At 51.4% G+C, this 69,289-nt stretch overlaps 3 protein-coding genes and 1 pseudogene across 10 annotated transcripts in view; all 4 read left to right on the top strand.

Annotated features, from left to right (window-relative positions):
• Positions 1-4,617: 4,617 nt before the first annotated feature.
• HES6 (hes family bHLH transcription factor 6) lies at positions 4,618-6,389 on the top strand. The gene is made up of 4 exons (XM_049782594.1): positions 4,618-4,726; positions 4,806-4,889; positions 4,997-5,072; positions 5,535-6,389. Exons 1-4 carry the CDS (start codon positions 4,673-4,675, stop codon positions 5,963-5,965), a joined length of 645 nt encoding a protein of 214 aa, XP_049638551.1. The 5' UTR covers positions 4,618-4,672; the 3' UTR covers positions 5,966-6,389.
• A 12,003-nt stretch (positions 6,390-18,392) lies between these two features.
• Positions 18,393-50,716, top strand: ILKAP (ILK associated serine/threonine phosphatase). Of its 4 annotated transcripts, XM_049782578.1 has the most exons (12): positions 18,393-18,516; positions 28,913-28,978; positions 29,443-29,499; positions 35,260-35,376; positions 36,857-36,983; positions 39,647-39,753; positions 40,058-40,151; positions 40,388-40,475; positions 42,488-42,609; positions 48,521-48,640; positions 50,268-50,349; positions 50,482-50,716. In XM_049782578.1, the coding sequence occupies exons 1-12, from the start codon at positions 18,474-18,476 to the stop codon at positions 50,620-50,622; spliced, it is 1,164 nt and encodes a 387-aa protein (XP_049638535.1). In that variant the 5' UTR covers positions 18,393-18,473; the 3' UTR covers positions 50,623-50,716. The 4 variants fall into 4 exon arrangements, with proteins under 4 accessions (XP_049638535.1, XP_049638534.1, XP_049638537.1 ...); XM_049782577.1 differs by lacking the exon at positions 18,393-18,516 and adding an exon at positions 29,076-29,122 and having other exon boundaries at positions 50,268-50,716; XM_049782580.1 differs by lacking the exons at positions 18,393-18,516; positions 28,913-28,978; positions 29,443-29,499 and having other exon boundaries at positions 34,952-35,366; positions 50,268-50,716.
• LOC126020975 (ATP synthase F(0) complex subunit C1, mitochondrial-like) lies at positions 30,134-31,082 on the top strand (annotated as a pseudogene).
• Positions 50,717-64,249: 13,533 nt separating the features above from the next.
• The window catches only part of PTGDS (prostaglandin D2 synthase), a 28,875-nt gene continuing 23,835 nt past the window's right edge, over positions 64,250-69,289 (top strand). The window contains exons 1-7 of one of the 5 annotated variants that reach the window (XM_049782586.1): positions 64,251-64,441; positions 64,870-65,009; positions 65,092-65,168; positions 65,685-65,801; positions 65,898-66,005; positions 66,409-66,434; positions 66,961-67,100. In XM_049782586.1, coding sequence (XP_049638543.1) covers positions 64,328-64,441; positions 64,870-65,009; positions 65,092-65,168; positions 65,685-65,801; positions 65,898-66,005; positions 66,409-66,431 — 579 coding nt within the window. In that variant the 5' untranslated portion in view covers positions 64,251-64,327 and the 3' untranslated portion in view covers positions 66,432-66,434; positions 66,961-67,100. Of the gene's footprint in view, positions 64,442-64,869; positions 65,010-65,091; positions 65,169-65,684; positions 65,802-65,897; positions 66,073-66,408; positions 66,435-66,960; positions 67,101-69,289 lie in introns of those variants that run through there. The other 4 variants (XM_049782587.1, XM_049782585.1, XM_049782588.1 and 1 more) reach the window with 4 other exon arrangements.

Genomic DNA, 69,289 nt, shown 5'->3' with positions numbered 1-69,289 from the left:
TGGAGGGTGGAGTGGGGGAAATAGGGAGGAAGAGTCCTTTTCAACCTTGTGGATATTTTTTCTTTGTTTTAGTTTTTGGGTCACACCCGGCAGTGCTCAGGGGGTTACTCCTGGCTCTATGCTCAGAAATCACTCCTGGCAGGCTCGGGGGACCATATGGGATGCCGGGATTTGAACCACTGTCCTTCTGCATGCAAGACAAACGCCTTACCTCCAAGCTATCTCTCCAGTCCCAACCTCTTGGCTTTTTTCAAGAATTTTCTGTTGTTGCCTCTGTGACAGGTTCCAAAATCATGATTAAGCTTCCCTTGACTTCTCCAAGGCTTCCAAATGCTAAAACACCATGGCCAGAATTTGGGGGTTATGGCTGAGTCTAGTGTTGAGTTAAGAAACTTGGGCGGGGGGCCGGAGAGACAGTACACCCAGGACCTAAGCTGGTTGGTTCGAATCCCTGTGTCCCATATGTTCCCCCATGCCTACCAGGAGCTATTTCTGAGCAGATAGCCAGGAGTAACCTCTGAGCACTGCCAGCTGTGGCCCAAAAACAAAAAAACAGGGCCCGGAGAGATAGCACAGTAGTGTTTGCCTTGCAAGCAGCCGATCCAGGACCAAAGGTGGTTGGTTCGAATCCCGGTGTCCCATATGGTCCCCTGTGCCTGCCAGGAACTATTTCTGAGCAGACAGCCAGGAGTAACCCCTGTGCATCGCCGGGTGTGGCCCAAAAACCAAAACCAAAAAAAAAAAAAAAAGAAAGAAAGAAACTTGTGCCGGAGAAATAGCATGGAGGTAGAGTGTTTTCCTTGCATTCAGAAGGATGGTGGTTCAAATCCCAGCATCCCGTATGGTCCCCCAAGCCTGCCAGGGGCAATTTCTGAACATAGAGTCAAGAGTAATCCCTGAGCACTGCAAAGTGTGAGCCAAAAATCAAAAACCAAAAAAAAAAAAAAAAAAAAAACTGAAGATTGGGGTGGGCGGGAGAGATAGCACAACAGTAGGACGTTTGCCTTGCACACAGCCGATCCAAGACAGACAGTGGTTTGAATCCCAGCATTCCCTATGGTCCCCTGTGCCTGCCAGGAGTGATTTCTGAGTGCAGAGCCAGGAGTAACCCCTGAGAGCCACTGGGTGTGATCCAAAAACCAAAATAAATAAATAAAATTAAAAAAGAAACTGAAGGACCGAGCGGTGGCGCTAGAGGTAAGGTGCCTGCCTTGCCTGCGCTAGCCTGGACGGACCATGGTTCGATCCCCCAGTGTCCCATATGGTCCCCCAAGCCAGGAGCAACTTCTGAGCGCATAGCCAGGAGTAACCCCTGAGCGTTACCGGGTGTGGCCCAAAAACCAAAAAAAAAAAAAAAAAAAAAAAGAAACTGAAGAGACTGCGCAAGAGATAGCACACTTGCCTTCCACGCAGCCACACCAGCACCACATCTAGTCCCAGCAGCCTTGCCCTGAATGATGCCTGAGCACAGTGCACAGGAATAAGCCCTAAACACATTGACTGTGGTCAAATACACACTCACACACACACACACACACACACACACACACACACACACACACACACGTACACTTTACTTCTTGGAAAGCTTTTTATTCTTCCCGGAGGACCTCTGGCATTTCTTTTCTTTATTCTTTTCTTTATTTTTTTCTCATTGTTTGCTCAAACCATTCACCATCCTCATGTCTTCCTCTGCAGGGCCAGATGTTCCTTATCTCTTCTCACAGGTTTAGGGCGACATCCTCTCCTAAAAGGCTGTTCAGCTTCAGACAACCCAGGAGTGTGGAGAATCACTGGGTGTGGCCCCAAAAGCAAAACCAAACCAGAGAAAAAAAGAGTGAACTTGGGCCTCTATGGGCTATCGAGGTGCACCCAAACCCCTTCCCCACTCTACTAGGCAAGGGCAACTGGGTCCCTGAACAGGAGGGGGCATGGGTGTAGAAGGAGCAGAAAAAGTTCTGTACCACAGGGGAGAAAGAGGCAGTTTAGGACCCTGGTAGGAATGGGGAGATCTCAGGGTCTGTTCCGGTTGGTGAGAGCCAATAAAGAGTTCAGCAGTTGGGGCCGGAGAGATAGCATGGAGGTAAGGCATTTGCCTTTCATGCAGGAGGTCATCTGTTCGAATCCCGGCGCCCCATATGGTCCTCTGTGCCTGCCAGGAGCAATTTCTGAGCGTGGAGCCAGAAATAACCCCTGAGCACTGCCGGGTGTGACCCAAAAACCAAAAAAAAAAAAAAAAAAAAAGAGTTCAGCTGTTTGCAGAGGTCAGTGACAGGAGGACATTGGGGACTTCTTTTTTCTTTTTGATTTTTGACCATATCCAGAGGCATTCAAGTGGTTATTCTTGACTCAGGGATCACTCAGGAATCACTCCTGGCAGACTTGGGGGACCAAATGGGACGCTGAAGATCAAACCTGTCGTGCAGCTGTGTGCAAAGTAATTGCCCTTCCTGTCACTCCTGCTCGAACATTGGGAACTTTCGATTCTCTTTCCATACCTCGCAGACCAGCCTGAAGTGGACAAACGACCTTGAGAGTTACCAGAACCAGAGTTGGGGGGCCACTCTCCCAGAGAGAGGGCTGGGCAGGAGTTCAAGATCAAAATCTGGAAAGGCACAGTCTGGCCAGGCGGGTTGGGAATGTGTGTGTCTGGGTCGGTGCAGTGTGGTGTGGTGGGTAGAGTCAGAAAAGAACAGGGTGCAAGTGGGGAGGAAATAGTTCTGCCAGAGCTGTGGGATCGGAGCCTGCCGTGCCATGCAGCAGGGCTGTGGGTGTGCCCAGTCGCTGGGGTCAGAAGGCAACTGGCAGCCCCACCCTGCCCTGAAGAATGGGGGGGCCGGGAGGGGAGTGCGGTCCTAGCTCCCAGAGGCCTGGCGGGGAGGCGGGGCCGGCAGATGGGCGACCGCGGTGGGGTGGCGGCTGTCTGGGAGACACAAAACGCCCAGACAAAGGCCCAACCAACACCTGTCGCTCTTGGCGCGGCCATCGCTTTTCTCCGAGAGCTACAGCAGCTGCCAACTGTCACGGGCGTCAAGTTACTGGGAGCAGACGGCGGAGGGGTAGCGGGGGGGTGGGCAGGATTGCACCCCGGTGGGGGGAAAGAGGACCAAGCACCGGCCTGGCGGTGGGGGGCAAAGGGAGGTCAAGGGGGCGGGTGAGCTGAAGGAATTGGGGGCATGTTTGCAGGAAAGTGCGGGGAGACAAGAAGGAGCGAGGGGAACGTCAGTGGGGAGATCTGCGGGAAAAGGGGTGTCAGTCCGGCCCACCTCAAGCCTGGTGTCCTGACGCACTAGAACAAAAGGAAACAAAGGTAGGGACCTCCCCAGAGCTCCCAGCCAGCTCCTCCCAGGATGTAAGCCCTCGGCTCTGTCTGTGGCTTTTCCCCCAGGTACCCAGACCCGATCTGCAGAAATTTCTGAGGCGCATCTTGCGGGGTGGGGGTGGGGTAAAGGAAGACAAGCATTAGTGACAGGTTGGATGACAAATAGTTGGATGAATGAGTGGGTGGGTGTTTGGGTTCATGGATGGGTGGGATGGTGTTTGGATTAGGTAGGTGGGTGGGTGGGTAGGTGAAAGGAGTAGTGGATGAATGGGTGGATGTGCGGGTAGATGGATGGATGGATGGATAGATGGATTAATGAATGAGTGGAGGGGTGGAGGGATAAATGGGTGTGTGGGTTAATGGATGGGTGGGTGGGTGGATGGGTGGATGGATGAATTAATGAGTGGAGGGATGGAGAGATGAATGGGTGGATGGATGAATTAATGAATGAGTGGAAGGGTGGAGGGGTGAATGGGTGCGTGGATTAATAAATGGATGGATGAATGGATGGGTGGGTGGGTGGATGGATAAATGAATGGATGGAGGGGTGGGTGGGTGGATAGATGGATTAATAAATGAGTGGAGGGGTGGATGGATGAATGGGTGCGTGGGTGGATGGATGGATGGATGCATGGATGGGTGGGTGGGTGGGTGGTGGGTGGGTGGATGGATAGATGAGTGGAGGGGTGGATGGATTAATTGGTGCGTGGGTTGATGGATGGGTGGGTGGGTGGATAGATGGATGGATAGATGGATCAATTAATGAATGAGTGGAGGGGTGGATGGATGTATGAATGGGTGTGTGGATTAATGAATATATTGATGGATAGATGTAGGCGCTCCTGCGCGCGCGCACAACAGGTCCTTGCCAAAGCTGTTTGAGAAACCAAGCACAGCCCAGTCCCACTGGGCCAGCCGCGGGGCGGTCGCCGCCCCCATCTGGTACCAGCCCGGTCATCACCGCATCGGGTGTGAGCCCAGAGCCAACCTCCACGGCTGAGCCCAGGCTGGGCCGGAGACCACACCCCCTCTGGACACGCCCCTGACAGCTGCGGGCCGACGCCGCGGCCGGGCCAGACAAAGCGCGAGACTCCCATTAGCTGGGACGCGCCTCGCGGCCGGCCGCACGGGGGTCCGCGTAGCCAATCGGCGCTTCTGTATGCAAATGAAGCTCCCTTAAAAGAACGCGGGGTTCCCATTGGCTGGGCCGAGCCTCGCGGCCGGCGGCGTAGCCAACCAGCGCGTCGAGATGCAAATGAGCGTCCCCCTAAAAGGACGCCGGGCACCTGGAGGCGGAAGACGCGGCGGGTCGGGGCTTTGGGGAGGGCGTGCTGCTCCAGGGCGCGGGTCATGGGTCCCGGCGGGGACGGAGGGGGCCACGCGGCGGCGCGCGGGGATCGGAAGGTCGGGGCGAGATCCCGGGGGGGCGGGCGGGCCTGGCGGGGCCGGGGCGCGGGGACTGAGGCCCAGCTCTCCTGCCTAGGCCCGGAAGCCCCTGGTGGAGAGGAGGCGGCGCGCGCGCATCAACGAGGCTCTGCGGGAGCTGCGGCTGCTGCTGGCCGGCCAGGTGAGCTGGGCCCGGCCCTGGGTGGGTGGATGAGCGCGGCGCGGCGCGGCGGGCTCGCGGGGTCTCGGTCTCATTCACGCTCACGGTCGCGGGCTCTCCAAGTGCAGGCCAAGCTGGAGAACGCCGAGGTGCTGGAGCTGACGGTGCGGCGTGTGCAGGGCGTGCTGCGGGGCCGGGCACGCGGTGAGTGAGGGGCCGAGCCCGGGGCATCGGGGCAGGGGCTGCTAGGCGCTGTGGGCCCCGTGCCCTCCTAAGCGAGGCTCTCCCCGGGAGCAGGGAGCTCCCCCTCGCGTCCTGGGCAAGCCTCCCGCCCCGGTGGGCCCAGCTCCTCACGAGACCAACACTTGTCTCTCTGTCTCTGTCTCTCCTTCTCTGCACCACCTACCTCTGTCCTCTTTCTCTATCTCCCTCCTCTCTCCTCGCCCTCTCTCTCCACGACCAACACTTACCTCTCTCTTCTCTTTTTTTCTCTTTCCTCTTACCCTCCTCTCTCCTGTCTCCGCGACCAACACCTATCTCCCCTCTTCCACCCCTACCTCTCTCTCTCCTCTCTCCCTCTCCCTCCACCAACTACCTTTCTCTTTCTCTCCCTCTCTCCTCTCTCTCTATCCCTCTCTCCTTCTCTCCCTCCACCCCTGGGCGCAGAGCGGGAGCAGCTGCAGGCCGAAGCCAGCGAGCGCTTCGCCGCCGGCTACATCCAGTGCATGCACGAAGTGCATACGTTCGTGTCCACGTGCCAAGCCATCGACGCCACCGTCGCGGCAGAGCTGCTGAACCACCTGCTGGAGTCCATGCCCCTGCATGAGGGCAGCGGCCTCCATGACCTGCTGGGGGACACCCTGGCACGACCCGCTGGGGGAGCCGTTCCTGGGCACAGGGGCTGGCCCCCTGGAGGGGCCCAGAGTTCCCCGCTGCCCAGTCCCCCGGGCCCTGTAGACGACTTGTCCTCTGACCTGGAGGAGGCCCCAGAGGCTGAACTGAGCCAGGGACCTGCTGAGGGCCTGGACTTGGTGCCTGCATCCCTGGGCAGCCTGACTGAAGCCCATCTGGCCCATAGCGTCTGGAGGCCGTGGTGACAAGAGCTTGTGATCTGCGGGGTGGACCAGCCTCCCCTCCTCCCTGGGATCCTCCAATGGAAGCTGAAAGGGGGTTGTTCCCAGGGGACCTCCTCCACCCTGTGTCTTGAAGGCATATCTCTGCCTCTGGAGGGTGGAGTAAGGGAGCTGGGTTGGAGGGAGATCCTTTCCGAGCACTGGGACGCTCTGGGACTTACTGTGGGGCCAGGCAAGTCACTTCAGGGGTGTAGGGCCTCTCCCCTAAACAGACACAGCAGTCCTGGGTGGCACAACCTTGACCTAAGTGGAAGCTGGACAAGGCTTCAGGGCTGCAGGCTGGTAAAGCAAGGCTGTGCTATGTGTGTGGTGGCTGCTGGGCACATCTGGTCTGTGCCAGCTACCTGCAGGTGATTTTGTTTATTAAATAAAAGACTTTGGAGTATTATCACTCTCTGGATATAGCCCCATACGGTGGGAAGGGACCCTGAGTACCTTCCCTTCAGGCTGAGGAGGAAAATATCTGTCTTCACTGGTACTCTGTCCCGGTGTTGGCCTGCACTGGCCATAGGGAGTCCCTCTGATTCCCCAGCTTCCCGAACCTAGTTGCCCAAAGTTTCTAGGATGTTCTCTCAGAGGCTGATCCAAGACCCAAGTGTGAAACACAGATGGCATTTGGCTCCAGTTAATAACTTGGTGACCAAAGAGGGCATACCTGTCAGAACTGGCGACTTAAGAACAAACTCTAGGGGCCGGGCGGTGGCGCTGGAGGTAAGGTGCCTGCCTTGCCTGCGCTAGCCTAGGACAGACTGCGGTTCGATCCCCCGGCGTCCCATATGGTCCCCCAAGAAGCCAGGAGCAACTTCTGAGAGCATAGCCAGGAGTAACCCCTGAGCATCACAGGGTGTGGCCCAAAAACCAAAAAAAAAAAAAAAGAACAAACTCTACCCCCACCTCCCTATCTCCCCTATCTGTGGCTAGAAGTTGAAGCTGTATCATGCAGGCCAGTTGGATTGGGGTCAACAGACCCACAAGGCCAGAACTCCCCAAAGGTCTGATGTGTGGGAGCTGGTCAGAGAGATGGACAGGGCCAGTGGTGTCACATTACTGCCACGGACAATCGAGTCCCCTTAGCTCCTGCCCTAGAAATGCTTGTTCTCATTTTGAGGGGACAAACTCCTGGTAGATCTGGTCTGTGTCTGGCTCTGATGCCAACATTGATGAATGGATGGAAGCCAGGGGCCAGGGTTCTCAGAACTATTACTGGTCACACTGACTGAGCAGGAACACAAAACATCTGATTGGGGCAGCCTTTGGAATGGGGGGTTGTCAACAGCCAGAAACTGTTTTGAAGGACCCTATCTGAGACCCTGGGGTCCTAAGACTTGGGGCACAAAGTTCAGGAGGCTGGCATATGGGAAGATGGCTAGAATCAGGGTCTTCCCCTAGGTCCAAAGCACTAAACCAGAGCCTGGCCCTCATCCTCCCACTTATATTAGCTACCCCCAAAAAGCAGTGACCACCTACCAACAGCTTTCTCTTGTTCCCAGGACATGACCTCCATCTACCATATGCCTGTCCCTCTTCCACCCCTTGCCAGCTCAATGACACTGCTCATATCCCCACAAGGTGCATGCCTGGTACAGACTTGATACATGGCTCCTCATCTCCTTTATGTTGCCCTGGTGGCAGGCCTCAGTAGCACTGAGAATGGTCCCAGGGACCCCATCCCTGCTTGGAAAATCCCCTTAGAAAGATATAAAAATGGACAGAGCAATAGCAAAGCAGATATTTTAATATGCACGTTATCTACCCAAGTTTAATCCTCAGCATTCCATCACCAGGAGTGATTTCTGAGTGTAGAACCAGGAGTCAGCCCTGAGAACATCACTGGATGTGACCCCAAAATAAATACAAAGAATATGAGTGAAGGGGGTCATAAGTGGCACCAGACCCATGTGTTTACAAGGCATGATTGGATCACTGAAGCATCTTCCAAACTCCTCAGTCCCTGTGTCTGCAAATCCCACACGGTCAGGCCAGTATGTGCTTCCCTGGGCCTCGTTCTGGGACTGAAACTGGACGGCTTTGGTGGCCATTCCTGCCAATCACACCACCTGTGCTTCTAAAGTCGCTGGTGGCTCAGCCTTCTTGACCTCTGACCTGCCCAGCAACACCAGGTCCTCTCCACCTGCCAGGGGTCTTTCTCATCAATCTAGAAACAAGTTGTAACATTCCCACCGCTAGTCATCCTGCAGCCTTCCATCATACTCTGCTCTAAAGCCCAATTCTGGGGAGTCCTCCCCTTCTCAGCACCCCGCTTCCATGGAACCGGCCCTTGACGGTCTCTCTTGAGACCACCTTGTTTTCAGATCCAGCATTTCAAGATCCAAGTCCCAACTCCACCCTGCGGTGCAATCTCCTTCCATCCTCCAGATCAGACCAATGCCCCGTCCTGCTCAGCATCCTCTGCCAGAGACTCCCCTGTCTCCCCCCTGCCACTCCCTGCCATTCCCTGCCATTCCTCCAGCAATTGCACTTCAATTGTGCCAGACACCTGCCATAGGTTCATCTCTGCGTGGATCTTGGGGTCTCCTCGGGGGGCTCCTCCTAAATGCCTGATGGGTATTTGCAAAACAAAAGGTATTTCTGGCGCTCATCCCCCCCGCTCCAAAGACACTGTCATTCCCCGGGTCCTTAGCCACAGGAGCTGATCAGAGACAAGGCGATCAGAGAGATACAGGGCGATACAAGAAGCTGGCAGAAACCTGGGTGGGCAGTGTTGGGCGGCTCCCGAAAGCGCCCAGGCAGTGGCCAGGCCCCTCAAGGCCACACCGCAAGGCCTCCTGGGAAATGTAGTTCCACCCTCGGATTTTCTTTGTTTTCGAGGCCGCGTAGGTCCGAGCTGGAACTGCGACTCCCAGAAGCCTTTCCTGCGACTCGCCCTTTCACACGCGTGGAAGACGAGAGGCCAACCCCTGGCCAGCACAGCGCTGGCTCCGGCCCACACTTTGTGGCCCGTGGCAGCCCCGCACTCACACCCCTGGTGAGCGACAGCTGGGAGTCCGCTAAGACTTGGCAAAGGACTACCCTCCGCCAGCCGGGAGCTGCTATTTATTCACTGCCCCAAAGCTGGCGCAGGCAGTGCTGGCACACCCCACCTGCCATGGGCTTAAGTGATCGCAGATTGAGTGCACAAACTGCCTCCCTGGGCGGAGAGGTAGATGGAGTGAGCGCATTGGAACCTGCTCCACATGTGGGGGAAAGGGGTATTATCACCTTAGGGCCCTTGCAGTGATCCTGCTGGCCAAGTCACAGGAGACAGCCCCGGGACCCTTACCACTCTGTCAGTGGCTGCTACGAAGGTTTTCAGCAGCACTCCCACAACCATGAGGAAAAAAACTACCTGTGGCCTAGTCCCCTTAACTCTGGTGAGCATTTTAGTCAAAGGCTTCTGGGGGTCCTTTCCAGATGACCCACCAGTTCTCAAAGATACCAAGCGCAGCCCTGAATCCAGCTACCTACAAGGCTGCACCCCTTAGGAGCCCAGGATCCCCTGCAGTAGTACTGTATGGCCTGTGCCCTGCCCTTCGGTCCAACAGTGGGCATTCTGCCCTTTACTGGGCTTCATGAATAGTGCCTTCCTGCTCCGTCACTTTTCCCATCCCTGATGTCCTGCTCCTAAACTCTTGGTACCCACAAGATCATTAAGGCTAAATCCAGGGCTTCAGTTGCACATACAGGAAGCTGGGTTCCAGCCCTGGTGTTGCATTGATCCCGAGCCCCACCAGGAAGGAGACCCCAGAGCTAGACATGGCTAGCATTGCCAGGTATATAAAAAAAACAAAAACAAAAACAAAAAACATGGCATTTAGTATAATCTCTGGACCTTCCTCCGTCCTGAACCCAAGCCTGTCCTGCTGGTTAGCAAAACCTTATAGCCTGTCTTCTTTATGGGTCAATTTAACACCACAGGCCTCTGTTTTCTTGCCATATCTCTGGCTCACTTCTCTGTGACCCCTATTCAATGTTCTGTCCTGGAACCCCACCTGGCCTACCTGGATGAAGTGGTTCCTGACCACCTCACTGTTAGGTGGAAGGTATCTCTTCCCCCTAGGCCCTTACCTAAACTTCCTTTTGAGATGTTAATCCCACCTGGATGGTCAGACCCACCCACACCTGGGATGGGCGGGCTATTTTGAATAAAGAATAAAAAGTGCTGGCTTGGGGGAAGAAGAAAATAAAAGAAAGACAGGTGAAAGAGGAGCAGAAAAAAGGAAGAGAGGAGAAACAGCAAAAGATGCTTGGCAAAGAAAGCAGCAGAAAACTTAGCAGAGAAGCACATGTGAAGAAATGCACATGGCAGAGAAAAAGCCATGAAATGAAGCAAGCTGAATCTGATGAAACTTTAACTAACTGCTTGTGAATTATTTCTCCACCTTTATCCTGCATCTTCAGACCCGCGGGCTGAAGGGACTAGAGGTGCAGTGCCATACTGAGGGTGGCCTCACTCAACACTTTGACTTTATGCTTTATTTTTATATTTAAATCAACAATATGGTTTCTAGGATGGTCTCTTACTTGCAGTCACTATGTGTTCCTGATCATGTTTATTATGTTCCACCAAGTCCTCTGGAGGAGGATGCTTCAGACGGCTCATTCTAGTCAAGCTAACGAACTGGGGAGAGTGTGTAGGGCAAGAGTTCATATCCCCAGGCATGGATATATATAAGCACTGGCCCAGGAAGGAATATTGCAGGGAGAGGTGTTGGTGTACCTGAGACCCTGGATTTGGGTGTAGATACCTAAGACCCACCCATTTCTGGTAGGGGTCTTGGGAACCAGATATTAGGTGTAACCTTACCTGCAAGACCCCTCCCATTCCGGGGAGTGGTCTTGGAATAGGTAGATAAACCCTGGAGCCTTGGGATGAGGGTTGCTCTCTTTGCCCTGCTGCGCTCTCTGGCTTTTGGGTTGTTGCCTCTTTTGGTCTTGGACCAGGATGGAGGCCAAAGGGAAGATGGCTGAAAGGGTTAAGACGCAGGGTAGCCTAGAATGGCTGAATGCTTAAAAGGTTATGAGTAGGCCACACACATGTGGTGGATAGGGCATGAATAAAGCTGATGCTTTCTGAAGCCTGCCTGTGAGTGAGTGATTTTGCCTTTCACCTGGGCCTGGAATTCGCCGGCTGGATGGGGTTGTGGAGCCACGTGGCCTGGGGTGGCAGAGAGAAGAATCTCTCCATCCATCGCCATCCAGCCCCATCCTTATTTATTTGACAAAACAGAGAGGAAATAGCCATGCTGAGGCTGGGACTTGGTGGTGGGGAGGAAAAGGGTACTGTTGAGCTCTGGAGCTGGATCCTGAAATAATTCAAGGGGTGAGGGTCCCTTCAGGACTGCACAAATCATTGCCCATCAGGGAGGGATAGCAGAGGACAACTGGCAGTTCATTAGATAGAATCTGAGATTTCTGGTGCAAAGCACTTGCTTCAACCTGGGCACCTGAAGTGGGAGAAAGTTCCCACTCCTTGCAGGCAGGGAGAGAGCTCAGACACTCTAAGACAGTGGTCAGCAAGCCACAGCTCGCAGCTCTTTACTTTTTTTTTTTTTTTTTTTTTTTTTTGGTTTTTGGGCCACACCCGGCAATGCTCAGGGATTATTCCTGGCTATCTGCTCAGAAATAGCTCCTGGCAGGCACGGGGGAGCATATGGGACACCGGGATTCGAACCAACCACCTTTGGTCCTGGATCAGCTGCTTGCCTACTCTACTCTCCAAACACCACTCCTTGATGTCACTACATCTTTGTATCTCACCATGTCAGCATCCATTGCCATACCCTAGTGCATAGTCTGAACTCTGCACCTGTTTGTCCTTGTCCTTAAATGTTACTGTAACCATGAGACAGGTATGTCTGCCTCCACTCCCACAGGAAGATCACAGACTGAGCCAGTCGAAGGCAAGGCACTGGAAACTGCCTGAGAGCAGATGTCCTGCTTTCCTCTCCCCCCATGAAACTGCTTTTGTGGGGACTGGAGAGGACTCACATATGGTCCCCAAACATAAAGTAATCTCTGAGTAGAGTCAGGAGTAAGCCCTGAGAACTGCTGGATGTGGCCTGCCCAAATGCTTTTATGAAAAATCATCATTTATAATGGAAAATTATTAATATTATACTTGTTTGTTCATTGGGCCACACCTGGTGATACATAGAGCTTACTACTGGTTCTGTGCTCAGCGATCACTCCTTGTGGGTCTTGGGAGACCAATTGGAGTACTAGGGATGGGAGCCTGTCTGCTATGTTGCAAGGTAGGCCCCATACTCATTGTACTCTTGCCCCTATTAATAGTGTCCTAAGTGGCATATTTTCCTCCAAATGCACATTCAGTAGCTTCTGTAACTTTGTATATTTTTTCATTTTACGAAGAATATTTCATTCTGAATTTGATGAATATTCTATCCTAATATGTCAATAGGGGCTTCACTGGGAATCCTAACTTGAGTGGGCTCTCCCCTGAGCTCATGGTCAGATGCTGCCTGGGGCTGGTTCCACCAGGGGTTTAGTTAACTTGCATGCTCATGGTGGTCCTGTCCTGGCTGGTGGTTCAGAAGCCAGGACGCGGTTGTTGAATACGAGGTGACGGGTGGTTTGTAGCTGGACAGTCTCAGGACCTGGAGTTCTCACTTGGTAATTGACTTCCCTTGATGCAAGCCAGAGAACTAGACATAAGTGCAGGTGTTTGGAAATCAAGGCTGAGTCTGGGAAGACATTAATGGTGCTTGTCCTAGTCTCCATCAGCCAAAGGGCTCAGGTTCATGAAAAGAAACCCCTGATTCCCCCCAGGTGATGAGAGGGGTGGTAAGCACACATTTTAGATGAATACATGCAAGGAGAGTTGTCATTACAGAATTCTCTGGAGCCACATTGGGGCAGCTGACAGTGCTCTGCAATACAGGGAGCTTGCTCAGTCTGGAGGACATTTAAGATCTCAAGATCTGGGGCCAGCGCGGTGGAGCTACAGGTGAGGTGTCTGCCTTGACAGCGCTAACCTAGGACGGACCGCAGTTTGATCCCCCAGCGTCCCATATGGTCCCCCAAGCCAGGAGCGACTTCTGAGCGCATAGCCAGGAGTAACCTCTGAGAGTCACCGGGTGTAGCCCAAAAACCAAAAAAAAAAAAAAAAAAAAAAATCTCAAGATCGAATATCTATTGTTTTCCTCAAAGACCAATTCTGGAATAAATTGAGTGGTCCTGGGTAAGTACAGAGTGAGAAAAAGCTTTGGTTTCCAGCTTCCCCAAAATTTTGGGCTGAAAAGGCTGTGTCATGCCCTTGGAGCTGCAAACATAGACATGCCTTCATGTGTTCACTAATCCAGCCTATATATGTGAGCATCAATTATGTGCCAGGTACTGGCAACCTATTTCCAGGATTATTACAGTTCATGTTCTGATGTGAGACTTAGTCTATATAAAGTGACTACAGAAATAAATGCAGGGGCCGGGAAGGTGGCGCTAGAGGTAAGGTGTCTGCCTTGCAAGCGCTAGCATAGGACGAACAGCGGTTCGATCCCCCGGTGTCCCATATGGTCCCCCAAGCCAGGGGCGATTTCTGAGCGCATAGCCAGGAGTAACCCCTGAGCGTCAAACGGGTGTGGCCCAAAAACCAAAAAAAAAAAAAAATTAAGAAATAAATGCGGGGCCGGAGAGATAGCATGGAGGTAAAGCATTTGCCTTGTGTGCAGAAGGTCTGTGGTTCGAATCCCGGCATCCCATATGGTCCCCTGAGCCTGCCAGGAGCGATTTCGGAGCGTAGAGCCAGGAGTAACCCCTGAGCGCTGCCAGGCATGACCCAAAAAAAAAAAAAACAAAAAAAAAAAAAAAGAAATAAATGCAAAACTTCAGTCAGAAAGACTTAAGAGAGGGCCCGGGGAGATAGCACAGCGGCGTTTGCCTTGCAAGCAGCCGATCCAGGACCAAAGGTGGTTGGTTCGAATCCCGGTGTCCCATATGGTCCCCCGTGCCTGCCAGGAGCTATTTCTGAGCAGACAGCCAGGAGTATTCCCTGAGCACCGCCGGGTGTGACCCAAAAACCAAAAAAAAAAAAAAAAAAAGAAAAGAAAGACTTAAGAGAAAAGGTGTAAGGGGGTTTTCACTTAGAGTTCTCAAGAAATATTTTCCTGAGAAATATGTTGTAAATGAAGCTGGTGAAGTCAGATCTCAGGCAAGTAGAGAATTTACAGATTAAAAAACCATCATGAGCCACTCTGGGGTAATAATTACAATAACCCTTTATTTTACGTGGGAAGGAATATTTATCATGTCTAGTCATGTTATCAGCTAGTCATGTTAGGAAGGAAACAGAAAAGTAGAAAAAAACAGGATCCAATCAGGTTAGGAGGAGGAAAACAGAAAGTGATCTGTTTAAGGAAAAAACAAAAATAACAGCCAATCAACATTTTTTTTTTTTTGGTTTTGTTTTGTTTTTGGGTCACCCGGGGAGCACTCAGGGGTTACTCCTGACTCAGAAATTGCTCCTGGCAGGCTCGGGGGACCATATGGGATGCTGGGACTCAAACCACCGTCCTTCTGCATGCAAAGCAAATGCCTTACCTTCATGCTTTCTCTATGGCCCCCAGCCAATCAACTTAAAGGTCAAGACTTCCTGCTTCATTGCCAGAGAGATAGCATGAAGGTAGTGAGTTTGCCTTGCATGCAGAAGGACGGTGGTTGGAGTCCCCGCATCCCATATGGTCCCCAGAGCCTGCCAGGAGCGATTTCTGAGCATAGAGCCAGGAGTAACCCTGGAGCGCTGCTGGGTGTGATCCAAAAACCAAAAAAAAAAAAAGAGAGACTTCCTGCTTCTAGTCCTATATAACCTAGCTTATGGGGGGGCCAGCCAGTTTGTAGTTTGTTGGTAGATGGAATAAAGCTTTGCTCTGCTTATTCCAATTGTGCGGTCTTGTCCTTTGACTCTGGACCCTAACAATGTGTATGCTGTTTAAAGGAAAAACAAAGGCCAGAGTGAGATAGCACAATGGGTAGACCATTTGCCTTGCACACTGTCGATCCAGGTTCTATCCCTGGCATCCTATTTGGTCCCCTGTGCCTGCCAGGAGTAATTTCTTTTTGGTGTTTGGGTCACACCCGGCAGCGCTCCAGGGTTACTCCTGGCTCTACACTCAGAAATCCCTCCTGGCAGGCTCAGGGAACCATATGGGATGCTGGGATTCGAATCACCGACCTTCTGCATGCAAGGCAAATGCCTTACCTTCATGCTAGCTCTCCGGCCCCCAGGAGTAACCCCTAAACACTGCTGTGTGTGGCCCAAACATTTAATTTAAAAAATAATTAAGTAGGGGGCCGGAGAGATAGCATGGAGGTAGGGCATTTGCCTTGCATGCAGAAGGACGGTGGTTCGAATCCCAGCATCCCATGGTTTTTTTTTTTCAGGCCACACCCATTTGATGCTCAGGGGTGACTCCTGGCTAAGCGCTCAGAAATTGCCCCTGGCTTGGGGGGACCATATGGGATGCCCGGGGATCGAACCGCGGTCGCGATCTTTCCTTGGCTAGCACTTGCAAGGCAGACACCTTACCTCTAGCGCCACCTCGCCGGCCCCCCAGCGTCCCATGTTTCCCCAAGCCTGCCAGGAGTGATTTCTTAGCATAGAGCCAGTAGTAACTCCTGAATGCTGTTGGGGTGTGACCCAAAAACCAAAAAATAAATATATAAAGTAGGGGCCAAAGTAATAGCACAGCAGTAGGACATTTGCCTTGCACACGGCTGACCCAGGACTGACCTGGGTTCAATCCCCGGCATCCCATATGGTCCCTCAAGCCAGGAGCAATTTCTGAACGCATAGCCAGGAGTAACCCCTAAGCATCACTGGGTGTAGCCGAAAAAACAATAATAATAATAATAATAATAATGTAAAAACAGTATGTGCCCCCTATTTTGGGAGGAAAACAGGTTTGCTCTGTTAGACTCTGTGTTTAGCTACACAGGTGACTCAACTAAAATCTGGGTGATGAATAGGATCCACCCAGGAGAGGGGAGCCTGAGAACATTACACTGCAACCCACATAAGGAAATTGAAAGCAGGACAAGGCTCCTCTCTGCCTAAGGTGACAAGCTAAGGCTCCTATAAGGTCACTCTTGACAGGCCCTGGGAAGGAGCCTCAACAGGGAACTGTGTAGGATAGGCCACCCCTGGATGGGGGAGTTGAGTGCTTATTGGAACAGAACAGCTGGTCTTTTGAAAGTGAAGCCCAAATCCAACTTTCCTCTAAGCCACTAAACACTGAATGGTATTGTGACCAGAACAATCTTCATTTCCCTTCGTTTAAACTTCCAGCACCAACTGGTTGGCCAGGCCTCTGTATAAGTACCCTACCCTCACCTATAAGAAACAAGCAGTCTCCCTAAAGTTGTTCCCAGAGGGGTTGATATGTGACTCCAAACATTCAGAGATCCACACTACACTATCCCTCCCAGGCTTGGTGGCAAACTTGCCAGGGACTTGACACTGACAACACATCTCAAAATAAATGTCCTGGGGATGAAAGTCAGGTTTAAAGGTGAAGAGGAAGCTTAAGAGAGGCCAGAGATTGGGACAGTAGATTCAAAAGACACTAATAGGGTTGGAGGCTGTATTTGCTATTGATTGCTACAAAACATGACATCAACTCTGCACCTTAAAGCCAATCACATTATTATCCCAGTTTCCAAGACTCAGAAGTCCAGAAACAACTGAGTCTTCTGCAAGGCTAAAATCAAAGTCTGGGTCAGGCCTGAGGCATGAGGAGCGGACTGTCCTGGAACGGGTTGTCTCTTTTGGTCTGAGAGCCTTTTTGCAGGCTGAAGGCCCCAAGTCCTCTTCAATCCTTGTTACATTCATGGTCACTTGGTTTCACAGGCAGAGCCTCCCAGGAGTCTACATGCAATGACAACATGTTACTTAAGGACTGAAGTTACACATCTCTCGCTATAATTCTCACACTCTTGTAAGTCACAGGTCCAGGGGGACATTGGGACCAATTTGGAATCTACCCTCTATTGAAGGGTTCCAGGATAGGAACATAGGGAATTGTCAATCCTGAAAGATGTGGGTGGGGAGCAAAGAAAAGGATTTCAATCTCAAGTGTTGAGTTTGAATACTTTGAGTTGCTGAGAGTGTTTTCATGGCAGCTTATATAAATGGTGGACTCAGAAGCACAGATGAAGGAATTCAGACAGGTAGGAACTCCAGTCCAGCATGGGGGAGACTGACAAGAGTAAGCAATGAGGGACAAAATCTTGAAATAAAGACCCCATCAGTTACTAGCCAGCCTGGTGCAGCAGCAGAGCTTGCGGAGGAGGCAGGGGTGCAGCAAAAAGGAGAGAAAGATCAAAGGGAAGGAGACCAGTGTCAGTGTCTAACGGTGCTGGAGTTTGCCAAGATGATGGCCCAATAGTTAGTTCTATTAGGCAACAGGATGGAAGGTCCCTGAGGGCAGAGGCAGTTCTGGAGAGATTGCTGGCTAAGTGAGGTTGGGCCAGTGCTGAGGATGGTGAAGTTCTGGCGGCTTCTAGTCAGCCGAGAGGTCAGTTTCCGAATCAATGTCCAGCTGTGAGGCTGCACGTCTATGTCCTCAGAATCTTTAGAAACAGCGGTAGGGCATTTGCCTTTCACGCGGCCGACCCTGGACAGACCCGGGTTCGATCTCCGGCATCCCATAGGGTCGCCCTGGCCTGCCAGGAGCAACTTCTGAGGGCAGAGCAGGAGTAACCAACCCCTGAGCGCTGCCTAAAAAACCATAATGAGAAAAGAAAAGGAAAAGAAATGATGGTGCAGGCTGGATTTCGATGCTGCTGCGCAGGTCTTGCACCACTGGAGGGGGGTGTTAGCACAACTGCCACGATGAAAAGGACGATGAGACTGGCAACTCCTTCGAGGCGAGGCCTCGTACAGTTCACGCGGCGCCAGGGCTGGGCTTTGTTCTGGGCCCGGCGGGTCGCGTGAACAGCTCTGTGGGCTTCTCCTCCTAGGCAGGGCCCGCCGCAGCGCCTCCGAGCGTGGCCCGTGTGTGACTGAGCCCTCAGGCACGGCACTTCCTCAGCAGACAGACGCGCGCCCCAAAGGTGAACACAGACGGCGGCCTAAGGAGAAAGCGAGTGCGCGCTCCAAGCCACGCCCCTTTGGGGCGGTTCCCGCGCGCGGCAGTCTGGGGAATTCCCGGCCACGCCGCGCGCTCATTGGGGGCGTCCGGGTCCGCCTCCGCGTGATTGACAGCGCGCCGGAGCGTGGGTCGTGTGTGTGTGCCTTCAGAGAGAGGTCACGGCTGAAGTCTGAGGAGAAGAAAGCGCATGCGCAATATAGGCCACGCCTCTTGAGGGCGTTTCCTGCGTTCTCATTGGTGGCCTCCGGGCCCGCCCCCTCGAGATTGACAGCGCGCTCGCCGCCGCCGCCGCCGAGGCCGTGTGTGGTAGACGCCGCCGCGCCGCGCCGCGCCGTCTCCTCATCCGCCGCTGCCGCCGCCCAGCTTCCGCCATGGACCTGTTCGGCGACCTGCCGGAGCCCGAGCGCGCGCCTGGTGAGTGGGAGACGGCGCCGAGGCTGCCCGGACGGCGGCGGAAGTGGAAGCGCCGGCCGAGGCGGGCGGGCGGGCGGACGAGCGGGGCCTGCACCTGAGGAGGCCGCGCGCGGGCCTCCGCCATTTTCGCTGCGTCGAAGCGGCCCCCGCCGCCCCCCACGCGAGAGCCGCGCGGCCTTTGTGTGCGGGGCCTCAGTCGGGGGCTCGCGGGCGCTCGGGGGCCCCTTCTCGCAGCCCGGGTGCAGCGAGGGGCCGCCCGCGCTTGGCGCACACGCGACGCGGGGCCCGCAGTGCCAGGGACTACGGCGTCCTGCCAGTCTGTGGACGTAGCAACTCTGCTGCAGCCGGCCTGGGTTCGAGGGAGGGAGGTGCCTCGCCTCCCTGGCCTGCTGGTCGTCAATCATCCCTTCCTGCCGGGGTCCCCGTCCTGGTGCATGACACTCCGCCGCAGCCCCCCAGGTCTCCTGAAACCCTCCCCGCGGCTGTGTTCTGGGTTTTTCCACCCCCAGCCCCCCCCCCCCCGGGTCGTGGAGACGAGAGGCTTTTCGTTGCGCCGTGGACGCCACGGAGTGACTTCTGCCTCTTCGCCCTCTTGGAGTGATGAGCCAATTCCCCTCCAAGTCCTTCGTTTCTCGTAAATCCCCAGGACTCTTTTTTATATGTTCACTTTTTTTTTTTTTGGTTTTGAGGTCACACCCCGCAGCACTCAGGGGTTCCTCCTGGCTCTACGCTCAGAAATCGCCCCCTGGCAGGCTCAGGGGACCATAGGGGATGCTGGGATTTGAACCACCGTTCTTCTGCATGCCAGGCAAACGCCCTACTTCCATGCTATCTCTCCAGCTGTTCACTTTTTTAAATCGGGGCGCATCTGTTTGAGGCCTCTCGTGCACTGTCTTCTTCTGAGCGACGTCCCCAGACCTCTGACTTTCTAGCTGAAAGTAACTTGGTCACCCTGTCTGTTCAGGGTGAGGCACCCTTGAAAGGTGACAGATAGATCGTTTTTAAAGTGGTCACAGGCCCTGTTTGATGAGCGTATTTTTTACCCCCAAAGTCTTAAAACCATGTATTCTGAATTTACAGGTGGCAGGATGCAGGCAGGTGTGTGTACTAACTGGGAGAGGCAGAATTAAAATTTAAGTTTCTTATGATGATTAAAACCAAAAGATGGGGCTGGAGAGATAACATAGCGTTAGGGTGTTTGCCTTGCATGCAGCCTACCTGGGGTGGACCCGGGTTCAATTCCCAGCATCCCATATGGTCCCCAAGTCTGCCAGGAGCGATTTCTGAGCTCAGAGCCAGGAGTAAAACCCTGAGCACCGCCGGGTGTGACCCCCCCCCAAAAAAAAAGAAGAGAGAAATTTAATGGGTTAACTAAGCAATTTTAGTATTGGAGCAATTGTACAGTAAGGTTCTTCTCTTGCACACATCAGACCCAGCATCCTTTATGTTCCCCCAAACGCTCCAGGAGTGTTTTTAGGGTACAGAGGATTCATATGTAACCCCTGAGCATCACTGGGTATGATGCAAAACCACAAATAATAATATAATAAAGCAGTTTTAGCTGGAAAACGATTTCACAATCTTGTGAATATATTGAATTCTGAAAAATTCAAGGACTTGCTCTGTTTTAGGACATCTGCTGATAAAATTGTATTTCTTTTGCGGGGGTACAACATCTAGAAACTACTCCAGGGTTCAGGCCCTCATTTTCAGGGCTTCGGAGTCAGGAAATTTTAGGTACCTGGAGTCAGAAGTATAAAAAACTGAGGAGTCAAGGAGCATTTATTTACCGACTCTGCAGCCCTGCTCATCTTCCCCATACTAAGTACATATTCTAGTCTTTCACAGATGACCCTGGACCTTGATTAAATTTTGTTAATCTTCCTGTTTTGGGGGCCACACCTGGCAGTGTTCTGGAAATTTCTCCTGGCAAGGCCTGGGGGAAACTAGAAGTGGTGCCCAGGATCAAGCTCGAGTTGGCTGAGTGCAAATCAAGTGCTCTTACCACCGTGCTATTTCTCTAACCCCAAAAAACACGTGAAATTTGATCAAGGGGGCCGAGAGTGACTGCACAGTGGGTAGAGCATTTGCCTTAAACACGACCGATCTGGGTTTGATCCCCAGCTGCTCCCCCAAGCCCGCCAGGAGTAACCTCTGAGTCACTGGGTGTGACCCCCCCAAAAAAATATATTTTTTATTTTGGGCAAAGTGAAAACAATATTTTTTTAAATGTTACTCTAAGAAGGAATAATATTGGAATTGTCCAGTGGATGGAAGATGAGATGATGATACTGCACATGCATTATTCTTTTTTTTGTTTGTTTTTTGGGCCATACCCGGCGTTGCTCAGGGGTTACTTCTGGCTGTCTGCTCAGAAATAGCTCCTGGCAGGCATGGGGGACCATATGGGACACTGATTCGAACCAACCACCTTTGGTCCTGGATCGGCTGCTTGCAAGGCAAACACCGCTGTGCTATCTCTCCGGGCCCGCACATGCATTCTTACATGTGCTATGGAGGAACGATATGTGGAATAAGACGGATTACAGACATTTCCAAGCTCCCCCCCCCAACCAATGAAATGTTGGGAGAGGTGATCCATTTGGTTTTAGGTCCTTCATCTGCTCACACTCACCCCTGTCTCTGGTTTCTTGGCTCTGGAATGGGAGTTCATATTAGTGCTTAGTGCAGGTGAAATCTTATTTTGTTACAGTATTACAACTAGTATATGACCTTAACCGTAAGCCCTAAATTTTTGTTTTGTTTGTTTTTGGTTTTTTGGACCATACCCGGCAGTGCTCAAGGGTTACTCCTGGCTCAGAATTAGAAATTCTATTAGAATTTCTATTAGAAAATAGAAATTACTTCTATGCTCAGAAATTGTTCCTGGCAGGCTCAGGGGACCATAGGCATACACCCTACTCTATACTATATAGCTCTCCGACCCCGGAGTAAACCCTAAATTTTATAGTCTGAAAGGAAAGTGCATTAACTAGGGTACAGTGGGTTGTTGGGCACTTACCTTACATGCAGTAGACCCAGGTTTAATCCTGGCACCTCATAGTTCTCTGATCCCTTCCAAGAATGATTCCTGATTACTGCAGGTGTGGCCCAGTAACCAAAACCAACAAAAATTCATTATATCTTCACAGATATTATGCTAAATAAAGCTTTATTCCAGCACTTAAAATTTGTTACTGGGGCTGGAGAGAATGCATGGAGGTAGGGTGTATGCCTTGCTTGCAGAAGGACAGTGGTTCGAATCCTGGCATTCCTTATGGTCCCCCCGAGCCTGCCAGGAGCGATTTCTGAGCATAGAGCCAGGAGTAACCCCTGAGCACTGCTGAGTGTGACCAGTACAAAAACAAAAGTTCTGGTTACTAAGTGAATGGGTCTTCTTTCTCCTTCCTTCTTCCTCCTTCCCTCCATCCCACTGACTCTTTTTTTGGGGGCCACACCTAGTGGCACTCAGGGTTACTCCTAGCTCACACACTCAAATCTCTCCTGGCAGGCTTGGGACCACATGTGATGCTGGGGATTGAACCTGGGTCAGCCCTACCTTCTGTGCTATCACTCCGGCTCCCACTGACCCTTATATCCCTGGTCCTTAAAAACATATTTATGGGGCCCGGAGAGATAGCACAGTGGTGTTTGCCTTGCAAGCAGCCGATCCAGGACCAAAGGTGGTTGGTTCCAATCCCAGTGTCCCATATGGTCCCCCGTGCCTGACAGGAGCTATTTCTGAGCAGACAGCCAGGAGTAACCCCTGAGCACTGCTTGTGTGGCCCAAAAACCAAAAAAAAACAAAAAAAAAAAAAAACAAAAAAAAAAAAACACATTTATGGGGGCAGAGTGGTGGCACAAGCCGTAGGGTGTTTGCCTTGCATGCACTAACCTAGGACTGACTGCAGTTCTATCCCTGTGTCCCATATGGTCCCCCAAGCCAGGAGCAATTTCTGAGTGCATAGCCAGGAGTAAACCCTGAGCGTCAGCAGGTGTGGCCCAAAAACAAACAAACAAAAGCAAAAAACACACATTAATGGAGGTCAGGGAGATAATATGGCAAGTGACTTGCATGTGGCCATTTCAGTAGATCCCTGGCTATGGTTGGTCCTCTCAGCAGTGATCTTTGAAGACAGAGATAACAATGAGCCCGGAGCAGTGCCAGGTGTGGTCTGAGAGCAAAAAGGGGTGGGTGAGAAAATGGACTAATTGTAGGGATTAAGCTAATTTAGAGTTAAGTAAAATAACTCTGGTCATTAAGAAGTTTTAAATGGGGCCGGGAAGGTGGCGCTAGAGGTAAGGTGTCTGCCTTACAAGCGCTAGCGTAGGACGGACCTCGGTTCGATCCCCCGGCGTCCCATATGGTCTCCCCAAGCCAGGGTCCATTTCTGAGCTCATAGCCAGGAGTAACCCCTGAGCGTCAAACGGGTGTGGCCCAAAAACCAAAAAAAAAAAAGAAGTTTTAAATGGATTTAACTCTGTAAAAATAAATAATGTTATATGATCAGAATACCACAAGGACCAAAGAAAAGTAGAGGGAAACAATTTCAGTGAACATACTCAAGTCTGATTTCCCTATTAAGAGAAAAATTCCTGTGTAGAACCCATAGAAGTAGCATAAGGGGCCGGGCGGTGGCGCTGGAGGTAAGGGGCCTGCCTTGCCTGCGCTAGCCTAGGACGGACCGCGGTTCGATCCCCCGGCGTCCCATATGGTCCCCCAAGAAGCCAGGAGCAACTTCTGAGCGCATAGCCAGGAGTAACCACTGAGCGTCACAGGGTGTGGCCCCCCCAAAAAAAAAAAAAAGAAGTAGCATAAAAGATGGAGCCTAGAGTTTCTACAAGATTGTAAGGCCAATGCTTGCTTCCTTAGTCACCGAATCAAGGAATAGCAAGTCACTCATGTACGAAATAGTTTCTTGAGGCTGTTTTTGTGCTTTGGTGTTACAACTACTTATTACTAGTCTCAGGGGAGATCCTGAGGGGACCTACCTCTGGTATGGTATTAAGGTTTGCTCCTTGCGGGGTTCATGAGACTGTGCAATTCAGGGATCAAACCCAGCCTCCCATATATAAAGCATGAGTTCCAGCCTTCTGAACCATCTCCCTGACTGTACCATGCTTTTTGCCAAGCATATTTGAAAAATTCACTATCTGAAGGATTGAGAAATGGATGTTAATAACTTGTGTTGGGAATGGATGTTGCCATCTCTTTGGGGAAGGATCACTAGCTTCTGTCACATTGAAACCACCCAATCTCTGACATATATTTAGCAGGAATAGTAAAGATCTGTGCTGAAATCTGTTTACTGTGTTCTCATAAGTCTTGTGACAAACCTAAAACTGCCTGTGTGTCATCAGTAAGGTGACTGGACAGATGTGCTGCTTTGTGCACCATGGGGACAGCACAGGAACCCATGTGCAGGTCTGGAGTCTGATCTGATTGTTTAAGGTCTACCCGTATTTGGCTGCCCTCATTTTAGAAGAAAACCACTCAGCACACTACCATCCCCATTTCTGGACGTTTCCTTTTTTAAAGTGAACCAACCTACAGTATCCCCCAGGAGGGCCAGTGTTACCCACTTTAGGAAGCACTCCAGGAGTGCTGACTCATGGTATTGTGGTGCTGCTATGGTTTGTCTTTGCTGCTTTAGATGCATGGCTTGCTGTCAAGCAAGCTAATAGTTGAGGCCCGTAGTTAAGCTTCTCTTGCTCTCTAGGCTAGTGCTTGTTGGTCCTGGCCTTCACACTTTGTTTTGGAGCCACACCTGGAGTTGCTTAGGTACTGTTCCCAGCTGAGTGCTCGAGGAGCCATGTCGTGCTGGGGATCACTCCTGGGCCTCCGGCATGCCAAGCCTGCACAATAGACTTTTGAGCTTTCTCCCCTGAGGTCATCACCTGTTTGTAGTTGTGTAGTCTACAAGATGTCTAACACGGCTCAACACAGTCCCTGTGGTGCTAACATACAGCTGGTTGTGCTGTGCCTGCCTTGCAGTGGTGGGATAGCCAGCAGCTGGATCAGAGCTGCCAGGATCATCCTGGTGCTGGCAGGACAGCAGGGTCCAGAGCTCACGACCAGATGCTGCAAGTACGAGTTCTGAGCCACTAAGCACAGTTCCTGGGACTTGTTCTTATTGGGGTTCTGTGGTTTTGTGTTTGTAGGCCACACTCGGGCTACTCCTGGCTCTGCTTAGGGATTGCATCTGGCAATGTTCAGGGGCTACACCTGATTTACGTTAAGGGTGGCAGCTGGAGCTGCTTGGGGAAATTTTCATTACTGTACTAAGGATTGAACCTGGGCTTCCAGCATGCAAGGCATCTTCCCAACACAGACATATTAGATATATAGACATTTGTGGTCTTTGGTGTGGTTTTTAAGTTTGGGGGCCACACCCATTGGTGCTCAGGGATCAGTCCTGGTGGTGCTTGGAGGACCTTTTGCAGTGATAGGGATTGAACTGGGGTTGGCCACTTTGGTGTCAGGCAGTTCAGGTGCTTTAGTTCCCTTTAAAATCTCTTTGGCCCTAAAGTTTCGAAGAATTGAGTGCAAACTTGTGGAGGTGGGAGGAGTATAACAAAGCTTGGACCTAAAAAGAAAAAAAAACTTAGGGGCCGGAGTGGTGGTGCAATTGGTAAGGTAAATCTGCCTTGCCCTCACTTGCCTAGGACCGCGGTTCTATCCCCTGGTGTCCCATATGGTCCCCCAAGCCAGGAGCAGTTTCTGAGCACATAGTCAGGAGTAAGCCCTGAGCGTCACCGGGTGTGGCCCCCCCCAAAAAAAAATTTGGACCTGCTCTTGGCAGTGCCCAGGAACAGGAACCACCTGGTGCTACGCTCACATTCATTCTGTGGTTCTTAGTGATGGGGATCTGGTCAGAGGCTCTTTTTTAGGCGTCTTACTATTTCCCTGAGCTACAGCTTGCCTCTTTTCCTCTGCAGCTGCCACGCCACCAGCAGTTCCAGTCAGCACAGGTCCCCAGCAACATGACTCAGGTGTGTGAGGCGCATTTCTAGTGGATATGGGTTTATCGGTCCAAAACCTATTGTACGTGAGGGAAAATGGGGGTTTTGATGAAAAAGGAGGGAGCTAGTCCTTTCTTGAAAGGGTGTAGTAGTTACATGGGGGCACTGTCTTGATCCAACTTGTAGCCCACAGGGCAAGGCTAGGCCAGTGCTCAAATGAAACTAGTGTGAGGAATAGTAGGGGACTGGTGATGTCAAGTTTGGTTTGGTTCAGTTCTATACTCTGCTCTCTTCATGGGCTGCTCCTGGCTCTGTGCTTGGGGACCCCTCACTTCCATTGGGAGTTGGGGGATCATGTTCCATGCTGAGCATCTAAATGGCCACTCTCACTCAGCCCATGGGAGCATCTCTAACTCCTGAGGTCTGGTTTGAGGGCTCCCCTCTCAGCATCAGCAGGATGGAGGCTGTGTGAACCAGAGAACAGGCATTTGGATTAGGCACGCCTTGGTGTGGCCTCTGAATGTTTAGGGTTCCTGCAGGAGGTAAACATAAAGACTATTCCCTTTATGTCTGCTGCTGCCTTTTGATTATGCTCACTTGAAAATGGAGGGTTTGGGGCCCGGAGAGATAGCACAGCGGTGTTTGCCTTGCAAGCAGCCAATCCAGGACCAAAGGTGGTTGGTTCGAATCCCGGTGTCCCATATGGTCCCCCGTGCCTGCCAGGAGCTATTTCTGAGCAGACAGCCAGGAGTAACCCCTGAGCACCGCCGGGTGTGGCCCAAAAGCCTAAAAAAAAAAAAAAAATGGAGGGTTTGGGGCTGGACTGGTAGGAATAGCAGGTGATAGGTCAGCCTTGCAGTGGGCCAGCGTGGCATGGATTGCTAGTACCCCATATAGTCCTCCAGAGTGAGCCTTGAGCATTGCTGGGTGTGCCTACCCTCAAATGGAGGTGTCTGTGATTCATTAATTAGGGTAATTCTGAGAGATGACACTATAATGGAGTAGACATTTCCCACATATGTTACTAATATGAAGCCAAAGCCTTGAAGATATTTTCTTCATTGGAGTTTTAACAGGAACTTTCTGTTTTGCTTTGGGGCCACACCAGCAGTGCCAGGAATTGATCCTACAGCTCCAGCACACATAACATTGCTCTGACCCTATGTCTGCCCTCTCTAGACCTGGAACTATTTTCCTTTTGCTTTTTTATTTGTTTGTTTTGGGGCCATACCTAGATGTATTCAGAGATACGTGGATCACTCTTGGCAGTTCTCAGAGGGCCATGTGTTGCCAGGAGCTAAACTTTGGCCTCTTGCATGTAAATCAAGCATTGTGGGGGCCAGAGTGTAGAAGGTGCTTACCTTGACGTGGTCTGACCCAGGTTGATCCCTGGTACCTCATATGATCGGTTCCACTAGTCCCACCAGGAGAGATGCCCAAGTGCAAAGCTAGGAGTAAACTCTGAGCATCACTGGGTGTTGCCCTAAAACAGATATCAACAGCATACCCCATGCACTGCCACCCATTGAGTTCTCTCGAGCTCACAGGTGGTGGAACTTACGTATGTTTTGTTTTTGTTTGTGTGTGTGTGGGGAGAATGGATAACCTACTTTCTTTTTACAGAAGCAAATAAAGATTATGGATAAAACTTTGTTTTTGTTGTTGTTTTTGTCGCTCCTGGCTCGGGGGACCATATGGGATGCCGGGATTCAAACCACCGTCCTTCTGCAAGCAAGGCAAACGACCTATTTCCATGCTATCCCTCCGGCCCCAGATAAAACTGTTTTAAGTAAAACTATTTTATTGAAGGGCCAGAGCAATAGCACAATGGAATGCTGTTTGCCTTGCACATGACTGACCCAAGACAAATGGTGGTTCAAATCCCAGCATCCCATATGGTCCCCAAGCCTGACTGGAGTGATTCCTGAGTGTAGAGCCAGGAGTAACCCCCTGAGCGCTGCCAGGTGTGACCCCAAAACCAAAATAATATAATAATAATAATAATAACAATATTTTACAGAGAATGTGGGATTCTCCAGAGAAAAAGAAGAAAAACAAAGTTTTGCCTTAAATAAGGACACAGATGGGCTAGAGAGAGAGAGAACTAAAGTTAAGGCGCACAGAGCTAGGAGGAAGCCCTGAGTACACTTAGGTGGGCCCCAAAAGCAAAACCCAAAAGATACAATCTAACATTAAAAAATGCCCTAAAGCATAGAGGCTGTGGAGTTGCTCAGTGGTAGAGCACTTGCTTTAGTCTGTGTCATAAAGAAAAATAAACCAGAGCAAACTCACCCCAACGGGAATAGCACAGCAGCTGAGAGGCATGTGTTGGAGCTTTCAGCATCCACTTCCAGGTCAGAGCCCCACCTGCATTTGTGCTGTCTTGCGTTCCTGCTGTCCCTGAGCCAAGTGTTTAAGAGCAGCACAGATAGGGTACATCCTTTTGAGCACCTCAGCTGGAAAGGGGTGGGAGCATCAGTGAGCTCGTGAACACAACCACTCGCATGTGCCTCGCTGTAAGTTCTCCTTGGGGAAGTACTTGCTGAAACATCACAGTTACTAGAGTGCCAGTGAACACAACAGCCTCATGTGTGGCCCCAAGCAAACATCCAGCCCAGTGGAACCCCATCTTCACAACAATGGAGGGGACACTTCGAGCAGTGCTCGGGGGCCCCTATGTGGTGCCTGGTATCTGACCGGCTCGGTGTATGCAAGGCAAGTGCCTTCTTCTGTCTTGGCAAATTTTTGTCTTTCAAAATCCCCAGTGAATCTTTGAAAGGCCTGTTGGCTCTTATTTTGGGTGGACTTGGGACAATGTGGGGTGCTGGGGTCTGCCAAGTGCAAGGCCAGAACAATAGTACAGCACTCTGGCCCTACTTCCCCCCCACTTTTGTTTTTGGACCATATCTACCAGTGCTCAGGGGTGTGGTCCTGGCTGTACATTCAGAAATTACACTCTTGGCAGGCTCACAGACTCAGACCGCATGGGATTCTAGAGATTAAACCCAGATCAGCCGCTTCACCCTACCCACTGTGCTATTGCTCCGGCCCCTTCTGATCTTTTTATGTTGACTTTAACTGTTGGAAACAAGTGTGTATATTAAATAGGTCTCAAGTAAATATTTTGTAAAATCAGTCTTGTCCAAGCAGAAGGAGAAAATTTTTGTTTGTTTTTTAATTTTTGGTCACATAAGCATTACTCTAGGTATGTAGTCAGGAATCACTCCTGATAGACTAGGGGACCATATGGGGTGTAGGGGATTGAACCTGGGTCAATGGCATGGAAGGCAAGTGCTTTATCTGATGTACTATCACTTTGGCCCAAAGGAAAACTTTTAAAATCACTACCAGACTCATCTCCAAAAGGGAGATGTGGTTCTCTGAAAAGCCCTTCCTACTTGTGTCCGCTTCTAAGCAGCTCTCCATGTTCTAGGGAAAGACACACAGACAGGATTGCTGCTCTTTGACGACCTCCCTCCGGCCAGCAGTGCTGACTCAGGTACAGTCTTCAGGCTCTCCCAGGTGTGTGTCATTGTGTCATCCTGGGATTGTAGTTGTCTCAATCTTTTTCCCTTTCCCCCATTTTCAATACACAGATGTTTTAGGTGTTGGACTGTCTTAAGTTTTGAATCCATGGCATCAGGTAAGGCAGAAAAATCCACTAGTTGCTAGCTCTGAGAAACTGCATAAAAATGTTGAGCAGTTTTCTCTGGTTTGTTAGAATGTCTGTTTTACCAGCTGAGATAAGACCGAACTCTTGGAGGCAGGTTTTCATTCTGTAGAAATGCTAGAGCTTTAAAATGAAAGAGGCTCACCCATTATTGACTGCAGTGTGAGCTGCTCCTGGACTGTCGCCAAGGATTTGAGCCAGTTTCCAGGGCCTGCCTAGCTGTCCTGTGGGCTGAATCTGAACCACAATCCTCCTCTGGGCTGTGGCTCACCTGCTGCTCTGCTGTGTTACAGGATCAGAAGGACCTTTGCTTTTTGAAGATCTCCCACCAGCCAGCAGTGGCAAGTCAGGTGAGTGAGTGGAGGTAAGAAGCCAAGGACTGATGAGACTCACCATACTAGTATTAGAGCTTTTCACAGGGCTTTAGGACAGTGGGTCAGAATATGACATCAAGTTGAGAGGTTCTTTTGTCTTGGGCGCTCAGGGTTACTCCTACTCTGCACTCAGAAATCACTCCTGGCAGGTTTAGGGGACCATATGGGATGCCGGTGATTGAACCTGGGTCCGTCCCAGGTCAGCTGTGTGAAAGGCAAATGCCCTACTGCTGTGCTATCACACCAGCCCCTAGTTTATTGACACTGAATAAGCAACACTAAGTAAAGTGGGAATAGATAAATTCTACTTTACTTCTCAGTGACTAGTCTTTATTTCTCATGGTTTAGTCTGTGTCTGACTTTAAGAATGAAGAGATTGGGAGGATGACTACAGATCAATAGCACAGCAGGGAAGATGTTTGCCTTGCTTGCAGCCAGCTTAGGTTAGATCCCCAGTATTCAATGTGGTCCCTCCAGCTACCAGGAGTGACCCTAAGCACTGCTGGGTGGGGCCCCCTCCAAAAAATGAATGAAGAGATGGGGCAAGAGCCATAGTACAAGGGAGAGCCATTTGCCTTGTACAATTCCCTGCATCCCATATGATTCCCCCGAGCCCACTAGGAGTAATTTCTGAGTTTGAAGAGTCAGGAGTTCCCTGGGCATTGCAGGCTATGGCCCCAAAACGCTCGTTGCCCCTCAAAAATGAAGCGATTAGAGGCTGGGTTATGTTAGTGTGTCTCTGGTGATTTATGGTTCTTTTCTACCCCCTCCCACTTCAGGACTTGCACCTAGTGTGCTCCAGACTCTGCCAGGGTGGCCCTTCCTACTTGCAGAGTCTATTATTCTATTTACCTCTTTACATTCATGACAGATTAAATTTATCCAGAATTGTCTCTTTGTGATACGTTTGATTTTACTCCACTGTCCTGACCCCATTAATACAGATGAAAATAGATCTTCTGTTTCATACCACTTACATTAAAAATTAAAAAGAACTTTTGTCAACCTTGAGCTGGGCAACACCGTGGTCAGAGCAGGGGCAGCTGGGCAGTGGGAGCGCAGACTGAAAATGCAGACCACCGGGACACTGCTCGATACTCCGGCTCTGAATCGCTATTGTACCAGGGGTCTAATTAGGCTCATTTCTGCCTCCTTCCTGAACAGGCTCGAGATCCCATCTAAACAGTTTCTTACAGCAGTTCCCCACTCCAGCTGACCAGATGGAGTTCCAGACCAGCGTGGTCTCCTGGGACAATGACACAGCAGCCAAATTTTTTGGTGCTGGCATCGGAACCGGGTTTGGCAGCTTAATCATTGGTTATGCCAGGAACCCATCTCTCAAGCAGCAGGTCTTCTATGCCATCCTGGGCTTTGCCCTGTCTGAGGCTATGGGGCTCTTCTGTTTGATGGTCACCTTCCTCATTCTCTTTGCCATGTGAGGCTCTGTGGGGGTCACCTACTCATCCCTGCTGCTTTGACTCCAGGCCACACCTAGTGCTGGAGTGTGCTGAGCTTTACCATCAAACATAATGTTTCTCTGAAGAAAAAAAAAAAAAGAACTTTTGTCTTTCAAAAACCAAAATTTGAATGACAATGATTTTTTAAAATTTTTTATTGTGACACCATAATTTGCCAATTGTTAATAATACAGTAATTTCAGGCAGGCATTAAATGTTCCAACACCGGGGCTGGAGAGATAGTATAGTGGCAGGGTGTTTGCCTTAAATGCAGAAGGACAGTGGTTTGAATCCCAGCGTTCCATAAGGTTCCCTGAGCCTGCCAGGGGTAATTTCTGAGCGTGTAGCCAGGAGTAACCCTTGAGTGCTGCCAAGTGTGACCCAAAAACTGAAAGAAAAAATAAATGTCCCAACACCAATCCTATCCGTGTGATTTTCTCTTCATGGTCTCCCCAATTTCCCATCCACCACTATAGTCAGTCTTCATGCAGACAAAAATTTACTTCACATTGTTGTTACAACAAAAAGGCAAATAGAACTAGAAATGATTGCTATATCACTTCTTTTTTAATATATAAAATCTTTACGCACCGTGATTACAAGCATGATTGTAATTGGGTTTCAGTCATAAACAGAACACCTCCCTTCACCAGTTCAACATTCCCACCACCAATGACCCCCCCCCCTTCTTTTTCTTTTCTTTTGACCCCCTTCCCTTAATGAGTGAAAGAAGTAGAATGCCTATCTCAAATACAGGCATGGATTGGGAAGAAGGGATGAATAACAATGATTTGGTGGCCGTGCAACCCACTTAAAGGAATTTTCTTAAAATTCAAGACCTTGGGGCTAGGATGGTGGCGCTAGAGTTAAGCTTGCCTTGCAAGCGCTAGCATAGGATGGACTGCGGTTCGATCCCCCAGCGTCCCATATGGCCCCTCCAAGACAGGAGTGATTTCTGAGCGCATAGCCAGGAGTAACCCCTGAGCGTCAAATGGGTGTGGCCCAAAAAATTCAAGACCTTAATTTCCTTTATAGAAAATCCTTTTTGAGGGGCCCGGAGAGATAGCACAGAAGCATTTGCCTTGCAAGCAGCCAATCCAGGACCAAAGGTGGTTGGTTCGAATTCTGGTGTCCCATATGGTCCCCCGTGCCTGCCAGGAGCTATTTCTGAGCAGACAGCCAGGAGTAACCCCTGAGCACTGCCGGGTGTGGCCCAAAAAAAGAAAAATCCTTTTTGAATCTCATGACTATTTATTGGTTTGATTGACTTTTGTCTGTTTCTATGTAGACTACCTGTTCTGTGTTATCATTTCTTCTATTACCAGTGGAGTGGAAGGGAAGACTAGGCAGTCTCCTGGATTGGTGGAAAGGCAGATCCTTACTAGAGCCCCAAATGCAAGCCAGAGGGAAGGACTACAGACTGGCCTTTCCTTGGACTTTATATTGTTGTGATTGGGGAGGGCTGGAGCCATAGCACAGTAGGTAGGGCGTTTGCTTTGCTGGAGGATGACCCAGGTTTAATCCCAGCATTCTATATATCCCTTGAGCCTGACAGAAGTAATACCTGAACACTGCTGGGTATGGCTGAAAACCCCTCCCCCCCAAAAAAGAAAGATTGTTGTGGATTTGGTTTGTTGGGGGCAGTTTGGACCACACCCTGCAGAGCTCAGGGGTTACTCCTGGCTTTGAGCTCAGAGATTGCCCCTGGCAGGCTCGGGGACCATATGGGATGCTGGGGATCTAACGTGGGTCCATTCTGGGTTGGCAGCATGCAAGGCAAATGCCCTACTGCTAGGTCTCAGGGGAGCATAGCAGTGGTCCTCAAACTATGGCCCGAGGGCCACATATTGTATTTGTATCTGTTTTGTTTCTTCATTGCAAAATAAGATACATGCAGTGTGCATAAGAATTTGTTCATAAGTTTTGTTTTTACTATAGTCAGACCCTCCAATGGTCTGAGGGACAGTGAACTGGCCCCCTGTTTAAAAAGTTTGAGGACCCCTGATAGAGAATGGGGCCTGCCTTGTCTAAGGTAGGCCTTTCCCACAGCCCTGTGTACTCTGCTCTCAGGCCTTTCTTTTTACTGGCCCAGGGCATTTGGTCCCTTTGCTTTAAGTATATGGTACATAGTGTTATGGGGATTTCCCTACTTAGAAATCCCACCTTTTGGGGGGCCAGAGAGATAGCATGGAGGTAATGTGTTTGCTTTGCATGCAGAAGGACGGTGGTTCAAATCCCGGCATCCCATATGGTCCCCTGAGCCTGCCAGGAGCAATTTCAAAGTGTAGAGCCAGGGAGTAACCCCTGAGCACTGCTGGGTGTGACCCAAAAAAAATAAAAAGAAAAAAAAAAAGAAGTCCCACCTTTTATGAGTAGGTTCCTCCTTTTATTTCTTTTGTTTGTCCTTGCAGTTAAAATGTAATTGCAGGGGCTGGAGAGATAGCATGGAGGTAAAGCATTTGCCTTACATGCAGAAGGACGGTGGTTCCTCAATCCCAGCATCCCATATGGTCCCCTGTGCCTGCCAGGGGCAATTTCTGAACGTAGAGCCAGGAGTAACCCCTGAGTGCTGCTGGGTGTGACCCAAAAACCAAAAAAAAAAAAAAAAAAAAGATGTAATTGCATAAATAATGGTTGCTTTTTTCAGTGCCGAGAATATGTAGCCATTCTAACAGGACCTATGATTTATTTAGGTACTGTATACTGGGCATTTTTCCTGAAAACTGCTTTATGTGCCTATTCCCATCTCCCTCTCCCTCTTCACACACACACACATACACACCACCCCTGTTCCCCACCTCTGGTGGTGTCCTCTACACACACACACACACGCGCGCGCACACACACACACCACCCCTGTACCCCCCTCTGGTGGTGTCCTCTATACACACACACACACACACACACACCACCCCTGTTCCCCCCTCTGGTGGTGTCTTCTATACACGCACACACACACACACACCACCCCTGTTCCCCCCTCTGGTGGTGTCCTCTATACACACACACACACACACACACACACACACACACACACACACACACCACCCCTACTCCTCCCTCTGGTGGTGTCCTCTACACACACACACACACACACACACACACACACTACTCCCCCCCCCACACACACACTACTCCCCCCCACACACACACACTACTCCCGCCCTCTGGTGGTGTTCAGGGCTGACTGATAGAATCTGGGGGAATCCAGTCTGGGTCAGCAGCATTCGAGGCTAGTGTGCTAAATCCCAGAGTTGTCATTATACACAAACACACACACACACACACAATCTGGGGGAATCCAGTCTGGGTCAGCAGCATTCGAGGCTAGTGTGCTAAATCCCAGAGTTGTCATTACTTTCAAACAATCCTCTGAGATGAAAGTCTTCTCTGTCCCCCAGGTTGTGGATGAAACAAGCTGGAAGGTCATATGGACTCCTCTTCTGTGTGGCAGAAGTAGGCTTTGAGGCTAGACCCCAGACACATGCACATGGCAGGCTCAGCTCCAGCTTGCTGTCCATTTATCTCCCTACACTTCCATGTGCACATGTTAACAGGCCTTCCTGCCTCTCAGGACATACATACAGCAGTCCGAAAGCTGAGCCGAACTTCTGTAAAGTCTTGTTTTGCTTTGCTTGTTTCTTTTGAACTTTGTTTAGGATGTGTCATTTGAAAACTTAATAAGGGACTATGGGTTTGTAAAATCTGGGTTTGTAAAGCCTGGCTTTGCTTCGCTACAAAATGTACTGGTGCCTCCCCCCTTTTTTAATTGGTGCCACACTCAGTTGTGCTCCGGGCTTATACCTGGCTCAACACTCATGGATCTCTTTGGAAAGATTTGGGGGACCATACAAGGTGCCGGGATCAAACCCTGGGTCAACTGAGTGCAAGGTAAGTGCCCTATCTGTTATCTGAAGGCCCCTGCAAAGCGCCTTTTTTTTTTTTTTTAAAGAACCTCCTTCAGGGGGCATTCATGTTGCGTGCAGCCAACCTTGCTTCTCACGTGGTCCCCTGAGTAGTACAGGGTATGACCCAAAAACAAAAAAAGGAGAAGACAAAGCCTCATTTAGAAGCCTCTGGAGCACGTCGAAACAGGCTTGACCTGAGCCATGGTCTCTGGCTTGGGTGCCTTGCCCATCCCTGCCTTCACCATAGACCTGCCCTTCCTGCCTCTGCCAGTCCTCACTCAGCACAACCTTTCATCTCTGAGGGTCAGGTCAGTCTGCTTTACCTCTCTGACAATCTTCATTGTGTTTCTATTCGGCTCTTTATTTTCCAGGTACTCCTGACACTTCATCTCAAGTGGAAAAGAATGAAGGGAAAGGAACAAAGAGAAAAACCTCTGAAGAAGAGAAGAATGGCAGTGAAGAGCTTGTGGAAAAGAAAGTTTGTAAAGGTTTTCAGACAGTTTGAAAACAAATGTTTTAGACTTTATATTTTAAAACAACCCAAAGCACCAACAAGCTCAGCTTTCTGATTCTAACATTTCCTCTTTATGTCTATTTTTAAGCAGTAGGTAGGTTTCCTCCTGCAAATTTTTGTTTTGTGTTTTGGGCCACACCCGGTAATGCTCAGGGGTTACTCCTGGCTATGCGCTCAGAAGTCACTCCTGGCTTGGGGGACCATATGGGACGCCAGGGGATCAAATCTCGGTCCGTCCTAGGCTAGCGCTGGCAAAGCAGACACCTTACTCTAGCCTCACCACGCTGGCCCCAGCAATTTGTTTTGTTTTGCTTTTGGGCCACACCCGGCGGTGCTTAGGGGTTACTCCTGGCTGTCAGCTCAGAAATAACTCGGGATTCGAACCAACCACCTTTGGTCCTGGATTGGCTGCTTGCAAGGCAAACGCCGCTGTGCTATCTCTCCGGGCCCCAGAAATTTTTTTAGTGTTTATTTTTGTGTCCTTTTTTAGTTAATGCCTCATACACATCCTCTGACCCTGCCTTAGCTGCGCTTCTGCAGAATTAGGGTACTGGCAGTCTGGCCTCGTGCTCTGTGGCCATCACTTTGATCCCTCCAGCTCCTTATCTATTCACAGTCTGTTGGTTAGCGCTTGGAATTCCCACTGAGCTCAGGTGGCTTTCTGAGAGAGATTGGAAAAAACATTGAAAATTTGCTATTAGTGTTGTAATTTGTCAGTGAGTATATGTAAAATACCATTAAAAGAGAGTGCTGTGGGCCACAATGTTTCATAGCTGGCTGGCACTGCCTAGCAGTGCTTGTGTCAGCCATTGGGCCTCCCACCCATGCAGGGAACGTGGCTTGCAGCTGAGCTCCTACCAATCTTGACATCTTAGTTTCAGGCTGCACTCCTGAGCCCGATTACAGCTCTGTGCTGAGGGAATCATGTTGTGCCAGGGATCGAAACTGGGCCTACTCTGCAAAGCATGTGTTCAGAGCCCCTGTCCACCGTGCACCAGAGACGGCTTGTTTGATCTATTGCCTTTAACTTCTGCTGTCAGAAGTGAATTTAAACAGACCTAGCCATTCAAAACAGAGGTTTCTGTGTTCACACTGATCCCCTTTATTCTTAGGTCATTTCGGATAAACTCTAGAACTTGTATTTCTCTAAAGGAGGAATTTTTCTGTCTTTATTAAATTATTGACAAACTTAGATTTGTACCTCTATCCTGCCCTGATTCAAATCCCTCTTCTGTGAGGTGCTAGCACATTCCATGCTCTAGAGCAGTTAACTACTAACTGGCTGTCGCCTATCCACTGTGGACCTTTAGATGCCTTCCCAGCCTAGCCAGCCCATCAGCGTCTGCTATTCTCTCAGATGTTCCTCACAGTGTTTGGGGTGAAGTGGGGAATGCCTAGCTGAGTCTTGCCCCCTCCAGGCATGGCGAGTGAAGTCGCTGTTTGCTCTTTCTCAGCCTCTTCAGAGATCCTTCGGCTGAAGGGCTACGTGGCAGAACGCAAGGGTGAGCGGGAGGAGATGCAGGATGCTCATGTCATTCTCAACGACATCACCGAAGAGTGTAGCCCCCCGTCATCCCTTATGTGAGTGTCTGCATGATCTGGAGGAGCTGCTTGGTTTTCACAACAGTTGCTTTTGGTTGCGGCTGATTTCAAACGCTCCTCTCTTTTCTTTTTCTTTTCTTTCTTTTTTTTTTTTTTTTTTTTTTTTTGGTCAAAGTGCATGTGGAGGGTGTCTGCTGCTGGCATCTAGGGAAAGGTTGCTACACTCTTGACAACAGTCAGCTTTGATGCTAAGTATCTTCCAGCCCCAGTGTTGACTTGGCCTCAGCCTAAAAGCTGGCCCCTATGCTGTCGGCCTTGGCTATGTTTTCTTCACTGGAAGGTGAGGAGCTGCTGGCATCTTTTCTGTTTTTTTCTTCATAGTGGTGCTCTGGACTGGGCAAGCTCCTGGGAATTTTTAGTCTACTTGTGTGGGCTTGGGAGGAGTGCTGGGAGCTTTCAGGACTCCAGTCTAGTGAACTCAGGTCCTTGTAGTGCTGCAGATTGAACTCCAGGCCTCCTTTATGCTGGGAATTTTTCATAAAACCCCCATTTTCAGCCAAACCATTTTCAGCCAAAAATGGAGGGGAAGAGCCAGAGTGATAGGACAGCAGTGATAGGACTTGCCTTGCATGTGCCAGCCTGGGTTTGATTCCCAGCTTTCCCCCTGAGTATTGGTTCCCTGTGTACTGCAGGGTGTGGCCCTAAAACAAGCAAACAAAAAAAGGTGGGGGTGAAATCATTATAGTAGTGAGTGGTGATCAAAGAACTGATCGAGTTGGGGGGCCAGAGCAGTGGCACAAGCTGTAAGGTGTCTGCCTTGCAACGAGCTAGCCTAGGATGGACCGTGGTTCAATCCCCTGGCATCCCATATGATCCCCCAAGCCAGGAGCGATTTCTGAGAAAACAGCCAGGAGTAACCCCTGAGTGTCACCAGGTCTGGCCCAAAAACGAAACAAAAAGAAAGAACTGATCGAGTTGGGAGCCGGGAAAAAAAAATGGGCAAAAATGGCATAAGGTGAAGAAACATTGTGAAAATGTTCTTAAATTTGACGAACTAAAATGAAGTTACATAATTGAGGTCAAGGGCAGAGGGAAGGTAACCATTGGTAAGACATTGTGACCCTTTTATAAAAAGTCCAAAGTCGGGCTGGGGAGATAATGTGAGGGCATTTGCCTTGCATCCAGAAGGACGGTGCTTCGAATTCTGGCATCCCATATGGTCCCCCGAGCCTGCCAGGAGCAATTTCTGAGCATAGAGCCAGGAGTAACCCCTGAGCCCACCTCTCCTGTTTATCTTCCTCTCCCTCCCTACTTAACCTGCCTCCTTAGTTCAGTTGACTTTCTGGTATTGATGCCACAGAAGTGAGTTTTCTGACACACCTAGATGGGAATAAGAAGTAGACTACGGGGCCGGAGAGATAGCATGGAGGTAAGGCGTTTGCCTCTCATGCAGGAGGTCATCGGTTCGAATCCCGGCGTCCCATATATGGTCCTCCCGTGCCTGCCAGGAGCAATTTCTGAGCCTGGAGCCAGGAATAACCCCTGAGCACTGCCGGGTGTCACCAAAAAACCACAAAAAAAAAAAAAAAAAAAAAAAAAAAAAAAAAGAAGTAGACTACAAAGATACTCTTCAAGAAACAGGTCTTTTAAGTGAGTTGGGTTTTTTTTGGGTGTGTGGGGGGTTTTTTTTGTTGTTGTTTTTTTGCTTTTTGGGTCACACCCAACAGCGCCTCAGAGGTTACTACTGGCTCTATGCTCATAAATTGCTCCTGCCTGGCTCGGGGGACCATATGGGATGCCGGGATTCGAACCACCAACCTTCTGCATGCAAGGCAAACGCTTTACCTCCATGCTATCTCTCCGGCCCCAAGAAACAGGTCTTGACCAGAGTTAGAATGACACTTCTGAATCTGCCCCTGGCCGGCAGTAAGGCCTAGATGTTTTCCTGGAGCCATCGAGGTGGCGCTAGAAGTAAGGTGTCTGCCTTGCAAGCACTAGCCAAGGAAAGATCGCGACTGCGGTTTGATCCCCTGGCATCCCATATGGTCCCCCCAAGCCAGGGGCAATTTCTGAGCACTTAGCCAGGAGTAACCCCTGAGCATCAAACGGGTGTGGCTCGAAAAACCAAAAAAAAAAGAAAAGAGTTCCTGCCAGAAGATCAGAAGATCAGTCCTGCCCCTCTAGCTGGTCTCTGGTTTGGGGACTCTCCTTTGCTTTGTAGATGTGTAGCCCCATCACTGTCAGTCTAGTTAACTAGAAAAAAGATGTTGATAGTTTGATCTTCAGTGAGGAAAAAGAAAATCAGTGCTAATAGACCCTGACTTTGAAAGCAAATGGAATATTGTGTTATTGTTTTTTGACCCTGCCACTCAGGGCTTACTCCTGGCTGTGTTCAGGGATCACTCCTGGCTCTGTACTCAAGGACCATACTTGGTAACAGAGATGGCAAGCACCTTACCTGGCTGAATACCAGTAGGAATTCCTTTTTTTGGGAGGGGGGAGCCACACCCAGCAGAGCTCAGGGGTTACTCCTGGCTCTGTGCCCCTGGATCCACTCCTGGCAGGATCTGGAGACCATCTGGCTTTCCTGAGATTGAACCTAGGTCAGCCACATGCAAGGCAAATGCGCTACTCTCTGGTCCTGAATTAAAAGCTTAATGGGAAGTATAATCTAATTGTCTGAATTTCATTTCATTCTCCAGTACCCGGGTTTCATATTTTGCTGTTTTTGATGGACATGGAGGAATTCGTGCCTCAAAATTCGCTGCCCAGAATTTGCATCAGAACTTAATCAGGAAGTTCCCTAAAGGTGAGACTGAAGAAGGTACAGGGGTTCCTCTTCCTGCTGACCTTGATCTCTCTGGGGCTCAGTGGGTGGAGGCCAAGCAGACTCACTGATAACTCACAGAATGCCTGCCATCTTGTGACAGCTTTGGGTGGGCATGAGGGTCCTGACCTGCCAGTTGGAGACTTCAATCCAAGTTTCATTAGTATGTGATCACAGGCAAGGAACTAGATTTGTTGTTATTTGGTTTGACATCAGCTGATGCACAGGAAGCGGGGGTGGCTGTGCCCTCTGAAGTGTTGGTTTTATTCTGTTTTCCCTGTGATAGGAGATGGGATCAGTGTCGAGAAAACTGTTAAGAGATGTCTTTTGGACACTTTCAAGCATACTGACGAGGAGTTCCTAAGACAAGCCTCAAGCCAGTAAGTCTTGACTGTGGAGGGAGCAGAGTTAAGAGTGCTCTAGGTGCATCCCATACAGTCCCGAACCAATGCTCAGTGTCTGCAAAGTTCCCACCTAGTAGTGACGTGCTCATGGCATAGCTGACCAGCATGTCCCAAACAGAAATGCAATTGTCAAGGGACGGGTTTGTTCACTGGTAGACCAGTCCCTGGGAGCTGTGGTTTTGGCAGTGACCATCTCCGACGTGTTTCCTCAGGAAACCTGCCTGGAAAGACGGCTCCACTGCCACATGCGTTCTGGTCGTGGACAACGTTCTCTATATCGCCAACCTCGGGGACAGCCGGGTATGTGGCACCCACTTCCACACCAGCATGTTCTGGACCCCAAAGCAGTTGTTCCCTAAGATTAACTGCTGCTGGCCAGGCTGGCCTTATTCCTGTGGCCTCCACAGGGCTGGGCTGCATTTATATTCTGGATGTTTATGTCCGTAGCTAATTGAGGTTGGTTTGTGGTGGGGAGACAACCCCGTACCAGACTCTGCTTTGAAATCCATATTCATATTTTTCCTTTTTGCCCTTGTTCAAATTTTGTTGCCTACTCTTTTATTGCCTTCTGTTAGATAGTGCTTGGAATAATGCTTTGAATGGACATGGAGGAAGTTGTGGCTAGAATTTAAATACTAGGGATTCAGACAGTTATTGGAGTATATTGCCTTTTGTACAAGTATCTCAGATTTGATTCCCAAGAATTGCTGGATATGTTCCCAAAGATCCCCCTCAAAAATGTAGTGTGGAGGGTAAACTTTAAGATTCTTTAACTTCGGGCCGGGTGGTGGCGCTAAAGGTAAGGTGCCTGCCTTGCCTGCGCTAGCCTTGGACGGACCGCGGTTCGATCCCCCGGTGTCCCATATGGTCCCCCAAGCCAGGAGCAACTTCTGAGCACATAGCCAGGAGTAACCCCTGAGCGTTACCGGGTGTGGCCCAAAAAACCAAAAAAAAAAAAAAAAAAAAAAAAAAAAAGATTCTTTAACTTGAGGCTGGAGTAATAGTACAGCATATCGAGTTCTTAGTTCAATGTGGCTGACCCAGATTCGATCCCTGGCACCCTGTATAGAATCATGCATAATCCCTGAGCACCACTGGTGTGGCCAAAAAAAATCCCCCTTCCCCTAAATATTTTGTTTGTTTGTTTGTTTTTGGGTCCACCGGTGATGCTTAGGGGTTCCTGGCTCTGCTCAGAAATCACTCCTGGCAGGCACGGGGGACCATATGGGATGCTGGGATTCAAACCAATGTAGGTCCTAGTTCGGCCACTTGCAAGGAAAAACGCCCTTGCAAACTGCTGTGCTATCTCTCCAGTCCTAAATATTTACTTTTTAACCTTTTTGTTGTTGCTTTAGTAATAAATTTCTAAAACCTTGACCCTGCTTGTCAAAATCATCATGACTTTAGAATAATTCTAGAGATGGAGCTTAAAACCTGTTAGGTGCTATGTCCTTGATCTCTGAAGCTCACATGACTGAGATGGGGAAACCTGACGTTTTCTCATTGAGGATTTTTTTTTTTTGGTTTCTGGGTCACACCCGGCAGCACTCGGGTTACTCTTGGCTCTACGCTCAGAAATCATTTCTGGCAGGCTCGGGGGAGCATATGGGATGCCGGGATTCGAACCACCATCCTTCTGCATGCAAGGCAAACACCGTACCTCCATGCTATCTCTCCGGCCCCTCGTTGAGGACATTTTGCATACCAGTCCCAGTTTGTGGGTACAACTTAAAAGCTAAAGGGCGGCACCCCACAAGATAGTGGCCCCCTCCATGCTCCTGTGCCACCATAAGCAAGGGACTCTTTCTGTTCTTGGTGACAGCTGCGCTCAGGGGTTCCTCCTGGCTCTATAGAGCTCAGAAATCGCCCTTGGCAGGCTCAGGGAACCATATGGGATGCCAGGATTCAAACCACCATCCTTCTGCATGCAAGGCAAACGCTCTACCTTCATGCTAACTCTCGGGCCCAGGACGTTTTTTCTTTGGGAACTGAAGAACGGGCTCCAGAAGTATGTCAGGAGACACACAGGACACAGGCATTGAGGCTAGAGATAAAGTTAAAGAAGAAAAAGTACTTGGGAAGCTAACTGACATTTGACAGGCATGGTGCGTGGCCTTCTTCGATCAGCTCTGACCTGTTGCTCAGAAGTCACAGGAAGGAGAAGACAACATCCCGGGTGGGGGAGCACAACTCCTAGCCATGTTCGGTGTTTCTTTCTGACACCATTTTTTTGAGCTGCTGTCAGCACTGCAACTCTTTAGCCCCGTTCTGCTGTTGGCTGCTCCTGACTCTAGGTTCTCTGTGTCTCCCAGGCCATTCTCTGTCGCTACAATGAAGAGAGTCAGAAACATGCCGCTTTGAGCCTCAGTAAAGAACACAACCCAACACAGTACGAGGAGCGAATGCGGATCCAGAAGGCTGGAGGGAACGTCAGGTAACTGGGACCGAGGGAAGTGGCCAGCCCCAGGCACCAGGAGGATTTTCCAGTCTTGCTGCAGTGATGGAGGTGGGCATGGCAGAGCTGTGCATGTTCAGGGGGTCAGAGGACTGGCAGAGAGCAAGCTTGGGGGCTAGGTGTTTGCCCCACATGCATGAGACCCGGCTTCGCTCCTTCTGTGAGAAGGGAAGAAACTTCTTGGGGCAAGCTCACCACTTGCAGTGTTGTTTCTGTTCGAAAATTTGCCAAAATGCTTTCATTTGTCGTGTAAGGGAAAGAGAGCTTATAGGAATTGAGTTGAGGGGCCGGAGAGATAGCATGGCGGTAAGGTGTTTGCCTTACATGCAGAAGGATGGTGGTTCGAATTCCAGCATCCCATATGGTCCCCTGAGCCTGCCAGGAGCGATTTCTGAGTATAGAACCAGGAATAACTCCTGAGCGTTGCTGGGTGTGACCCAAAAACAAAAAAACAAACAAACAGGGGCCGGAGAGATAGCATGGAGGGTAAGGCGTTTGCCTTTCATGCAGAAGGTCATCGGTTTGAATCCCGGCGTCCCATATGGTCCCCCGAGCCTGCCAGGAGCGATTTCTGAGCATGAAGCCAGGAGTAACCCCTGGGCACTGCCGGGTGTGACCCAAAAACCAAAAAAAAAGGAATTGAGTTGAAAGTCTGGCCATGAGGTTTTATTTTCCGTTGTAATAAGGAGGGTGATATTTAGCATGGATGACTCGAGTTAATTGTCCTTGGATGTAGTTTCTCTTCTGTTTTTGCTTAGAAAGTATCATTATTGATGTTGTTATTTGGGTTTTGGGCTATACCTCGTATCCTCAGGGCTTGGTCCTGGCTCTGCTCAGGGATTAGTGCAGTGCTCAGAGAATCATATGTGGTGCCTAATATCCAACCCAGGTGGGCAAATGTCTTACCCATTATACTATACTTCCAGTCCTGGGAAGTCTTTTTTTGGGGGGTGTGGCACACCTGGTTTTGTTCAGGTCTTATTCCAGGCCCTGTGCTCAAGGTTTACTCGTGGGACCTTATGCCAGTCATTAAGCCAGGTTGATTGTGAACAAGGCACCCTCCCCACTTCTCTATCACTCTGCCTCCCTAGGAGTCTTTATTATTGTTCTGGATTCCTTTCAGCAGGGATCCAGGGCTCTCTGGAGGGAGGGATGAACCATGAGAGCTCAGAGCTCTGTGCTGAGGGCATAGCTCTGTCTAACTCAACTCTGTCAATGGGAACCCAGGGACAGTTCATGGCAAAAGGTACCTGCCTTTCCTACCTCTCTGCAAGATTGCCATGAGTTGATGAGGACATGGCCTTTGTCCCTAGTGCTGCCCAACATGTTTATGTAAAATCTGGTAGTTCTGTTCAGAATCGCTGTGGCCATGGCCATATCTGACCCTCACAGGCTCATAGTTCTTTGAGCACCACCAGAAGTGTCATCCCTCTCCTGATCCTACCCCTCAAAAGCTCTGGGAACACCAGACTCGGACAGTGCTGAGCAGTGGATTTATCCCTTTTTTTTTTTTTTTTTTTTTTGGGCCACACCCGGTGGTGCTCAGGGGTTACTCCTGGCTGTCTGCTCAGAAATAGCTCCTGGCAGGCATGGGGGACCATATGGGACACCGGGAATCAAACCAACCACCTTTGGTCCTGGATCGGCTGCTTGCAAGGCAAATGCCGCTGTGCTATCTCTCCGGGCCCAGGGTTTATCCCTCTTGACTGCAGACCTGGCACTATAGGGGACTCAGGCCTGGGATTGTACCCGCCTTAATGCCAACCTGGGCCTTCAACCCTTTGACTTGAACTTCTTGCTTTCTTTTGAGCAACTGGAGAAGATGGTGACATTGACAGTTTTGGCTGTGAATGGAGGAGCAATGCGTTTATTTCCTTCCTGTTTTCTACTCACCTGTTCATCTGGGCCCCAGAGTGCCTTTGAAATGTGTACGCAGGGGCAGGCTGACCAGAACCAGACTCCTTTTATTTCCTCTACCCGCTGCCACTGTTAGCAGCCACTCAGAGTAGTTTGTTAGTTTGTTTGGGGCCACACCCAGCAGGGATAATCCTGGCTCAGCACTGAGGAATCACTCCTGGCAGCTCTGGGGACTGTATGAGATGCTGGGGATTGAACCTTTATAGCTGCATACAAGGCAAGTGCCCTCCCTACTGTGCTAGTGCTCTAAGTCTGTCATTAAGAACATTTTTTTTTTTTTTTTTTTTTTTTGGTTTTTGGGCCACACCCGGCAGTGCTCAGGGGTTACTCCTGGCTGTCTGCTCAGAAATAGCTCCTGGCAGGCACGGGGGACCATATGGGTCACCGGGATTCGAACCAACCACCTTTGGTCCTGGATCGACTGCTTGCAAGGCAAACACCGCTGTGCTATCTCTCCTGGCCCCATTAAGAACATTTTTAAAAAGTTGCTTTGGGGGCCCGGCGAGGTGGCGCTAGAGGTAAGGTGTCTGCCCTGCAAGCGCTAGCCAAGGAAGGACCACGGTTCGATCCCCCGGCATTCCATATGGTCCCCCCAAGCCAGGAGCAATTTCTGAGCGCTTAGCCAGGAGTAACCTCTAAGCATCAAATGGGTGTGGCCTGAAAAAAGTTGCTTTGGGGTGTCAGAGCAGTAGCACAGCGGCTGACCTAGGACAGACTGGTTCGATCTCCTGGTGTCCCATATGGTCCCCCAAGCCAGGAGCAATTTCTGAGCGCATAGCCAGGAGTAACCCCTGTGCCTCACCAGGTGTGGCCCAAAAACCAAACCAAAACAGAAAGTTACTTTGGTTTTGTTTTTGTTTCCCACTTTCTCTACTCAATTGCTATGCCCAGCTCTGTGCTCAGGAGTAGTAGTTTGTAGTAGTGCTCAGAAAACCATGTGCATTGCTGGGGATCGCCCACTATGTGATCTGTTGCCCCATTCAGAGCATGCGTTCAGGGGATTGGAGATTTAGTACAGTGGGGACTGCTTTCTTTGCACCCAGCTGATTTGGTGTCATCCGCAGCACCCCATGGTCCTTTAAGCTCAAGAAGAGTGTTCCCTTAAGTACAGACCCAAGAGTAAGTCCTGAACACCACTGGGTATAGCCCCCCCCATAATTTTTTATGTTGTTTGTTTTTAACTTTTGGTTTTGGGGCCACACTCAGTGGTGCTCAGGGGTCACTCCTGCTGATGCCTGGGAACCATATGGGACGCCTGGTATAAAACCTAAACCTGGGTAGGTTGTGTGCAAGGCAAGCACCATCCCCGTTGGTCTGTCACTCTAGGCCCTTCCTCCCCAACAGTTTTTTTGTGGCATCTATTAATTAGAAAACCATTGTGTAATCGGACCCACACAAGAATTTAGCAGTGATTTGTATGCCCATGGTGACAGCACTGGCCAGAGACTCCATGGGCAGGTGCTTCTCTGCCTTAAGAGGATGAGGGGGGTATGGTGAAAGGCCCAATCATAGGGCCGGGCGGTGGCGCTGGAGGTAAGGTGCCTGCCTTGCCTGCGCTAGCCTAGGACGGACCGCGGTTCGATCCCCCGGCGTCCCATATGGTCCCCCAAGAAGCCAGGAGCAACTTCTGAGCGCATAGCCAGGAGTAACCCCTGAGCGTCACAGGGTGTGGCCCAAAAACCAAAAAAAAAAAAAAAAAGAAAGGCCCAATCATGGAGGACAGGACACTTGGTAATTACTTGGGTAATTTGGGAGGACAGGAGACTGAAGCATTAGTCGTGGTAGGAACAGAGGAGGCTTTAGAGACTGGCAACCCTGAGCCCAGTCTAGAGTCGAAGGGTCAGGGATTGTTTGGCAAAGAAAGGAGGTCACTGGTGGTTCATAATTAAGCATGACAAGCCACTCAGCCACGCATTTGGAACTTCTGGTAAAACCTGATGTTGTGTGGGCCAGAGCCATAGGACAGTAGAGAAGGCGCTTGCCTTGCTTACAGCCAGCCTGGGTTCGACCCCCTGCATCTCATAGGATTCCCTGAGCCCTGCCAGGAATGATTCTTTTTTTTGGGGGGGGATGGGGGTGGGTTGGGCCAACCCATCAACTTCGGGTTACTCCTGGCTCTGCGCTCAGAAATCAATCCTGGCAGGTTTGGGATCATATGGGATGCCAGGAGTCGAACCCGGGTCCATTTCTGGTCATCCACATGCAAAGCAAATGCCCTACCTTTGTGCTATCTCTCCGGCTCCTGGAATAATTCTTTTTTTTTTATTCACACCCAGCAGCGCTCAGGGGTTACTCCTGGCTCTGCACTCAGAAATCTTTCCTGGCAAGCACAGGGGACCATATGGGATGCTGGGATTCGAACCACTGTTCATCCTGGATCAGCTGCTTACAAGGCAAACGCCCTAATACTGAATTATCTCTCCAGCCCCTGGAATAATTCTTGAGTGCAGAGCACTGCTTGGTGTGGCCCAAAAACCAAATAAAGAGTTAAAAAAATGCAAAACATTTACATGGTTAAATATATAAATTAAGTGGAAAGCTGTATTTATAAAGATGCTCTCTTCTGCCTCTTTGCTCAGTCCTAGTTTCAGGGCTGCTTACCCCCCACAAAAATCGCGTGTCTTTATTTTTCCCGCTTCCTTTCACTGAGGACAAACTCTGGGTGTAGAGTTACATGACCTGGGAGCTCCCTAAAATGTGGGAGATAGTGGTGGATGACAGGCCAGCAACATGTGCAGGCTCAGTGCTCTACTATATGGGGCCCTGGGCTCTGCTAGAACAGTTCCAATTTAGACAGAAACCAATTCCTGTGTTGGCCTGGGAGGTCAGGAGGTGATAATTTACTCACAGACCAGCTTAGCTACAGACACGTGGTACTGTTTTGTCCCTTCTTGTGCTCATGTGGCCAGCTGTCAGCTAGGAGGGACGGGAATAGGCCAGGCCAGCAGCCTGCTATATGGTGCCCACCTATATTACACACCAGTCCCCTCTGATGGTGGATGGTGGGAAGGAGATGAGCAGCATGGAGCCCAAGTGGTGCAGGAATGGAGGCAGGGGGGCTGCTTTAGTGTCTGGGACAACACAGGTCCACTTTAGAGGCAACCCAACCCTGAATCCCCAGAATGGTGTCCCCTTAGGAAAATTAGGAAAGGGGCAGGGGAACGGCCAGTGCTTCTGGAGCTCTGCTGGAGGGTTGCAATCTGAGCTGCTGCTGGCCTGGTGGGGGGACCTCCCTCCGGATCGGATCGGTGCTCTCACTTGCCCTGTGCAGTTGCTCAAGCTGGCCTCAGCTTCTCATGCAGGCACTGGGCCCTTGCGGCCCTTCTTGGGCACATGGTCCCGTCCACACTCTTTCGCTCTCTAGCTACTAGCCCTTAGAGCTGCATTCGGCAACAGCTTAGTGCGTGTCCAGGTGAACTGAGCTCACTTCCTCACACAGAGGAACTGACTGGTCAGGCTTCTGTATTTGGTGGTATTTGGCCAGCGCTGCTGCTGATGTGAGGGAGGGGAGGTTGCACTCCAGCCACAAGCTGCTGGAGAAACACTTGCTTCACTTCGTGGGGCTCTTGTGCTCCACGCTGCTTCTAGAAAAAGGTGCAGCTGAGACCAGAAGTCCAGAGCACCAAACTTCAGGGAGTGACGTCTCTAAGTCTTGCCCCCATGACCTCCCCCATCAAACCAGCTCTTGCTGTGTCCTGTGACCCTTCGAAACTGGGGCCTTCAACCATGCGGCTCACTTGAGAAATGCCAGTCTAGATCAGGGAAGGCTGGTATGTGGGGCCACTGTCAGTGCTGGTTATTGGGGCCCCTCAGGTCGCACTGGAAACTTCGACCCAGTTTCTAGTATTGGATCGTGTTCTAAGTGTGACCTGTGGCCTCTTTGATTGTCCCTGTGTTAGGGACAGGTGTGTTCCTGGACCCTGAGTGTCAGGGATGGTGTGTCCCCAGACCCTGACTGTTTTCCCTGTTTTAGGGACGGGCGTGTCTTGGGCGTACTGGAGGTGTCCCGTTCCATTGGGGATGGCCAGTACAAGCGCTGTGGAGTCACTTCTGTGCCAGATATCAGACGCTGCCAGCTGACCCCCAATGACAGGTAATACGCTCCCTCCCTCTATTCCCTCACAGATAGCACCCCCCTTTCTTGTCCTCTTTTCACCTTCCCCTGTCCACATCACTCACTGGTGAAGAGGCCAGGTGGCCGATGAAAAAAGGAGAGTCTGAATTCTAGGCTGCAGGCTGCTGGGAGCCCACAGCAGAATATGAGGTCTGGGCTTCTTGGCAGGGGTTACAGGGACTCCTTAAAGATTCTCTAGTTGGGTGATGCCCTCTGACTCCATGCTGAGGGGTTCTGGTTAGTTTTTCATGGGGGATCACAGTGGGGTTTAAGCAGAACTATAAAGCTGTGAGTAGGAGCCAGAGAGATAGCACAGCAGCATTTGCCTGGCAAACAGCTGATCCAGGACCTAAGGTGGTTGGTTCGAATCCCGGTGTCCCATATGGTCCCCCGTGCCTGCCAGGAGATATTTCTGAGCAGAAAGCCAGGAGTAAACCCTGAGCACCGCTGGGTGTGGCCCCCAAAAAAATAAAAATAAAAAAGCTGTGAGTGGTCCTACCTGGCCTGGTATTGAGATGGAGGTGGGTACATTGGGAACTGACACTGGAACCCTGTCTGGGCCAGCAGTGGGGAAGGGAGATCTGAGAACAGATCTCACAGGGTATCAGGAAGTGACATGCCAGTGAGAGACCCTGCTTCTAGCTCTCAGGGCCACCTGCCGGCCCCAGGGTCCTTGTCAATAACATTCGGGACATCTTGGACCCCCTTGGCAGGTCCTGAGCCACCTATCTGGGTCCCTCAGAGCATTCGGGATAGGGGGCCAGAGTGATAGCACAGTTGTAGGGTGTTTGCCTTGCACACCTGGGATGGACCAGGTTCGATCCCAGGCATTCCATATGGTCTCTGAGCCTGCCAGGAGCAATTTCTGAGCTCAGAGCCAAGAGGGTAACCCCTGAGCTTTGCCAGATATGACCCCAAAAAAACCAAAAACATTTGGGACAACTTTTCCTCCCCCGCAGCAAGCCTTCACCTCTTCCATAGGTTCTGGGATCTCTGATGTCTCTTTCACAGCCCAGGTGCCATTGGGCCTTGTGTTATATGAAAAGTACAAGGGTCAGTGGGTCAGATGTGAGGGGGAATTACCTCCACAGTTTGTGACTGTCAGCCTGAGATTTAGCAAGTTAGGTGTGAGCAGCCTTGGGGCCTCTGAGAAGGCAAGACCTGTCATCAGTCCCCATCCTCCCTGCCTTCACCCACATCTCCACACAGTTCTCATGTGCAGAGCACACAAGAACACTTTTTGTGGCTTTGGAAATGGCACCTGGTAGTGGAAATTGGGTGTGGATCTGCCATAATCCCTGATGTTTTGTTTTCTTTGGGAGCCACACCTGGTGGTGCTCAGGGCTTATTCCTGGCTCCTTTTTCATGGCTCACGCCTAGCAGGATTCGGGGCCATATGGGGCTTTGGGATATAACCCAGGCTGGTCATATTGGCAAGGCTAGAGCCCTATCTACTGGACAGTTACTCCAGTCCCTGCCCCTGATAATTGCATTTGTCTGAGAACCTCCCATTTAAGTGATTCTAACCTTTGTAGTATATACAGAGGTTGGCTATGATAATGGGCAGGCCCGAGAGTTACTGTGAGCCCTGCACTTCTTCGGGCAGGTTTATTTTGCTGGCCTGTGATGGCCTCTTCAAGGTCTTCACTCCGGAAGAAGCTGTGAACTTCATCGTGTCCTGCCTTGAGGTAAGACCTCTCCAGGGGGAACCACAGCCCTCCCTTGCTTGGTGTTGTCCCATGTTTCACTGCCTGCGTGGAGATGGGATCCCAGGAGAGCGGGCACAGCAGCCTTGGTCACCGCACCTTACTGCCCATCAGGATGAGAAGATCCAGAGCCGGGAGGGGAAGGCGGCCGTGGACGCTCGATACGAGGCGGCCTGCAACAGGCTGGCCAACAAGGCGGTACAGCGGGGCTCAGCTGACAACGTCACGGTGATGGTGGTGCGGGTGGGCTGCTGAGGGCCAGGGCTGCAGTTGCCTCAGTGTGTACATTTGGTGGCTACTCTGGGGCCTCCCATGCTGTAAATAAAGGATTTCTTTTTTTTCCCCCCTAGTCTTTGAGTTGACATTTTCAGCAGTTCTGGATCCTTGAGAAGTTCTGCTTGCATTGGTCTGTGTGCTGAATCTTGATGCAGGAGGGTTAGAGTACAGTGGGGAGGGCGCTTGTCCTACATGTGGCTGGTTCTGGATTGATCCCCACCATTTAGGATACCAAACCTATCAGCACAGGACCAGGAATAAATCCTGAAACTGCGGGTTTCAAACCAAAAAGAAAGAAAAAGCTGTTCATTGTGACATGTTGGAGTAGCCCAGAATTAAATCCCAACTGGCTTCAGGAACCAGAAGCTATGGGACTTCCAGATCACAGGAACTGACCTGTGACCCTGGGGAAAGTGGCCTTTTTCGATCAGACAAGCACAGACAGAACTCATAGCTCTTGACCTCTGTCGTGTTCAGCCAAGAAGCTTTCCAATGAGGGCAGGTTCCCCAAGTGACCACACAGCTGCCCCTAGTTTTCACTGTTGGCACAAGGGCTTTGGGTGGTGGAATGTGGAGACCCAGGGTCGGGAGTCTGAACCGATTTGTGGTGCTGCTGTTGATGGTGGATGACTGGGGTGGGTCTTCACCACAGCCCTTCTAAAGAAGGAGTGATACTAGCCTACTCTGAAGAACAGACAGTTAAGGCACTACGAGGTAGAGACGGTGTCAGTGCAGTTGTTGCCACTGCCTGTTCCTCAGGACGTGTCTTGGCTTGAGGGAAGGGTATGAGTGGATGGGTACACACCCTCAGAGGTACCAGAATGGCCTTAGGGAGGGAGAGAATATCAGCACCACAAAACTGGGAGGCAAGTTTCTTCTGGAAGCATCTTTCCTGCAATCCCAGCCTTGATCTGTGGCTCCCACCATCAGCTCCTAGGCTGCCTCTTAGAGCAGCTCCTTACTACCTCCCCACAGGGTCTGGGTGCACCCCCTTTCTGCCCAGGTTAGGACCATCCCTGTCTCTGCTCTGGGATCAACCCTGGGAGGGCATGGGGCATCCTGTCAGGTGCTATGAATTAGATTAGCCTAGTCTGCAGTATGGAGGGCCAGTGCCTTAACTGTCCTATCTCTGGGGTCCCTTCATATATTCCTAAAGGTTCATATAGGAACGGAGAAGCGTGACCCACCTAACTATAACAGTGGATTTTAAGTGACATTTAAGACAAGCTGTGCTGCGTTCCCAAGCAAGCCCCTTGCAGCCCCAGGCAGGCCCCTCTAAAACATGACCCCTTGCGGAGCCCAGAGCCAGCCAGGCTGCCCATGCTTCCAGTGGGATGATGCCAGGGAAGTGGTGCTGGCTTCTGGGTAGTTACTTGCTCCCCTGACTGAAGATTTGGGGCACTGATAACTGCAGGCTGGGGTTCACTTTGAGCTCCCTAGGGGGTCAGGCTGGGTGCCAGGCTGCTGCCCCTCTGTCATCTGTAGTGAGGGGTCAGGGCCTGGGGTGACATCCTGGGTAGGTAATGGGGACCCCAGAGGAACCTTCTGCTCCAGATGGTCCTCCCACCCCATCCCTATGTCCTGCCCAGGGAAGGGCAGGATCTGGCCACCTACAGTTTAAGGACATTCTCAAATTCATTTGCTCAGTCTAGGAGAGAATCCAGAGAAGGGGTCACACCCCTACTCCCATGGGTACCCCATAACACCTGGTACATGGGGCAGCCCTTGAGTCTCCATGTCACTGCAGGACCAGCAGCACCCAAGAGAGGACCCCTCAAACCTGCATGGAGCTTCTCATAGGCTGGAAAGTCTCCCTTTTTTTTGGGGGGGGGGGCCCACACCCGGTGGTGCTCAGGGGTTACTCCTGGCTGGCTGCTCAGAAATAGCTCCTGGCAGGCACGGGGACCATGTGGGATGGAAAGTCTCCTTGTTTTCTGGTCACAGAGGTTTGGACATGAGGCCTGGGGATGGGTGAAGAGAGCTCTGGAGACCATCCTGAAGACCACAGCAGCTCAGCTGTGTCTCGATGCAAGGAGGGCGCAGGGCCACTCCTAAGCTCAGGAGAGCCAAAGTGGAGCCACTGGTGTCCTGAAGTTGGAGGTGTGCTGCCCCTGTCTGTAGGGCACAGGAGTCAGCCCCAGTAAGTGTCACCCCCTGCCCCCAGTGCCAAGGAGCCCCTTTAGGTCCACACAACCCTCGATCAGGCCTGTGCTGTACACGTCGCCCACAGGAGCTTGAGACTCGATGATTGTGATCCCTAGGCCAGCAGTGCCCCATCTCCGGAACTCCAGGACCCGACTCAACGTGCATTCAATGCTGCAGACAACTAGACCAGAGGCCTCCCATCTGCAGTGCTATGTGAGCCTGGGCAAGCAACTCAGCCCTTCTATGCCTTACATTCCCTAATGGAAAGAGTGAGGGGCCCCATATCCTAGGGATGTGACTAAGGGTCCAACTCTGACCCGGCCTGGCCTTCTCCCCATAGCTTAGCCCATTGCTGCTTAGCACAGGAAATGGTCACACCGGCCTCCAAGTTATGTTGGGTCCATGCATCCTGAGGTCAGGGGAGATGCTCACCTTTGTCCCCATAAGGCACCTGAAACCAGGATCTGCCTCACAGGAAGGAATAGGGACAGAGTACCAGAGAGTGGACCCAGACCTCCTGCTGGTCTGCGCCCCGTACCCCAAGCAGCCTACAAGGTAGAGGATGCCTTTGACCAAGACGGTGAGAAGCTGGATGCTGGAACAGGGAGATAGATTTGGCCAGTCAGCATCTCACTAGCTACCATGGGCCCTAGCACAACTAGTGTGAAAGGATGGGCACTTGCAGGGAGGTGGCCTGTGAACTGGATGCTGTGAAGAGGCCAGTGCCAATGCAGGGCTGGTGAGTATAGCCAGAGTATTGCAAAGGAGGGGCTCAGAAACACTATTCATTGGGGCTGAATGGTAGGGCGTTTGCATGCAGCCAACCCAGGACAGACCCAGGTTCGATTCCCAGATCCCAGATGGTCCCCCGAGCCTGCCAGGAGCGATTTCTGAGCGCAGAGCCAGGAGTAACCCCTGAGTGCTGCTGATTTGGCCCAAAAACCAAAAAAAAAAAAAAAGAAAAACTTCCTCTTCCTTTCATGGGACTGTGACCACGGGAAGGGCACAGTTGAGGATTCTTCCTAGGGTTCCACTGTCTCCAGAATGGGGGTAAAGGTCAACCCTGAGACAGACTCGGGGTTGTTGGGGTGGGAATCCTCTCAGATCACTTGGGCCCCACTCACACAGCTCTGACATCAGGACTGGGCACAGACGAGCAGACACAATCCCAAGACCATGGCAGTGCCCGCCTGGGTTGTCTGGTGAGTGCTGCGGATTGGAGGTTGGTAGTCTTCTTTTTTTTTTTTTTTTTTTTTTTTTTTGTTTTTGGGTCACACCCAGTGGTGCACAGGGGTTACTCCTGGCTGTCTGCTCAGAAATAGCTCCTGGCAGGCACGGGGGACCATATGGGACACCCGGGATTCGAACCAACCACCTTTGGTCCTGGTTCCGCTGCTTGCAAGGCAAACGCCGCTGTGCTATCTCTCCGGGCCCGAGGTTGGTAGTCTTTTTTTTTTTTTTTTTTTTTTTTTTGGTTTTTGGGCCACACCCTGTGACGCTCAGGGGTTACTCCTGGCTATGCGCTCAGAAGTTGCTCCTGGCTTCATTGGGGGACCATATGGGAGCCGGGGGATCGAACCGCGGTCCGTCCTAGGCTAGCGCAGGCAAGGCAGGCACCTTACCTCCAGCGCCACCGCCCGGCCCCATAGAGGTTGGTAGTCTTAAGCTGCACAGACCGCTATGGCCCCTCAACAGCCATAAAAAGGGTCTGGCTCTTCAAGGGCAGATAAATCAATTAAAGGTCCCTGGTAACTCCTTTAGAGGCGTTTGTCTGAGAGGTATATAAACCCCTGGCTCAGGGTTGGAGTGATAGCACAGTGGTAAGGCATTTGCCTTGTACACGGCCAACCTGGGAGAGACCTGGATTCGATCTCCAGCATCCCATATGATCCCCTGAATGCTGCCGGATGTGGCCCAAAAATAAGTCCCCAGCTCATGTGCGGGGATGGCTGTTTCTCCAGGATGTCGGCTGCTTGACCCAGACAGTTTTACTGGAAGGTTGCTGCCAGACTACTGGAAAAATGGCTGGGCCCACATTTTCTGTTGCCCTGCTACTCCTGCCTTTCCCTCTGCTCCTCTCTGGCCTCTCACCTTGGTCCCAACCTCAGCTCACTCCCTTCCCCTCTCTGCCTATGGGTTGGCTGTAAGTCCCCTGGCTTCCCTTCTGTGCCTGTTCCCCTATTAAACCTGGTCTCCTGAAAGTCCTTTACTTGTCAGTCATGCCTGCTTAGCATGCCAACTCTGGCAGTTGGAACAATTGGCACCTGGAACAGGTGTGCAGTGATATTCGAGTTAATTAAATTACTGATCCTGTGGATCAGGACAATGATCCCTTTGTGAATCAAGATCCTGGTTCCACTATGGATCAAATCTTCGATCATCTGGCTGTTTACTAAAAACAATTTAATAATACCAAGGAAATACTTTCTACATTGATTGGAATAATGTTATGCTGGAATATTTATCTGCAAATAATTCTAAGAATAAGAAAATAATCACTGATATACTTCAGAAGGGCCTGAGTGATGGCACAGCAGTTAAGGTGCTTGCCTTACGTGCAACTGACCTGGTTTTGATTCCCAGCACCCCATAATGGTCCCCAGTGCCTGCCAGGAGTGATTTTAGAGCTCAGAGCCAGGAGTCAGTCACCAGGTATAGCCCCAAAATAAAACTGCCTCTTTGGACCCACCTGCCAATAAGGAAGACCAGACCAAATCTCATAGCAAATGCCTCCCTATCAACCCATCCTATGCCAATGCCTAGGACAAAGATACCCCTAAACCAATTAAATTCAATGGAGGATGTTACACAGAATTCCACAGAGCAAGTACCAATACAAGGGAGAGAAATTTATTCAGAAAGACCTGCATCTCCCAGGCATGTCACAAATTTTAGCACTTTGGACGATGAGCCTATCAGTGCATCAAACTCAGAGTCTGAAAATACTCTCCCAAGTAGAGAAAGATTGGAACCTACCAGATCTAGATCTTGTGAACTGCCATCGTATCCCAAAACACTGAGAAATGGCCTTTTAAAAATAAAGCTGCTGGCCGGAGAGATAGCATGGAAGTAGGGCATTTGCCTTACATGCAGAAGGATGGTGGTTCAAATTCCGACATCCCATATGGTCCCCCGAGCCTGCCAGGAGCGATTTCTGAGTGTAGAACCAGGAGTAACCTCTAAGCGCTGCTGGGTGTGACCCAAAATCCCCCCCAAAAATAATAATAATAATAAGCTGCCTTTTTTTCTCTTAAAATGTTAACTTATAGCTTCACCAAACTGATATGTATTTCTTGAAAGTACCCATGTTCTGTGAAAGGCACTATTAGCAAAGCTTTAAGTTTTAAATTGGGCCTCATTTCCTGGACGAAATATTCTATTGAAACCAATGGGAAATGTCACTGTTGAAAACATGGTTTCTCCTATTAACAGCTAGAAATTCACCGAACTCCTATGAACAACTTGACACTCCACTTGTCCTTTGAAAAGCAATCTTGAAGCACCTTTTGTTTTCCAAATAATAGCACCACTTTTTTTTTTCAAGGTCCAAATGTCCTGATGAAACCAATGGGAGGTGACACTGTCATATACACTTTGTTTTCTCCAAGAAACAAAACTTCACCAAATAAATATTCTATGTAATAATTGAAACTACACTTTCGGGGCCGGTGTGGTGGTGCTAGAGGTAAGGTGTCTGCCTTGCCAGCGCTAGCCTAGGACAGACCGCAGTTCAATCCCCCAGCATCCCATATGGTCCCCCAAGCCAGGAGCGACTTCTGAGCGCAAAAGCCAGGAGTAACCCCTGAGCAGTTGTCACTTTCAGTTCTGTGCTCTGGAATCACCCCTGACAGGCTCTGGGGACCATATGGGATACCTGGGATTGAACCTGGGTCAGCTGCATGCAAAGTAAATGCCCTCCCTGCTGTGCTATCACTTTGGCTCCTCTGGTAGCACCATGGTGGGGCACACTCTAACGCTCAGGGGTTACTCCTGGCTATATGCTCAGAAATCGCTCCTGGCTTGGGAGACTATACGGGATGCCAGGGATCAAACCCCGGTCCATCCTGGGTCAGCATGTGCAAGGCAAACGCCACCGCTGTGGCACAACTCTGGCCCCTCTGTAGCACCTTTTACTCTCAATGTGTCAATTGCTGCGGGTGTGCGTCCACAGGCAAGACCTTAGTGGGGCCCGTAAATCCTCACTGGGAATAAGCAGGAACATGAAGCGGACGAATATGAAATAGTAATACCACACGCAGTATGTATGGGGTCAACACATCTCTGGCAGGAGTGTGACAAATTTAATCTTCAGGCAAGGGAGTATATAAAGGGAAAAAAGGCAGTCATAACATGAAAGGAATATGCAATGTACATTGTTTGATTTTAGAACAAATGCACAGAGCTTTAGGTGGTTTGTAACCTTAGAATAGAAAGGTTACAGTTAGGAGTTAGAGGATAAAAGGAAGACTGAATTCTTACATATCAAAGAAGTTCCTGGCCCTAGGTGTCATTACTGATGTAAATTAAGGGATAGCAGGAATCCTGGTTTACTCCTGATAACAAATATTCTAAATCTGAGGGAAATAGTATTCTAGCTAGGGGCTAAGACCCACTTCCTATGATCTGGTAATAGAGAATAACACTAAAGAAAGGGGTACAGAATTATACCTAGTAAAATAGCCTAATTCTACACTGACCAAACCTGTTTGTAAGCAGGTATTCAAAGTGACAGGGAGAGTCCCTGAAACAGAAATCATCTGCTGTTATGCTCAAAGGCAGGGAGAGAAGAGCATTGTCTTGAAGATGCTATGTTTTGACTTGGCCTTAGGAAGTAAAAAAGCCCGATATATATATATATTCACCTAGAACTTTAACAACACTAGAGTTCTGTGAAGTACTAGAAACTACACTTGTGTTGAGATAAGCCTGACAGTGCAGTATTATGCCGGGGTAAAGCTGGCAGCCTGATTGCCAGGTCTAGGAGCAGCCTTGCTGGCTACAGATGAAGTGTGACAAGCTGGCTGGACACAGGTGTAGCGTGATGTCCTGGTCCATAAGTTGCCTGTTTGAGAAAAATGTATGGCCAGACACAGGCTGGGACTAGGAGTGGTTCCACATATGTGCAGCCTGATTGCTGGGCCAGGAAAGACCTGGCTCCACACAGGGCCATCTGATTGCCAGTCTAGAAGTAGCCCAGGGGCCAGAGAGATGGCACAGCGGTTGGGTGTTTGCCTTGCATGCAGCTGACTCAGGATGGACCTGAGTTAGATTCCCGGCGTCGCATATGGTCCTCCAAGCCTGCCAGGAGCGATTTCTGAGCACAGAGCCAGGAATAACCCCAGAGCACAGCCAGGTATAACCCCAAAACAGACAAATGGCTCAAGCCTTTTGCCTTGCAAATGTCTGCCTTGCACACACTAGCCTAGGACGGACCACGGTTCAATCCCCTGGTGACCTATATGATCCCCCAAGCCCAGGGGCGATTTCTGAGCACATGGCCAGGAGTATTCCGGAGCATCACTGGGTGTGACCGAAACTCCCTCCCCCCCAAAAAAAATTGAAGTAGCCTGTTGGGTTACTAATCCTACCTTAATCCATCTTTGTACTCCACCCTAAGGTGTGACCTGGTGATAGTATATTGGATTATTCGTTACTTGGTATTCTGCTCCCACCCTAGGGTGAGACCTGGTTCTTGTCAATAAAAGCAAGGGTTCGAGGAAAGCAGAGGCTCATTCTTTGGTCTTCTTCCACTGATCTGTGCTCCATCATAGGAGCAGAATCCTTGGTGGTTTGAATACTTTGCTTGAGCACTGGATTTCCTGAACCCATTCTTGTCCCTCTTCACTGTGTGGATTATTTCCTGTGGCTCTCTACAATTGGAACTGTTTCCCCTGTCCTAATCAAACGGGAATGGGAACTGCCTTTCCTGTATGGGAGCTCAATGGGAATCAAATCTCAACCAATCTAGAGAATGTGACTCTTCAGTAGCCTTTCCTGAACAGGTGCAATCAGGCTACTCCTCTGCAGAGCCTGGCCACTTCTACAATCAGGCTTCATCTGTTCCCAGAAAGGCCATTGGGCCACACCTATTGGACACTACTAGGCCCGGCAATCAGGCTATACCAGTACTGGGCAGTCTACTCCTAGCCTAGTAATCAGGTAATCACCTGTATGTGTCCAGGATGCTCCCATGATGCCATCAGATTGCACTTGTGTCCGACCAGATGGTCTGCTGCACTTGTGAATGACCAGGCAGCTCCTAAGCCCCAGCATACAGTCTGCACCTGTGTGTATGTGTGTGTGGGCAAGATACTCCTAGACCAGGTAACCAGACCACAACTCTTTTGGGTCAAGCCAGTCCTAGGCCCAGAAAAGGCTGCACCCTTGCAGGTCAGGCTCCTCCAAGGCTTGGCTGTGATGTTATACCTGCATGGGGCTTGGCTGTATGTGGCCAGGCCTCTCAAAATTCCCACAATCAGTCTAAATCTGTTCCCAGCCAGGCTGCTCCTAGACCTGGCAATCAGGCCTCACCTAGGTCCTACAAACAGACCTCACCTGTGCAGGGCAAACTGCTTATGGCCCAGATATTAGTAACACCAATAAGAGACCAAGCCACTCCTACATCTGGCAGTCAACCCTCACATGTGTGGGGCAGACTCCTAGAAGCCTTTTAGGCCCAGCAATCAGGCTATGCCTCTGCCACTTCCATGCCCGGCATGGAACCACATGTAATACAATCAGAAACAGAATCTGGCTGTACCCGTTTCCTGCTGGCCCATCAGGCTGCACTTGTTACTGGCTCGGTTGCTCCTAAACTTGGAGAGCAGGCTACTCCTGATCAGGGGAAGGGTGCTCCTAGGCCCAACAATGAGGATGCACCTGTGCAGGGCCAGGGCCCTCCAAGGCCAGACAAGCAGGCTACATGTGTGCAGTGCCAATCTGCTCCTAGGCCTGGCAATTAGGCTGAACCTGTGTCCAACCAGACCTTCAGGCTGCATCTTTCCTAGCCAGGCTGCTTTTAGACCTAGCAATCAAGCTACACCTGTTTGGGAACAGGCTGTTCCTAGCACACAAATCAGGCTGTACCTGTGCAGAATCACTCCCAAACCAGGTAATAAATCTACTTCTTGCAGGGACAGGCAGCTCCTAGGCCCAGCAATCAAGCTATACCTCTGTATGGCCTGGACACTTCTAGACCAGCAATCAGGCTTCACCTGTTCCAGGCAAGGCCCTCATCAGTCTGCCTCTATGCGAGCTAGGATACTAGGTCCTGCAATCAGACTATGCCTGTGCTGGTCTAGGCCCAGAAATCAGTTTGCACCTCTGCCTAGACAAGCTATCAGGTTGTACCTGTGCAGGGTAAGCTGCTTGTAGGCCTGATAATCAGGTTATACCTCTGCAGGGTCTGGCCCGGCAGTCAGTCTGCACCTGTGTGCACTCGGGCCCCTCCTAGGCCTGCAACCAAGTCAATTTTGTAAAGGGCTAAATTGCTCCTAAGCCCAGAAATCAGCACTCCTGCAGGCCATTTGCTCCCAGGGCTGACAACCAGGCAACACATTTGCTGGCCCAGGCTAAACCTGTCAATCTGACTGCATCTGTTCACAATCAGAACCCTTCTAAGGCCAGCAATCTGGCTGTCCCTTGTGTGGCCAGCCTACTCCTCAGCCTGGTAATCAGACAACATCTGTGCCTGGCCAGGCATGTCCTTGCCCAGTAGCCAGGTTGCACTTGTGCTGGGCTAGGGTACTCCTACTCCGAACAGTCAGGATGCACCTGTGCTGGGCCTGGACACTAAGGCCAGGCAGTCAGGCTACACATGTGTAGGGCCAGGCCACTCCTAGGTCCGACAATAAGGTTGCACCTGTGCTAGACCATGCACCTATTCCCAGCAGGCCACTCCAGACCAAGCAATTAGGCTGCACCTGTGTGTGGCCAACCTGCTCCTAGGCCTGGTAATCATTTCACACCGTGCAGACCCAAGTCACTCCTAGGCCCATAATCAGATTGCACGTGTGTGGGGCCAGGCCCAGCAATCAGGCTGCACGTATCCAGCCAGGCTACACCTGTATTCGGCAGTCAGTCTATACCAGTTCCTGGCCTGGCAGATCATAGACCTAGCAATCAGGCTACACCTGTAACATGTACCAGGTACCTTGTAAGATATCAAGCATTCTACCTTAAACAAAGGTGTTCCCCCAGCTTCCTCTTTCCCTAAACCTCTTCCTTCGATATGTAAAAGTCCACCGGAGAGTTGTTTTTTTTTTTTTTTTCTCCTTCCTGGTGTTCGGAATTAGTTTAAATAAAGAAAGGGACAATTCTGGCTTTTGGCTGGGGCAGAGAGAGCACAAAGCAGAGAGGCCATAACACGAAAAGCAGACTGACTCTGATGACTCTTTCCTGACTGCTTGGTGTATTATTTCTCCGCTATCCTGCTTCATCAGACCTGTCTGCCTACAAGGTTAGAAACACGATGTTTGGGGTAATCTCACCACTCTTGAATTTCTATTTTACGGCAACTCTGAGGCCTGTCAATCAGGTCACACATTTTCAAGGACAACCCACTTATAGGCCAGGTAATCAGACTGCACCCGTGCAGGGTCAGGCACTTCCTAGACCTGCACTCAGGCTGCATCTGTGTAAATCCAGGCCACGCTGAAGCCCGGCAATCAAGCTGCACCTGTGTGGGGCCGGGTGGCTTCTGAGTCCAGCATCAGAACTCACCTGTGTGGAGCCAAGCCCTTTCTAGGCTTGACAATCAGGCTTTACCATGTGAGGCCAGGGCTCTTCTAGGACCAGTAATCAGGTTGTACCTGTGCCAGGCCAGGCTATCAGACTGTCCCTATGTATCAGGTCACTCCTAGGCTGCAATCAGACTACACCTGTTCTAGGCAGGCAGCTCTTAGATCCTGAAATTAGGCTATACCTGTTTGGGCCCAGGCTGCATTTAGGCCTGGCAATCAGGTAGCACCTGTATCAAGCCATGCCATCAGGATATATCTGGGCTAGGCCAGACTACTTCTAGGCCCACTATCAGGCTGCATTTCTACAGGGTCAGACCACACCAAGGCTGACAACCAGGCTGCACTATGTGAAGCCAGACCCTTCCTAGAACTAGCAATCAGGTTTCTTTTTCCTTTTTTTTTAATATTTCATCTAGATTTAAAGTTTTGGTTGTTTTGTTTTGTTTTGTTTTGGGGCCACACTTGGCAGAGCTCAGTAGTTACTCCTGACTCTTCGCTCAGAAATCTCTCCTGGCAGGCTCGGGGGACCACATGGGATGCTAAAGATCGAATCTGGGTCTGTTCCGGGTTGGCTGCCTGCCAGGCAAATGCCCTACCACCGCACCCTCACTCTGGCCCTCAGCAATCAGCTTTCACAGAGCAGATCCAGGCTGCATCTAGGCCCCACAATCTGGCTGAACCTGTGCAGGGCAGTCTTGGAGCCTAGGGCCCTTCCACCAGCCCAGGGCCCTTTACCCAGACCTGGGAACATCACCCAGCACTGGGCTCATCTGCCAGCCTTGGGCCCTGCTCCCAATGCCAGGTCAGCAGTTCTAGAACAGCTCAAGGCCTGCTTCATCCTTCCCCCTTTATTCTGAGCCTTTTGTGCCCATTTATCTGAGCCTTTGGTGCCCACACCCACAGGTGCAGGGGTGCAAGAATGCCCTGTTCCTGAGAAACAACCTGCAGAGAGCAGTTGCCCTGGGGCACTACCCAAGTGGGTCTTCCTCAGCCTCCTGGGAGGTGTTGTCTTGGCTGTGTGAGCCTTAGTGGCCACTGAGAAGCGACAGTCTGCAACTTGGGGGTGCAAATGCAGCCGAAATGGGACATTTTACTTTTAGATTTTGGGGCCACACCAGTGGTGCTCAGAGGTGACCGACTCCTGGCTCTGTGCTCATGCTCAGGGAACTATGGGAGTGCTGGAGATTAAGCTCAAATCCCCTGTGCTTCTCTGCAGTGAAGGGTAAACAGGCATCCCATGTCTGTTCCTGGGCTGGGCTGCAGCCAGAGGCAGTCCAGGGGCAGTGCAAGCTGGGCACAGGTCCCCAGTCCTGCGCTTCCTCAAGCTTGGCTGCCCCATACCTGCTGCCTGACAGCTCCTGCAAGGGAGCTGATGGGGGAAACTCAGGCTTCCATGGGTTCTAGGGGAGAAGTGAAGACTTTGGGAAGGAGGAGCACAAGAGTGGCCTCTCAGGGCCTCTGCAGGGACGGCCATCCCATCTTCGACCTAAAAGGGGGGGGTGCTTCAGGGATGGGGAGGTGGCTAACTCCACCTCATTGGCCCCCCCTGTGGATTGGGGTCTGGGTCATGTGGGGATAGAGGCAGGATCAATGCCTCCAGGATCTGGGATTCATCTTTCTTCCTCACCAGCAGGGGGCAGCGAACCCCAAGAATCCTCTTGGTCTCTTTTGGTCTTGGGGCCAAATCAAGTGGTGCTCAGGGCTGATTCTTGGCTTTGCACTCAGGAATCATTCCTGATCGGTTCAGGGGACCTTATTCCCATAATATCCCATATCTGCCTGGGATCAAACTCGGGTCAGCTGTGTGCAAAGCGAATGCCCTCCCCACTGTCCTATAGCTCTGGCCCCACAACCCTGGCCAGTTCTGAGCAACCTTTGGGGGGGGCCCTTGGCAGCCAGAGGCCAGGGCTGCCAAATAAGACTTCCAGGCAGAGGAGGCTGGGCCTGGACAGGGCCTTCTGTCAGGGATCAGGTGAGAGGTCACCTGCTCCTGTACCCCCTGCCCCTAAGTGCCCAGGGCCTTCAGTGGTCTCTCATGAACACTTGCCACAGGAGACAGGGCCCTGGATCTCTGGGGCAGTGTGTGAATCCAGGCTGGCTTCTGGGTAGCAGTGGTCTGGGAGCACCAGATCCACCTTTACTGGGACCGGCAGCTATAACTATGAGCAGGGGAGTCCGTGCAGGCCCTGGGGCTCAGCTGGAGCAGCAGGGTACCTGAACCACGCCAGCAGTGACCAACACCAAGGGAGGGACCCCATGCCCTGGCTGCTGTGGGAGGCTGCCCGCCCAGCTGGCCTGATCCTGTGCTCCAGGACAAGCAGATTTAGTTTCTTTACCTTGGCCCATGTCTCTCCAGCCTGGGCCTCTCTAGGGACCAGTGGGCCTTTGCATTTGACTCCTTGGAGGGGTCTGAGGAAGGGTCATGGCCAAACGGACAGGAGCCAGAGGAAGTGCGGAGCCCAGGACCCATCCTAGCTGGTGGGTCTGGGGAACGGGGAGCTGCCACCACGGAAGCCTCTGCATGACCAGCCCCATCCCCCGTCAGTGAGGGGAGGCCCCCAGGGGTCAGGGCCTGTTACATAAGCTGCCCGCAGGGGGTGGGGGTGAGGCTGCAGCTGGGCCCTGGGCATTGTCCTCCCACAGAGCATCACGAGGTGCTGGCCAGCCCAAGGGCCGGCACGAGGCCAAGGCAGGCCCATAAATAGGGGTCTCCCCCCAGGGCTGTGCTCATTTCTCTAGCTGCCTCCACTCTGCCCGAGGCTGGCACCAGGCCCTGGTCATCTGCTTTTCAGTAGAGAATGGCGGCTGGGAACGGTCCGTGGATGGCTCTGGCCCTGCTGACCCTGCTGGCCGGGCTGCAGACTCCTGCACTGAGCGAGGTGTCTGTGCAGCCCAACTTCAAACAGGACCAGGTGAGGGGCTCTCCTGCCTGCCCGAGGGGGCAGGGCTCTCTGCCTGGGAAGGGGATGAGATCCAGCAGCAGGGGCCTTCCCTGTGTGTGCAGTCAGACACCGGGTCTCCAGGATACTGTTCGTGTACGAGGTTGTGGGGCTGGGATGTTGTTCACCCACCATGGATTCCCCTTAAGCACTCTCTGCAGCCACCTAAGGCCAGTGATGCCAGTGCATCAGTGAAGTGGTGTGGTGCCCAGTGCGGCCTCACTAAGGTGGGGGTCTAGCTGGGTAAGGGGTGCAGCAGTGGGTGTGGGTCTCGGAGGGGCATAGGCAGAGCTCTATGGAAGGGGCCAGTCTCCAAGTGCGTAGGGCCAGAACTGCCAAGTTCACAGTCCTGGGTAGGTCCAGGGCACCTCAGAAGGTTATTCGTGGCATTGGTTCTGCAGTTCCTGGGACGCTGGTTCACCAAGGGTCTGGCCTCCAACGCGACCTGGTTCCAGGAGAAGAAGGCAAAGCTGTCCATGTGCAAGTCGGTGGTGACCGCCGCTGAGGACGGTGCCCTCAACTTGACTGTCACCTACTTCAGGTGGGGCGGTGGGACAGGCTTCAGGGCTGGGGGCTCCCACCTGGCAGTCCTGAGACCCCTGCCCTGCATGACCTACCTACAGGAACACCCAGTGCCATGTCTGGAACCTGCTGCTGGAACCCACTGGGACCCCCGGCCACTACAGATACTACAAACCTAGTGAGTGGACTCGATCCCACGCCATGAGGCAGGAGCCACAGCACAGGGGCTTGTGCTTTTGCTTTGCACCTTGCTGACCTGGGTTCGATCCCCAGCTGCCTCCCTCTAGTCCAAGGAGCCCAACCAGGAGTGACCCATGAATGCAGAGCCAGAACTAAGCCCTGAGCAATGTGCAGAGTGTGGTCCAAAACGAACACAAACACAAAAACAAAACAACCCAAGTGGCCAACCTGCCTACACTCAGGGTGCACAGGGTTCTTTCTCTGCAGCCAGGCTCTCCCCCGAGCCCTCGCTCAGCCTCCCCCTTCTCTGCTCTAGGCTTCTTGTGCCCCACCCCCAGTCTTCCTGAACCTTCATTATTTGCAGTGTGGGTATTTCCTGGGTGACCCACTGCCTGCCTGCCTGCCTACCCCAGCACAGACCTAGGAAGGCACAGACTGACCAAAGGATGAAGGAAAGTTCAGGGGAAGGGGAGGCCTGCGGCTGGGCCCTTCAGCCTTCATCTCTGTGTTACAGAGTGGGGCAGCAACCATGACGTGCTGGTGGTGGAAACCGACTATGACCGGTACGCCATGTTCATCACACAAAGCACTAACGTCCCAGGCAAGGAGCTGTTCATGGCCACGCTCTACAGTATGTGCCCCATCGTGGAGTCCTGAGTTGCCCCAGAGGCAGTTGGGGGAAGGCAGCATATGGCCCCAAGCCCTGATCCTCCTCGTTCTGCCCCAGCTCGCTCACAGAACCCGGTGGCCGAGAGGGAACTGAATGAGAAGTTCCGCAGCTTTGCCCACTCCCAGGGCTTCACAGATGAAGCCATTGTGTTCCTGCACAAAGCCGGTGAGGTCCTAATCTGTGGGTGGGGCCTCAGCAGATTAGCTGTCCAAGACTCAGGCCCAGGTCGGGAGTTCTGGGGTGGCTTCCTGTGGCCACACTGCCTACTCCGCCCACACGACCTGTCCTCCACCCAGGCCTTGGCACAAGAATGTCCCCTCCCTGATGTCCCAAGCACCCTTGTGCCTGGCTTGGGCCAGCTCTAAAGACACAGGGGTCCTCAGCCTGGGGGGGCCTCAGGAGATGAGTGGGCAGGCCAAGGAGGGTGGAATGGGCAGGAGGCTTTGGTCTGAGGACTCCCCCAGATAACTCAGATAAGCTCCCCAGGGCTTACTCCCCAGGAGTAACTACCCAGGAGTTACTTCCTCTGCTGGGGAGCTGAGGGCCTCCTGGATCTTTCTCTTGGCAGATAAATGCATTGATGACCAGTGATAGGTGAGTGAGGAGGGCTCCATCTACCCTGCAAACCCTCACACCCTGGGGCCACAGCGGGCACAGCCCTCACTGAACCCCAACTCTCACAGGCTGGGCTGCTCTGTGGGGCCTCTAGGAGCTGGAACTGCAGACAGAACTGTTGACTAAAATATAAAATATATAGTCCACGTGTTGGGTGAGGCTGCCCGGGCACAGCACAGCGCCTCTAGTCTCTTTGGTATGCGGGACTAAAGATGCAGTGCCAGAACAAGGCCTGTCACTGCCAAGTACTCAGCCTAGTCTTAAACCGGGCAGAGGAGGAACTTGAAGCCAGAGGGAGGGCGCTGCAGAGGGGCTGGTGGAGAGGTGGATGGGGACCGCAGAGGTCAAGAAGATGATGCTCAGTGGAAGAAAGGAAAGAGACATGGTGAAGCTATGTGACCTTGGGAGTAGGTACCAGAGCTGAGCGGAATCTTCCCAGGGCTCGGTGAGGGGTGGGGAGCACTGTGGCCCCCACCTGGCCAACAGCCCATTTTTTCTTGGCCAGGAGATCCCAGCTCTCCGGATCGGCTATCCTGCTCTGTGCCTGTTGGCCAGCAACCCCTCGCTCTAGCTGCTCAGCCTCTGCCCCATCCCACCCATGCTTCACCCTGCTTTGTGCACCCCAATAAAGCTGGAATAATCATCTTTTGTCTCCTGACATTGGTCCTCATTGTCCCTTCGGGCACTTATCAGTCACTTTCCTGGTTCCTGCTCATGGTCCTCACTGTCCCTCCTGACCCCCAGCAGCTGGACCCCACGGTGACATTCCCAGGGTACGGGACACTCCAGCCGCAAGGCATTTCTCCCACCACTTTCCCCAACCTTGCTCCTGTGCCTTGGCACCAATAGGGCAGGTTTGGGTCAGTCTGGCCCCTGCTGCAGTCACTCCTCCAGGAGGGGCAGACCCGGATCTTGGTGTCTGCCCTGATGGCCAGGATTATGCAGTCCTGGACAAAGAGGGCTTCAGGGGACAAAGGGAAACTGGCCCAGTGTCCTGGGCCCCAAGACAGATGCTGGAGTGAGTGGGACCTGCTGGGTCTTGGCACATAGCCCTGTCCACCCCCATCGGCCCCACAGGGCCCAGTCCCTGCCGCCTGGCCCCTCAGCTGGGCACCAGGTGGTGTCAGGCTCCCGGATGTCAGGCTCCAGGGTGAGAAGGGGTCTGGCACCTTCTGAGAGGAGGGGCCCTGGCAGCCCAGTGGAACCCCAGACAGGCCCTGCCGGTGGGCTGAAAGGTGGGTGGACACTGTGGGGCACAACTCTGTCCGGGGCCTGTCACGCATTGGGCACAGGCCCAGCCTGACCGGGGCATAAAGGCCTGAACATCCCAGCCCAGTTCACCAGAACCATCTCCAGCACCACAATGCTGCAGGCCCAGTTCATCAGTGCCATCCTGGGCCTGTTCAAGGCCACCATGGGCCAGGCAGAGGTTCCCATTCAGGCCAACTTTGATGCCAGCCAGGTATGTTCGCAGGGCCCAGGACTGGCTCTGCTCCTCCCAGCTGCAAGGTCTGGGCAGTCTGGTCAGTGAGGTCCGGGCTAGCCTCGCTGAAGCTGGAGGACAGGAGGAAGACCCTGACTGCCTCATTTTCTGGGAGAAGGTACTGGGAGAAGATTCTGGGCCATACCCGTGAGCGCCAAGATAACAGTGTGTGTGGCCCGGGTGTGGGTCTGGGACCTCCTTCAGCCTTTCCTGCCACTCTGCAGTTCCAGGGTACCTGGTACATCGTGGGGCTTGTGTCTGATGACCAGGATTTCCAGGACACCAAGGACAACATGAAGATGCCCATGGTCTCGGTCACCCCTGCGGCCAATGGTGACCTGGGGCTCAAGCTGGGCTACCCCATGTGAGTGACCAATCTCACATGTCCCACTTTCAGTGGCACCCCTCACACCCTATCAGCCCAGCTCCAGGAAGCCTTGAGTAGCCCTGCTCCAAGTGTGGCTTGGCAGGAGACCAACAGGCCTGGCCTAGGGTGGGCAGCTGCCTCAGTGTGGGCAAGGCAGGGCACCCTCAGGTGCTTTGGTTCCTCCACAGGCTAGATGGCGGGTGCCAGAAGGTAGACACGACCTATGCCAAGGGTGCCGTGGATGGGCAGTTCAGCGACATGGGTGAGACCAAAGGGGCTGAGCCACTGACCTGTTGCTCAGGGTGGGACATCTGGGGGTGCCTTGATGGTGCCAGGGTAGGCTCTCAGCTCTCTTGCCCCCCTCAACCATGGCCCAGGTGGACATCAGGGTGGCGGCCACCGACTACAAGCACTACGCGGTGATGCAACACCAACACCGTGTGGCTGCAGCTGTATGGTGGGTGTGGGTGCAAGAGCTTGCTCCTGGCCCCTCTAGGCCTTCCTGAGTGTGGCCCACGTGACCCACCCCATGATGCCCCGGCTCCCTGACACTTTGGGGGGTCTATGGCCTGGGCTGGAGAACCTTGCCCCACCCTCCATTCTCACTGGCCCTCTTTACCCTCAGGACGAGCCCCAGAGATGTTTCCAGAAGGCGCCCAGAAGATGCAGCAGCTGGTACCCCAAGTGGGCCTCAACCCCAGTCAGGGAGCCATGCTGCCCAAGACAGGTGAGTAGTGGGTGGGGAGCTGAGCCCCTAGAGGGGCTAGAGCGAGGGTCCTCAAACTTTTGGTGGGGGCTTGGAGGCCACACTCAGCAGTGCTCATGGGTTACTCCTGACTTTGGGCTCAAAATCACTCCTGGCAGACTCGGGGATGCCCCCTGTGCACATATCTTATTTTGAATTTAAAAAAAAAGAAAACAAATAGAATATTTAAAGTGAAGAACAGGGGCCGGAGAGATAGCACGGAGATAAGGTGTTTGCCT

The sequence above is a fragment of the Suncus etruscus genome, chromosome 10, assembly GCF_024139225.1.
Source record: "Suncus etruscus isolate mSunEtr1 chromosome 10, mSunEtr1.pri.cur, whole genome shotgun sequence".
NCBI classification, from domain to species: Eukaryota; Metazoa; Chordata; class Mammalia; order Eulipotyphla; family Soricidae; genus Suncus; species Suncus etruscus.
Note: the sequence above shows the minus strand (reverse complement) of the source record. Positions and strands in the feature narration are given on the sequence as shown.

Coding starts and splice junctions, on each gene's coding strand:
- HES6 (XM_049782594.1), top strand. CDS start 4,673: ATGGGTCCCGGCGGGGACGGAGGGGGCCACGCGGCGGCGCGCGGGGAT. Junction 4,727..4,805: donor CGGCGCGCGGGGATCGGAAG/GTCGGGGCGAGA, acceptor TCTCCTGCCTAG/GCCCGGAAGCCCCTGGTGGA. Junction 5,073..5,534: donor GCTGCGGGGCCGGGCACGCG/GTGAGTGAGGGG, acceptor CCCTGGGCGCAG/AGCGGGAGCAGCTGCAGGCC.
- ILKAP (XM_049782577.1), top strand. Junction 36,984..39,646: donor AGCCCCCCGTCATCCCTTAT/GTGAGTGTCTGC, acceptor TTCATTCTCCAG/TACCCGGGTTTCATATTTTG. Junction 42,610..48,520: donor AAGGCTGGAGGGAACGTCAG/GTAACTGGGACC, acceptor TCCCTGTTTTAG/GGACGGGCGTGTCTTGGGCG.